Source organism: Plecotus auritus (assembly GCF_963455305.1).
Source record: "Plecotus auritus genome assembly, chromosome: X".
Lineage (NCBI taxonomy): Eukaryota > Metazoa > Chordata > Mammalia > Chiroptera > Vespertilionidae > Plecotus > Plecotus auritus.
The window spans coordinates 39,392,760-39,464,848 of NC_137784.1; the positions used below are offsets into that span (position 1 = coordinate 39,392,760).

Below are 72,089 nucleotides of genomic sequence, written 5' to 3' on the forward strand. Positions count from 1 at the left end.
GGGACCCAGCATCCTAGGATCTGGCTCCAAGACCCCACAGTGAGTGCAAGCCAGGGGGAACTCTGTTCTCCATCCCTTCTCCTGACCCCAGAACCATGCTACCAGCCTGACCCAGAGCCACCCAGCACCCACTCCACCCCCAGCCCCAGGACTTGCTGTCAGGGCAACCGGGAGCAACACGGAACATGCCCCAGTCCAGGACACAGGGTAGCTCTGACTGTGCGACCCAGAGAAACCCATGCTTGCTCCACCATGGCTACCAGGACAGTCCTGCCGGAACCATCCAGAGCAACCCAATGGGCACCTCAATCCAGGTGACAGGAGAGTGTGGACTGAGGGACCCAGGGCAAACCACCCCTCCTCCACACTGAGGAGGGGCAACCTGGAGAAACCCAGCATGTACCCTACTCAGACGACAGGGGAACTCTGTCTGTGCTACCCAGAGAAACTTGCACCTGGTTCTCCCCAGACCCTGGGACAGTGCTTCAGGGGATACCCAGAACAACACAGTACATGCCTCAGTCCCAACCATAGGAAAACGTTGCCAGGGTGACCTGGAGAAAGCTGGTGTTTCAAACAAGGGGCCACAGGACTTCACCACAAGTGCTCTACCAGAGGGACTTAGGGTGCCACCCTGCCAAGGGTGCTGGGGCTGCACAGCAAATTGCATGTCAGAGGGCACTGGGTCCTCACAGGGAGTCACACATTGGATGAACTGTATATGTGCTCCCACCACCCCAAGCATCTGAAGCAGAAAACTGAGGGACCAGATCTGTGGGAGAAGGGGATACAAATCAGAGCAGAGACAATAAAGGCATGAGATTCAAGGCAGACCCAGCCTCTGGGCTAACAATTTCCTGAACATTGTCCTGATAGGGTCTTCAACCTCTAAAAACACAAACAGGGTGCCCAAGGCCAAAAAGAGACAGCAAAAATAAGGAGAAAAAGAAACAATGCCCCATGAAAATAAAATAACTCTCCAGAAAAGGAACTTCATGAAATGGAGTCATACAATATGTCAGAAAAAGAATTCAGAGTAAGAGTTCATAAACCAGATGGATGAGAAAATCAACAACTTTTGTAAGAATCAAGAGGAAATAAAAAATGATATAGCCACAATAAAAAATGCAATGGAAAGTTTCAACACTAAATTAGGAGAAGTGTAGGTCAGGATTAATGAGTTAGAAGAGAGGGCACAAAAACACACCCAATTGGAAGAGCAATTGGAGAAAAAAATTGGAAAGCAGGAGAGTCTAAGTGAGTTTTGGGATAACATGAAATGAAGTAACATATGTATAATAGGGGTACCAGAAAGACAAGAAGAGGATAAAGGATTAGAAAACATATTTGAAGAAATAATTACAAAAATTTCCCTGATTTGGGGAAGAAAAAAGTCACACTGACACAGAGAGGCCCAAACAAGATGAACCCAAAAAGACCCACACCAAGACACGTCATAATTATAATGGCAAATGTTAACAACAAAGAGAGAATCTTAAACGCTGCTAGAGAGAGACAGAGAATTACCTACAAAGGATCTCCTTTTAGATTATTAAATGATTTATCAACAGAAACATACCAGCCCAGAAGATAATGGAAGTATATAAAGTGATGCAAAACAAGGGACTGAATCCAAGAACACTCTATCCAGCAAGGCTATCATACAAAATTGGAGAAGATGATAAAAGGCTTCCTGGGAAGTAAATTGTGAGATTTAAAAACAAACCCCCCAAAAAAAGTACAATACTTTTTCTGTGAGAAACAAAAGGTAGGAGTTGAACAATTCAAGGGAGCTGAGAATCCCAGCACCCTGAGGTTCCAAGCTGCCCTTCCTTACCTATCACCACCCAGACTGAGTTATCTCTGGCCACACATTTACATCATAAGAGGGGAGCTCAACCACAAGTCCAAACTGTGATTGAATGTTGGCTCAAAAACTCCGGTGGGGACTCAGTTAACTTGGATCACAGGAAGGGGACAGATATACCCCTTGGTGCTTTAAAAGAGAGTGAAATCCTGAACCAATAGGCCATAAACCATGGCTATTTTTAGAAGTGAGACATCCCAACATGGTGTTGGAGGAGAGCTCTACAGATACCCTGGGCCATCAGAAAAATGAACAAGTAAATCCTAAAGCAAATTAAGCCTGAAACATTGCTGGAGGCAAAAAATGACAAGATTGAAGGTGTCCTATCTCAGACACATCATGAGAAGGCAGGGTTCCTGGAAAAGACCATAATGCTAGGAAAAATAGAAGGCTGAAGGAAGAAAGGACGACCAGATATGAGGTGGGTTGACACCAAAAAAGAAACTATAGACGTGAGTCTGCAGGAGCTGAGCAGGGCTATTAAAGAATAGGACATGTGGCGATCATTCATAGAGTTACCAAGAATCAGAACTGACTCACTGGCATGCAACACAAGCACATTCCAACATAGCTGAACCATGAAATTTTGTATATCACAAGTGATTTTCATCTGATAACTAAAAATTTAAATGCATTTACTGTCAGGAGATGGTGGGCATGAAACTAAAAGTTATTTGAAACACAATAAAGAGTTTACATGTGATAGTGTACAAAGAAAAATAAATTAATTGAAGGGGAAATCAGGAGATTCACAGACAAAAAAAGGCTAAAAGAGTTTATCACTATCAAGCTAGCAATGCAAAAATATGTTACAGGAACTATTGTAAGAAAAAACAGGAAAGGAAGAAGGAACACAGGCATAAAGAAGAGAAATGGCTACAAACAAGTACCTATCAATAACAACCTTAAACGTAAATGGATTAAATGCTCCAATCAAGAGACATAGAGGGGCTGAATGGATAAGAAAACATGACCCATATATATATATATATATATATATATATATATATATATATATATATATATATATATATGCTGTCTACAAAAGACCCACCTCAGAACAAGGTACTCAAATGAACTGAAAGTGAAGAGATGAAAAATAATTTTCAGGCAAATGTAAATAAAAAAAAGCTGTGTAGAAATACATATATCTGACAAAATAGACCTCAAAGTGAAGGCCATAACAAGAGATAAGAAAGGTCACTTTATAATACTAAAGGTATTGATACAACCAGAGGATATAACTCTGGTAAACATATATGCACCCAGTATAGGAGCACCCAAATACATGAAAAAAAAATTCTGGAAGATATCAAGGAAGAGATCAACAGCAATGCAATAATAGTAGGGGGTTTTAGTACCCCATTGATATCATTAGATAAATCCTCTAGACAAAAAATGAGCAAAGAAACAGCAATACTAAACGACTCACTAGAACAGATGGACGTAATCAAAATCTTCAGGATATATCATACCAAAGCTACAAAATATACATTCTTCTCAAGTACACATGGGACATTTTCAAAGATAGACCATATAGCGGGACACAGGCAAAGTCTATTCAAATTCAAGAAGATTGAAATCAGTGGGCTTAAGGATTGCCTCATAGTGTCTGCCACCTGGGTGTTCTCCCGTTCGCCACCGCTCCGCCTACGTCCAGGTTCTGCCCGGCGGCTCAAGTTGCGCAACCCCTTGGCGTAACAGGGAGCGCGATGTGGAGACCCAACTCGGTGGATTCCGAGCTCGGCAGATGGGGAACTAGAGGGTGGACCCTGAATGGATGCTGAACATTCCTTGTGAGAAATCTGAGGCACATACTATTGAGGAGCCACAATTTTCCTACTGCCTGCTGCCAAGTTTCTTGAGAGCCCAACTGTTGGGAGAGAGTGGAAGAAAGAGGGAAAGACAGAGAGAAATATTGATGTGAGAGAAACACATTGATTGGTTGCCTCCTGCAAAAGCCCTGACCAGGACCAGGCCCGAGCAGGGGAGCAGACTGCAACCAAGAAAAAAAATGGCGGCAGAATAGACAGACATGTTCCGAGCCTTGTCCCGGAGCAGAAAGAAAGAACAACTGAGTGTTTCATGAGGAGTGTTTGTTGGCAAGTTAAATGACAGCTAAACTCCAGGAGAAGGTGGGGAACTGCTAGACGGAGTTCCCCTGACTGGGCAGCCCCCACTGCAGCTGGGTCCCCTCCCGAGGCTATGGGTTCGGATGTGGAGACTGCGCCATCTTGAAAGGGAAAGTGGATGTTATTGGAAGCCTGAAAATCCACAACTGTGGCACCCACTGAACAGCTGCGAGCCCCAGAACACCGGTCCCCAATTGGGGCAAACACGCGAATTCAGAGGAACACTACACTCCACCACGGAAAGGTCAGATTTTGCCTGGGATAAGGAGAGAGAGAAATACATAACCAGACATCCAGAGAAGAGAGACCATGGGGAGACAAAGAAACAGCCCACCTATGAAAAAAAAGCAGGCATCACCAGAAAAGGAAGTAAACGAAATGGAGGCAAGCAACCTTCCAGAGAAAGAATTCAGAGAAATGGTCATAAGGTCGCTGAAAAGAATAGAAGACAAATTCTACAATATGAGTGAGAACCAAGAGGAAATGAAGAAGAACCAAGAAGAAATGAAAAATGACATCACTGCTGTAAAGAACTCAATACAAAGCATCAAGAGTCGACTAGAAGAAGCAGAGGATCACATCAGTGAGCTAGAAGACAAGATGGGAAAAAATACCGAAGTAGAGCAGCTTCTAGAAAAAAAAATTAAAAAGCAGGAGGAGAGCCTAAGGGAACTTTGGGACAACATGAAACAAAACAACATCTGCATAATAGGGGTATCAGAAGAAAAGGAAGCTGAGCAAGGAATAGAAAACCTGTTTGAAGAAATAATGACAGAAAACTTCCCTGATATAGGGAAGAAAAAACCCACACAAATCCAAGAAGCTCACAGAGTCCCAAGCAAAATGAACCCCAAAAGACCGACGCCAACGCACATCATAATTAAATTGGCAAACACCAACGACAAAGTAAGAATCTTAAAAGCAGCAAAAGAGAGATAGAAAGTTACATACAAAGGAACCCCCATCAGACTAGCAACTGATTTCTCAACAGAAACTCATCAGGCCAGAAGGGAATGGAATGAAATATACAAAGTCATGCAAAGAAAGGGTCTGAATCCAAGAATACTGTACCAAGCAAGGCTATCAATCAAAATTGAAGGTGAAATCAGGAGCTTCACAGACAAAAAAGGACTAAGGGAATTTATTACCACCAAACCAGCAATGCAAGAAATGCTAAAGGGTCTGCTGTAAAAAAAAAGAAAAAAAAAAAAAAAAAAAAAAAAGAAAGAAATAGGAAGCGAAGAAGGAACACAGGGGTAAAGAATAAAAATGGAAACAAATAAGTACCTATCAATAATAACTTTAAATGTAAATTGATTAAATGCCCCAATCAAAAGACATAGGGAAACAGATTGGATAAGAAAACAAGACCCATATATCTGCTGTCTACAAGAAATCCACCTCAGAGAAAAGAAGCACCCAGACTGAGGGTGAAGGGATGGAAAAAGGTCTTCCAGGAGAATGGAACTGAAAAAAAAGCTGGGGTAGCAATACTTATATCTGACAAATTAGATCTCAAAGTGAAGGACATAACAAGAGATAAGGAAGGCCACTTCATAATACTAAAGGGAGCAATCCAACAAGAAGAAATAGCTCTGGTAAGCATATATGCACCCAATACAGGAGCACCCAAACACATAAAAAAACTCCTGGAGGATATCAAGGGAGAGATTGACAGCAATACAATCATAGTAGGAGACTTTAATACCCCACTATCACCATTGCACAAATCCTCTAAACAAAAAATCTGCAAAGAAATATCAATCCTAAATGACTCACTAAACCAGATGGAATTAATTGACATCTTCAGAACATTTCACCGCAAAGCCACAGAATATACATTCTTCTCAAGTGCACATGGGTCATTTTCAAAGATAGACCATATGTGGGGACATAGGCAAAGTCTCTTCAAATTCAAGAAGATAGATATCATATCAAGCATCTTCTCAGACCACAGTGGCATAAAACTGGAAATCAACAACAATAAAAACAACCCAAAGAAATCAAACACATGGAGACTAAACAGCATGCTATTAAACAATGACTGGGTTACCAGAGAGATCAAGGAAGAAATAAAAAACATCATGGCAACAAATAACAATGAAAATACAACAATCCAAAATTTATCGGACACAGAGAAAGCAGTGTTGAGAGGGAAGTTCATAGATCTACAAGCATACTACAAAAAACAAGAAACAATGGTAATAAATTACCTAACCCTACAACTCAAAGAGTTAAAAAAAAGAGCATCAAGAAAAGCCCAGTGCATTTGGGTGCTCCTATAACTCAGAGTTAAAAAAAAGAGCAACAAGTAAAGCCCAGTTCATTTGGGTGCTCCTATACTGGGTGCATATATGTTTACCAGAAGGAAGGAAATAATAAGATCGGAGTAGAGATAAACGACATAGAGACCAAAGAAACAATACAAAAGATCAACCAAACCAAGAGCTGATTCTTTGAAAGGATAAACAAAATTGATGAACCTCCAGCCAGGCTCACCAAGAAGCAAAGAGAGAGGACCCAAATAACCAAAATCAGAAATGAAAGAGGTGAAATAACAACAGACCCCGCCAAAATACAAAGGATTGTTAAAAAATACTACAAACAACTCTATTCCAACAAACTGGAGAACTTGAAGGAAATGGACATATCCCTAGAAAAATATAACCTTCCAAAACTCAATCAGGAAGAATCTAAACAGCTCAATATGCCAGTAACTATGGAAGAAATTGAAGCAGTGATCAAAAAGCTTCCAGCAAACAAAAGCCCAGGGCCAGACGGCTTCACAGGAGAGTTTTACCAAACATTCAAGGAAGAACTAAACCGATCCTCCTCAGACTATTCCAAAAAATTCAAGAGGAAGGAACACTTCCAAGCTCCTTCTATGAAGCCAGCATCACCCTAATACCAAACCAGATAAACACAACACAATGAAAGAGAATTACAGGAAAATATCCCTCATGAACGTAGATGCCAAAATCCTCAACAAAATTCTAGGAAATCGGATCCAGCAGTACATCAGAAAGATCATACACCATGACCAAGTAGAATTTATCCCAGGGATGCAAGGATGGTACAATATCAGCAAATAAATAAACGTGATACATCACATAAACAAATTGAGAGATAAAAATCACATAGTCATATCAATTGATGCAAAAAAAAGCATTTGACAAAATCCAACACCCTTTCTTGCTAAAAACTCTCAACAAGGTGGGAGTAGAAGGATCATACCTCAACATAATAAAAGCTATATATGATAAATCCACAGCTAACATCATACTCAATGGGCAAAAACTAAAACCATTTCCCCTAAGAACAGGAACAAGACAAGGATGCCCACTCTCACCACTCCTGTTTGACATAGTACTGGAAGTATTAGCCATTGCAATTAGACAAGAAGAAGAAATAAAAGGCATCCAAATTGGAAAAGAAGAAGTAAAGCTGTCCTTATTTGCAGATGATATGATATTGTACATAAAAAACCCAAAAGACTCCATCAAAAAACTAACATACTTAATAAATGAATTCAGCAATGTAGCAGGATACAAAATTAACGCCAAGAAATCTATGGCATTTCTATACACCAATAGTGAACTTACAGAAAGAGAGACTAAAAAAGCAATCCCATTTACCATCGCACCAAAAAAATTAAGATACCTAGGAATAAACTTAACCAAGGAGGTAAAAGACCTATATGCGGAAAACTACAGGACACTGAAAAAAGAGATAGAGGAAGACGTAAACAGATGGAAGAACATACCATGTTCATGGATTGGGAGAATCAACATCATCAAAATGTCCATACTACCCAAAGCAATCTATAGATTCAATGCACTCCGCATTAAAATACCAAAGGCATATTTCACAGACCTAGAAAGAACTCTCCAAAAATTCATCTGGAATAAAAAAAAAAAAAAAACCCTGAATAGCCACAGCAATCCTGAGAAAGAAGACTAAAGTAGGAGGGATCTCAATACCAGATTTCCAGCTGTATTACAAAGCCACTGTCCTCAAAACAGCCTGGTACTGGCACAAGTACAGACATATAGATCAATGGAATAGAATAGAGAATCGAAATATCCACACAAACCACTATGCGCAATTAATATTTGACAAAGGAGGCATGAACATACAATGGAGTCAAGACAGTCTCTTCAATAAATGGTGTTGGGAAAATTGGACAGATACATGCAAAAAACTGAAACTAGATCACCAACTTACACCATACACAAAAATAAACTCAAAATGGATACAGGACTCAAATATAAGACGGGAAACCATAAAAATACTAGAGCAATCCACAGTCAGCAAAATCCCAGACATATGCTGAAAGAACTTCTTGACTGATACTGCTAGGGCAATGGAAGCCAAAGAGAAAATAAACAAATGGGACTACATCAAAATAAAAAGCTTTTGCACAGCAAAAGAAACCATCAACAAAACAACAAGAAACCCCACTGTATGGGAGAACATATTTGCAAATGGTATCACTGATAAAGGTTTAATTTCCAACATCTACAGGCAGCTTATACAACTTAATAAAAGGAAGATCAATGATCCAATAAAAAAATGGGCAACGAACCTAAATAGAATCTTTTCGAAAGAAGACAGAAGGAAGGCCAAGAGACACATGAAAACATGCTCAAAGTCACTAATTATCTGAGAGATGCAAATCAAAACAACAATGCGATACCATCTCACACATGTCAGAATGGCTATTTTCAACAAATCAACAAAGGACAAGTGTTGGTGAGGATTCGGAGAAAAAGGAACCCTCGTGCACTGCTGGTGGGAATGCAGACTGATGCAGCCACTATGAAGAACAGTATGGAGTTTCCTCAAAAACCTGAATATGGAACTCCCATTTGACCCATTAATCCCACTCCAAGGAATATATCCTAAGAAACTAGAAACACCAATCAGAAAGGATATATGCACCCCTATGTTCAGAGCAGCACAATTTACAATAGCTAAGATTTGGAAACAGCCTAGGTGCCCGTTAGCAGATGACTGGATCAGAAAACTATGGTACATCTACACAATGGAATACTATGTTGCCATAAAAAAGATGGAATTCTTACCATTTGTAGCAACCTGGATGGAATTGGAGAACATTATGCTAAGTCAAATAAGCTAGTCAATGAAAGAAAAATACCACATGATCTCACTCATTTGTGGATAATATAAAACATTATAAACTGATGAACAAAAAGATAGATACAGAGGCAGTAAAGCATCAAACAGACTGTCAAATTACAGCGGGAAGGTTAGGGAGAGGTGGAAAAAAATAAGAGATCAACCGAAGACCTTATATGCATGCATATAAGAGTAACCAACGGATGCAAAACATTGGGGAGTGAGGGCATGTATGGGAGTGAGGTGGGGGGGCAATGGTAAGATATGTACACATACAATACCTTAATAAAAAAATAAAAAAGAAGATTAAAATCATATCAAGCATCTTCTCAGATCACAATGGCATAATATTAGAAATAAACTATAATAAAAACAATAAAAATCAAACATTTAGTGGATACATAGCATGTTATTACACAATAATCTGGTTATGAAACATATTAAAGAAGAAATAAAATTGATCCTGGAAATGAATGACAATGGAAAGACAACAATCCAAAATCTATGGGACACAGTGAAAGCAGTCCTGAGAGTTAAGTTCATAGCATTACAGGCCTACATTGAAAAATAAGAAAAACTGGTAATAAATTATCTAACTCTACAACTTAAAGAATTCGAAAGAGAGCAACAAGAAATCCCAGAGTGAGCAGAAGGAAAGAAATAATAAAGATCAGAGCAGAAATAAATGACATGGAGACCAACAACACACACACACACAAAAAAAAACACACAAAAAAACAATACAAACAATCAATGAACCCAAGAGCTCAGTCTTTGAAAAGATAAGGAAGAGTGATGAACCTCTAGCCAGGCTCACCAAGAAGCAAAGAGAGAGGACCCAAATAAACAAAATCACAAATGAAAGAGGTGAAATAACAAGAGAACCCACAGAAATACAAAGGATTGTAAAAAAAAAATTCTATGAACAACTCTACTCCAACAAACTGACATGGTACTGGAAGTGCTAGCCATAGCAATCAGACAAGAAGAAGAAATAAAAGGTATCGAAATTGGAAAAGAAGAAATAAAGCTGTCATTATTTGCAGATGACATCATATTGTTCATAGAAAACCCTAAAGACTCCATTAAAAAACTATTAGACTTTATAAATTAATTTAGCAATGTAGCAGAATACAGAATTAATACCTAAAAATTTATTGGTTTTTTATACACTAAAAATGAGCTCACAGAAAGGGAAACAAACAAACAAAAAACAATGCCATTTATCATTGCACTGGAAAAAAAATTAAGATACCTAAGAATAAACTTAACTAAGGAGGTAAAAGACTTGTATTCAGAAAACTACAGGACATTGAAAAAAGAGTTAGAGGAAGAAATACACAAATGGGAGAATATACCATGTTCATGGATTGGTAGAATCAACATCATTAAAATGTCCATACTACCCAAAGCAACCTATAGATTCAATGAAATCCCCATTAAAATACCAAAGGAATATTTCACAAACCTAGAACAATCACTCCAAAAATTCATATGGAATGAAAATAGACCCCAAATAGCTGCTGCAATATTCAGAAAGAAGAACAAAGTTAGAGGGATTATAATAACAGATACTTGGAAGGGAAATGTCAGAAATTTTACTGCATAAGTTTCCATCTAGAAGATTTATGATTTTGACTCTTACACTTAAGTGTCTAATCCATTTCAGTTTTTTTGTATATGATGTAAGAATGTAGTCTAGTTCATTTTTTTTGGATGTATGTGTCTAATTTCCCCAGAACCATTTATTGAGGAGAGTGTCTTTGGTCCATTGTATGTTCTTGCCTTCATGGTCAAATATTAATTGACTATGTAGTTGTGGGTTCATTTCTGAGCTCTCTATTCTGTTTCATTGAACTATATGTTTGTTTTAATGCCAGCACTATGCTGTTTTTATTATTATGGCCTTGTAGTATAGTTTGATATCAGGTAGTGTGACACTTCCAACTTAGTTCTTCTTTTTAAAGATTGCTCTGGCTATTTGGTGTCTTTCATGATTACTTATAAATGTATGGATTATTTGTTCTAATTCTATGAATACATCATTGGTATTTTTATAGGAATGGTGATAAATCTATAGATTGCTTTGTGTAATATGGATATTTTAACAATGTTAATTCTTCCTATCCGTGAGCACAGTATATGGGTCTATTTATTTGTACCTTCTTCAAATTCTTTCTTTGGTATCTTATAATTTTCCAAGTACAGGTCTTTTACCACCTTGGTTAAATTTATTCTAGGTATTTTGATGTAATTATAAATGGGATTGTTTTCTTAGTTTCCCTTTCTGTTAGATCATAATTAATGTATAAAAATGCCACTGATTTCTAGGTATTTATTTTGGAATCTGATACTTTATTGAATTTATCAGTTCCAGTTGTTTTTTTGTCTTCTTGTTTTGCAGAATCTTTAGGGTATTATGTCACCTCCAAATAATAACAATTTTAATACTTCCTTTCCAGTTTGCGTGTCTTTTATTTCTTTTTCCTGTCTGAGTGCTGTGGTTTGGACTTTCAGTACTATGTTAAATAAGTGTAGTGAAAGTGGACATCCCTGTCTTGTTCCTGATATTAAACGAAATGCTTTTAGTTTTTTCCCATTGAATATAATGTTAGCTGTGAGGTTATTACATATGACCTTTATTATGTTGATGTATGGTCCCCAAAAGTTTCACAAACACCAAACAAGCAACATCTGGCCTCAGTGTGTCCTGTGCCACTTGCCACGTGGTCTTGGGCCTGGTGCTAGTGGCAGCTGACCATGGTTCACAGCTTGGCCTCTCCCAGACACATCCAAGCCCAGTGCAAGTAGCAGCCATTTTCAGATTGCTTTATAGCTCATGTCTGGTGGCTCTATGAATGGCACAGGTGTCAGTTGATCTTGGCTTGCATCTCCATGGAGACCCCAGAGTCTGTGCACCCAGTAACCAGTTTCATACCATGCCAGAGCATCAGCCAACCACCACCATGAGTGACACACTAAAGGAACTGACTCAGCAGGCACCAAAGTGTACTGAAGTAAGTCCACCTCCATAGGGTAGGCCTCTGCACCACAACTCCTTAACTGTAGTCACAATCAGTCCTTGCAGCCAACCAGCTTGGGGATATTTCTTTCCCATTGATGTGCCAACATTAATCAAAGCTCAATTACAACATGAGGGTGCACAAAGCCTACACAGAGGTTGTACCTAGAGTACCCAACTTTAGTGACTGGGGAGGCAGTGCCACTGGCCCACAAAGGATACCTACTACATAAGGCCATTCTACTAAGACTTGGAGATGTACCATCTCTACCTAATACATAGAACAAACCCAGAGAGGCTGTCAAAATGAGGGTAAAAAGAAACATGTCCCAAATGAAAGAACAGAACTCCAGAAAAAAACCTAAATAAAATGGAGACATGCAATCTACTAGATGCAGAGTTCAAAACACTGGTTATGAGGATGCCCAATGAACTTAGGGGATGAATAGATGTATTTAGGGAGAACATCCTTCAACAAAGAAATGGGAAACATAAAAACAACTAGAAACCATAACAAAGAAACAGTCAGAAATAAAGACTAACTTAACTGAAATTAAGAATGCATTATAAGGAGTCAACAGTGAAGCAGGTGAAGCAGAGAATCAATTCAGATGTTGGGAATATAAGGAAGCAGAAAACACCCAATCAGAATAATAATAATAATAATAATAATAATAATAATTATTATTATTATTATTATTATTTAAAGAATGAGGATAGTTTAAAGGACCTTTGGGACAAATCAAGCATACCAGCATTCACATCATGAGGGTGCCAGAAGGAGAAGAGATAGAGCAAGAAATTGAAAACCTATTTGAAACAATAATGATGGAAAATCTCCCTACCTGGCAAAGAAAATAGGCATACAAGTACACAAAGCACAAAGTCCCAAACAAGATGAACCCAGAGAGGCCCACACCAAGGCACATTGTAATTAAAGTGACACACAGTAAAGACAAAGAGAGAATCTTAAAAGCAGCAAGAGAAAAATTAGTTAATTACCTATGTGGGAATGTCCACATGACTGTCAGCTGATTTCTCAGCAGAAACCTTGCAGGCCAGAAGGGGGTGGCAAGAAATATTCGAAGTGATGAAAAGCAAGGACCTATAACCAACATTATTCTACCCAGCAAAGTTATCATTTAGGATTGAAGGACATATAAAAAGCTCCCCAGACAAGAAAAAACTAAAGGAGTTCATCACCACCAAACAAGTGTTAAAAGAAATGTTAAAGTGTCTTCTTTAAGAAAAAGGAGGAAATAAACATAAAAACATGAATAATAAAATGGCAATAAATACATATATTTCAACAATTATTTTAAATGCAAATTAATTAAAAGCTCCAGTGAAAAGAAATAGGGTAGCTAAATGAATAAAAATACAAGACCCTTACATATGCTGCCTACAAAAGACTCCAGATTAAAAGGCACACAAAAACTGAAAGTAAAGGAATGGAAAAATTGAAAGAAAAAAAATGGGAGTAGCAATACTTATACCAGACAAATTATACTTTAAAAATATCTATTAAAAGAGACAAAAGAAAGGAGCCAGAAATTCCACTTCTGGGTACTTATCTGAAGCAAACTAAAATTCTTAATTGAAAAGACATACACATCCTTATGTTCATTGCAGCATTATTTACAATAGCTAAGATATGGAAACAAACTGTGCTCACCAATAAATGAATATGTCATTTAATTAACCAATGTCATCCCAATAAATTCAATAACAAAGAACAAAAAGCACAAAGGATGCATATATACAATGAAATATTACTCAGCCATAAAAATGAATGAAATCTTGCCATCTGCAACAACATGGATGTACCTGGTAGGTATTGTGTTGAGTGAAATAAGTCAAACAGAAAAAGACAAATTCCATATGAGTTCAATTATATGCGGAGACTAAAAACAACAAAAATCAAAAAGGCACAATAGAAACAGACTTGTAGATACAGAGAACACTTTAATGATTTCCAGATAGGAGAGATGTTAGCGGATGGATGAAAAAGGTGAAAGCATTAAGAAGTGCAAATTGGTAGTTCAGCACAGTCATGGAGATGTAAACTACAGTATAGGAAATATAGACAATAATATTGTGATATTAATGCATGGTATCAGATGGATACTAGATTTATCAGGATGATCACTTAGCAAGTTATATAAATATCTAATCACTGGGTTGTACACCTGAAACTAATATAATATTGGGAATCACAACTATAATTGATATATATGATCCTAGGAATAAGTTTAAGTCAAGGTTGCAAAAGACCTATACTCAGAAAAATATAAGACACTGAAGAAAGAAACTGGAGAAGATACAAAAAAAGAAAGCATATACCATGCTCATGGATAAAAGTAATTAACATAATTAACATGTTCATGCTATCCAAAGCAATCTATAGATTCAACGCCATTCTTACCTAAATACCAATGGCATTTTTCACAGAACTAGAACAAATAATCCAGAAATTTACATGGAACCACAAAAGGCCCTGTAATCTTGAGAAAAAAGAACTATACTGAAGGTATCACACCACTTGATATCTAACTATAACGAAGGTGATATAGTAATCAAAAAGCTGGGTACTGGCATAAATACAGACATACAGATCAATGAAAAAAAATAGAGAACCTGGGAACAAATCCAGATCTAAATGGTCAATTAATATATGACAAAGAAGGCAAGAACATTCAATGGGATAAAAAAAAGTCTGTTCAATAAATGGGAAAATTGGACAGATACATGCAAAAATGCAACTAGACCACCTTCTTACACTATCTTATATAATAAAAGCCTAATATGCAAATTGTCCCCTCGGGCAGTTGTTCGACTGGGAGTTCGACTGAGAGTTCAACTGTTCAACCACTCGCTATGACTTGCACTGACTCCAAGGGGCAGCGCAAACATGGCAGGTGTCAGTGATGTGGCGCTGACAGCGGGCGGCAGTGGAGGTGCTGCCAGCCCTGATGGGCCCCGATGAGAGGGAGACTGTGGTGGGATGGTGAAGCAGGTGAATGAGCAGCACCAGGTTAAGGTGGGTGTGAGCAGGGGCCTGATCACCCCACAAATTGCCCCGCAGGTGGTGACCAGCAGTGGCGGTGGGGGGCAAAGCTGCTGCCTGACTCCCAGGCACTGAGGGAGCTGGGTGGGGGGCCTGGCCCCAATCGATTGCCCTGCAGGCGGGATGGTAAAACAGGTGAGGGGGAGGTGCCAGGCCAAGGTGGGGTGCCAGGCAGGGCTGCGTGGCTGCAAGGCTGGGGCCATGAGCTGGGGCTGCAAGGCTGGGGGTGTGAGCTGGGGCCCAATCTCCACAGGTCACCCCAAGGGAACCTACCCATGCACAAATTTGTGCACCAGGCCTCTAGTATTCAAGAATAAACTAAAAAAGGATTAAAGACTTAAATGTAAGGTATGTACCAAAAAAAACTGCTAGAAGAAAACATAGGCAATAAACTCTCTGACATTGCTTTTAGCAATATATTTTCTGATATATCTTCTAAGGCAAGGGAAGCAAAATAAAAATGAATAAGTGCTTGTGAAACAAAAAGTCTGTTCCCAGCAAAGGAAACCATCAACAAAAAGAACAGAAAACCTACTTAATGAAAGAACATATTCACCAATGATATACTAGTATCTGATAATGGGTAATATCCAATATAAAGTATTAATACCACTCAACACCAAAAATACAAACAATCCAATTAAAATATGGGCAGAAGATCTGAATAGACTATTATCAAAGAGAGCATAGAGATAACCAATAGACATATGAAAAAATGCTGGGAGGAGTCAAGATGGTGACCAGCAGAATGGCAGTGAGGACAGAATGTGAGTGAGTGAGGAAGCGAAAGGGGAATGTGTGGACGTGTCTGGTGTGTGTGTGTGTGTGTGTGTGTGTGTATGTGTGACACTTAGATCCTGCAGGAGTCTTGGGGGATGGCAAAATTGGCTCTCCTAGGCAGGGAGCCCCTGCTACTGCTGCAAGCAATCCTGAAGTGGCTGGCTATGGCATAGAAACCATGCCATCTTGAAGGAGAAAGCTTCTGTGACTAGGATTCCAGCCTTACCACCACCCAGACTGGCCTCAGACACCATTCTGGACCCTACAGCCACTACGGCCAAAGACATCCAGCCTCACCAGCCTCAGGCTTCTGTGAGTCTCAGAGTGCACTCCCCTCCTGCCAACCTGCCACTTCAGCCACAGTACCCACGTGACTCGGAACCTGGGCCCTGTGGTGAGTCTTGGAGTGTGCCCCTCCCACCAAGCCCGCCACTTCAACAAAAGGCCCTGCACGACCCGGAGCCTGGGCACTCTGGCAAGTCTCAGAGTGTATGATCCTCATGCCAAGCCTGCCCCTTCAACCACAGTCCCCACATGACTCAGTGTGTAAACCAGGGGTCCTCAAACTTTTTAAACAGGCGGCCAGTTCACTGTCTCTCAGACCGTTGGAGGGCCGGACTATAGTTTTAAAAAAAAATTATGAACAAATTCTATGTGCACTGCGGGCCCGGGACAAGTCGGCTGCTAAGCAGGACAGGCAGCAGCACCCAGCGGGCCGGATAAATGTCCTCTGCAGGCCGTATGTGGCCCATGGGCCATAGTTTGAGGGCACCTGGTGTAAACCATTTGGGGAGAGTGAAAATGGGGAGACAAAGAAATAACTCCCAAAGAAAAGAAAAGGAGGAATAGACAGAAAATAGAGTAAATGTAACAGAGGCATGATATATGTCAGAAAAAAATTCAGAGTAAGAGTCATACAGTTCCTAAACTGGCTGGATGAGAAAATCAACTTATGTAAGAATCAAGGGGAAATGAAGAATGATATAGGTACAATAAAAAAACACAATGGAAGGCTTCAACAGTAGACTAGAAGGAACAGAGGACTGAGTTAGAACACAGGGCAGTATAACAGACCCAATCTGAACAGAAAATTGAGAAAATTGAGCCTAAGGGAGCTTTAGGACAACAGGAAACGAAGTAACATATGTATAATAGGGGTGCCAGAAGGACAAGAAGAGGAGCAAGGATTGAAGAAATAATGACAGAAAACTTCCCTGATTTGGGGAAGAAAATGTCACACAAGCAAAGAGAGACCCAAACAAGATGAACCCAAAAAGATCCACACCAAGACACCTCGCAATTACAATGGCAAACATTAACAACAAAGGGAGACTTTTAAAGGCTGCAAGAGAGAGACAGACAGTTACCTACATGGGATTTACCATTAGATTATCAAATTATTTCTCAACAGAAACACAGCAGGACAGAAGGGAATGGAATGAAGTATATAAAGTGATGCGAAGCAAGGGACTGAATCCAAGAATACTCTATCCAGCAAGGCTATCATTCAAAATAAAAGGGGAAATCAGGAGCTTCACAGATTAAAAAAAAAAAAAAAAGGTTAATGGAGTTTATCACTACCAAGTCAGCAATGAGAGAAATGCTTAAGGGACTTTTCTAAAAAGAAGAAATAGAAAGGGAAGAAGGAACACAAGTATAAAGAATAAAAATGGCTACAAACAAGTACCTATCAATAATAGCCTTAAATATAAATGAATTAAATGCTCCAAACAAAAGACATAGGGTGGCTGAATGGATAAGAAAACATGACCCATATATATGTTATCTTCATGAGACCCACCTCAGAACAAGGGACTCACACAGACTGAAAGTGAAGAGATGGAAAAATATTTCTCAGGCAAATGAAAATGAAAAAAAAAAAGCTGTGGTAGCAATACTTATATCTGACAAGCGACCTCAAAGTGAAGGCCATAACAAAGGATAAGGAAGGCCACTTCATAATACTAAAGGAATCAATAGAACAAACATACATGCACCCAATGCAGTAACACCCAAATACATTAAAAAAAAAATCTGGAAGATATCAAGGGTGAGATCGACAGCAACACAATCATAGTAGGGGTCTTTAATACCACATTGACATCACTGGATAAGTCCTATAGACAAAAATCAACAAAGAAACAGCAATACTAAATGACTCACTAGATCAGATGGATGTAATCAACTTTGTAAGGTATATGATTATCTAACCTGAAACTAATACCAAATAATATTCTATGTAAATTTTAATTAATGATTAAATAAAAAAAATGGGAGAGAGTGTTGTGCAACCACTTACATCTTACAGCACTTCCAAAGGCTGCTGCTGTTTTATCTGTTTATAATGCAAAGTGACAGTTTCTTTGCTGAGCTACCAAAACCACAAGGTCGTCTTATCTGGATAGGGTAGAGGAGATGTGACTACCTCAACTGTAAACACTTAACTCTGAGATAATAATTCTGTATAACATTAAAAACCATACTTAAAAAAATAAAATAAGTATTTGAATAACATGGCAACAAGTCAAAGAATGCCAGCAGCCATCAGAAGCTGGAAAAGGCAAGGAACAGATTTTTCTCCTAGAGCCTCCAGCATGGCCCTGTAGTAACCATTGTTTCAACCCAATGATAATGATTTCAGACTTCTTTTCTTTATAAATATGAGAAAATAAATTTATCTTGTTTAGAGCCGCCAAGTTTGTGGTAACTTCTTATGACAAGCACAAATTTATAAAGATAATTTTTAATCTTTATAAAACAATTTTATGGTAAGCATAGAGAGAAGTATTATTCTTTTCCATGTTCCTCTGCCTTGCGTGATACATCATTTTTCTTTTATCTCTTTGGTAACCCAATCATTGTTTAATAGCATACTATTTAGCTTCCAAGTGTTGGAATTTTTTTTATTGTTTTTTTTTTAAATATGTTTTTATTGATTTCAGAGAAGAAGGAAGATGGAAAGAGAGATAGAAACATCCATGATGAGAGAGAATCATGGATCGGCTGCCTCCTGCAAGTCCCCCACTGGGCATGTGCCCTTGACCAGAATCGAACCTGGGACCTTTCAGTTCACAGGCTGATGCTCTATCCACTGAGCCAAACTGGCCAGGGCTGATTGTTTTTATTTTAGTTTATTTTTAATATTATGCCATTGTGCTCTGAGAAGATGCTTGATATGATTTCAGTCTTCTTGAATTTGAAGAGATTTTGCCTGTGTCCCAATATGTGGTCTATCTTTGAAAATGTCCCATGTGCATTTGAGAAGAATGTATATTCCATAGCTTTGGTGTGAAATATTCTGAAGATGTTGATTATGTCAGTCTGATCTAGTGATTCAGTAAGGGGAATTGAAGAACCAAGAAGTCAAAAAAAATCTTAATGGATGTCAAAATATAAGTGCCAGTGAACTTGTCTTTGAGGCCTCATTTTTATTTTTTAAAGAGAAAAATAAATAATTTTTATTACTTAACAAATAATCAGCATTGTTAGGATTTGATCCTAGGTTTCCTCATCCCTAATCCAAGATCTGTTCTCCACTGCACTGGCTGCCTAAACCCAAGTACATGTGCTTGTATGTGATAATAATGGTTACATTGACGAAATGTCCCTTACTTATGTTATCCCCAATATCTATAGCAACATGTTGCCTTATTTCATAACACCACACTTTGTATATACTTTTGTTTTCTGACTTGTTCTGTCTGTATTCTTTTTTTTAATTTTTTTTTATTAAGGTATTATATGTGTACATATCTTACCATTGCTCCACCACCCCACTCCCATACATGCCCTCAGCCCCCAATGTTTTGCATCCGTTGGTTACTCTTATATGCATGCATATAAGTCCTTCAGTTGATCTCTTATTTCCCCCACCTCTCCCTAACCTTCCCGCTATAATTTGACAGTCTGTTTGATGCTTTACTGCCTCTGTATCTATCTTTTTGTTCATCAGTTTATAATGTTTTTCATTATCCCCAAATGAGTGAGATCATGTGGTATTTTTCTTTCATTGACTGGCTTATTTCACTCAGCATAATGTTCTCTAATTCCATCCAGGTGCCTACAAATGGTAATAATTCCTTATTTTTTATGGCAACATAGTATTCCATTGTGTAGATGTACCATAGTTTTCTGATCCAGTCATCTGCTAACGGGCACCTAGGCTGTTTCCAAATCTTAGCTATTGTAAATTGTGCTGCTATGAACATAGGGGTGCATATATTTTTTCTAATTGCTGTTTCTAGTTTCTTAGGATATATTCCTAGGAGTGGGATTAATGGGTCAAATGGGAGTTCCATTTTTAGTTTTTTGAGGAACTCCATACTGTTCTGCACAGTGGCTGCACCAGTCTGCATTCCCACCAGCAGTGCACGAGGGTTCATTTTTCTCCGCATCCTCGCCAACACTTGTCATTTGTTGATTTGTTGATGATAGCCATACTGACAGGTGTGAGATGGTATCGCATTGTCATTTTGATTTGCATCTCTCAGATAATTAGTGACTATGAGCATGTTTTCATGTGTCTCTTGGCCTTCCTTCTGTCTTTTTTCGAAAAGATTCTATTTAGGTCCATTGCCCATTTTTTTATTGGATCATTTATCTTCCTTTTATTAAGTTGTATAAGCTGCCTGTAGATGTTGGAGATTAAACCTTTATCAGTGATAACATTTGCAAATACGTTCTCCCATACAGTGGGATTTCTTGTTGTTTTGTTGATGGACCCTTTGCTGTGAAAAAGCTTTTTATCTTGATGTAGTCCCTTTTGTTTATTTTCTCTTTGGCTTCCATTGCCCTAGGGGCATTATCAGTGAAGGAGTTCTTTCCGCATATGTCTAAGATTTTGCTGCCTGTGGATTCCTCTAGTATTTTTATGGTTTCCCGTCTTATATTTAAGTCCTGTATCCATTTTGAGTTTATTTTTGTGTATGGTGTAAGTTGGTGATCTAGTTTCAGTTTTTTGCATGTATCTGTCCAATTTTCCCAACACCATTTATTGAAGAGACTGTCTTGACTCCATTGTATGTTCATGCCTCCTTTGTCAAATATTAATTGCGCATAGTGGTTTGTGTGGATATTTCGATTCTCTATTCTATTCCATTGATCTATATGTCTGTTCTTGTGCCAGTACCAGGCTGTTTTGAGGACAGTGGCTTTGTAATAGAGCTTGAAATCTGGTATTGAGATCCCTCCTACTTTAGTCTTCTTTCTCAGGATTGCTGTGGCTATTCGGGATCTCTTTTTATTCCAGATGAATTTTTGGAGAGTTCTGTCTAGGTCTGTGAAATATGCCGTTGGTATTTTAATGCGGAGTGCATTGAATCTATAGATTGCTTTGGGTAGTATGGACATTTTAATGACGTTGATTCTACCAATCCAGGAACATGGTATGTTCTTCCATCTGTTTACATCTTCCTCTATCTCTTTTTTCAGTGTCCTGTAGTTTTCCGCGTATAGATCTTTTACCTCCTTGGTTAGGTTTATTCCTAAGTATCTTAATTTTTATAGTGCTATGGTAAATGGGATTGCTTTTTTAGTCTCTCTTTCTGTAAGTTCACTATTGGTGTATAGAAAGGCCATAGATTTCTTGGCGTTAATTTTGTATCCTGCTACATTGCCAAATTCATTTATTAAGTCTGTTAGTTTTTTGATGGAGTCTTTCGGGTTTTTTATGTACAATATCATGTCATCTGCAAATAAGGACAGCTTTACTTCTTCTTTTCCAATTTGGATGCCTTTTATTTCTTCTTTTTGTCTAATTGCAATGGCTAATACTTCCAGTACTATGTTGAACAGGAGTGGTGAGAGTGGGCATCCCTGTCTTGTTCCTGTTCTTAGGGGAAATGGTTTTAGTTTTTGCCCATTGAGTATGATGTTAGCTGTGGGTTTATCATATATAGCTTTTATGATGTTGAGGTATGATCCTTCTATTCCCACCTTGTTGAGAGTTTTTATCAAGAAATAGTGTTGGATTTTGTCAAATGCTTTTATTGCATCAATTGATATGACTCTGTGATTTTTATCTCTCAATTTGTTTATATCATGTATCACATTTATTGATTTGTGGATATTGTACCATCCTTGCATTCCTGGGATAAACCCTACTTGGTCATGGTGTATGATCTTTCTGATGTACTGCTGGATCCGATTTCCTAGAATTTTGTTGAGGATTTTGGCATCTACATTCATGAGGGATATTGGCCTGTAATTCTCCTTCATTGTGTTGTCTTTATGTGGTTTTGGTATTAGGGTGATGCTGGCTTCATAGAAGGAGCTTGGAAGTGTTCCTTGCTCTTGAATGTTTTGGAATACTCTGAGGAGGATAGGTTTTAGTTCTTCCTTGAATGTTTGGTAAAACTCTCCTGTGAAGCCGTCTGGCCCTGGGCTTTTGTTTGCTGGAAGCTTTTTGATGACTGCTTCAATTTCTTCCATAGTTACTGGCATATAGAGCTGTTTAGATTCTTCTTGATTGAGTTTTGGAAGGTTATATTTTTCCAGGAATATATCCATTTCCTCCAGGTTGTCCAGTTTGTTGGAATAGAGATGTTCATAGTATTTTTTAACAATCCTTTGTATTTTGGCAGGATCTGTTGTTATTTCACCTCTTTCATTTCTGATTTTGTTTATTTGGGTCCTCTCTCTTTGCTTCTTGGTGAGCCTGGCTAGCGGTTCATCAATCTTGTTTATTCTTTCAAAGAACCAGCTCTTGGCTGTGTTGATCTTTTGTATTGTTTCTTTAGTCTCTAGGTCATTTATCTCCTCTCTGATCTTTATTATTTCCTTCCTTCTGCTTACACTGGGCTTTTCTTGTTGCTCTTTTTCTAACTCTTTGAGTTGTATGGTTAGGTAATTTATTATCATTGTTTCTTGTTTTTTTGCAGTAGGCTTGTAGAGCTATGAACTTCCCTCTCAAGACTGCTTTCGCTGTGTCCCATAGATTTTGGATTATAGTGTTTTCATTGTCATTTGTTGCCATGATGTTTTTTATTTCTTCCTTGATTTCTCTGGTAACCCAGTCATTGGTTAATAGCATGCTGTTTTGTCTCCATGTGTTTGATTTTTCTGGATTGTTTTTACTGTCGTTGATTTCCAGTTTTTACCACTGTGGTCTGAGAAGATGCTTGATATGATTTCTATCTCCTTGAATTTGAAGAGACTTTGCCTATGTCCCAATATATGGTCTATCTTTGAAAATGACCCATGTGAAGTTGAGAAGAATATATATTTTGTGGCTTTGGGGTGAAATGTTCTGAAGATGTCAATTAATTCCATCTGTTCTAATGAGTCATTTAGGATTGATGTTTCTTTGCTGATTTTTTGTTTAGAGGATTTGTCCAATGTTGATAGTCTGGCATTAAAGTCTCCTACTATGATGGTATTGCTGTCAATCTCTCCCTTGATATCCTCCAGGAGTTTTTTTATGTATTTGGGTGCTCCTGTATTGGGTGCATATATGCTTACCAGAGTTATTTCTTCTTGTTGGATTGCTCCCTTTAGTATTATGAAGTGGCCTTCCTTATCTCTTGTTATGTCCTTCACTTTGAGATCTAATTTGTCAGATATAAGTATTGCTACCCCAGCTTTTTTTCCGTTCCATTTGCCTGGAAAACCTTTTTCCATCCCTTCACCCTCAGTCTGTGTGTGTCTTTTTTTTTTTTTTGAGGTGGGTTTCTTGTAAACAGCAGATATATGGGTCTTGTTTTCTTATCCAATGTGTTACCCTATGTCTTTTGATTGGGGCATTTAATCCATTTAAATTTAAAGTTATTATTGATAGGTACTTATTTGTCGCCTTTTTTATTCTTTACCCCTGTGTTCCTTCTTCGCTTCCTATTTCTTTCTTTCTTTCTTTCTTTTTTTTTTTTTTTTTTTTTTTTTTTTACAGCAGACCCTTTAGCATTTCTTGCATTGCTGGTTTGGTGGTAATAAATTCCCTTAGTCCTTTTTTGTCTGTGAAGCTCCTGATTTCACCTTCAATTTTGATTGATAGCCTTGCTGGGTACAGTATTCTTGGATTCAGACCCTTTCTTTGCATGACTTTGTATATTTCATTCCATTCCCTTCTGGCCTGATGAGTTTCTGTTGAGAAATAAGTTGCTAGTCTGATGGGGGTTCCTTTGTAAGTAACTATCTGTCTCTCTCTTGCCGCTTTTAAGATTCTTACTTTGTCGTTGGTGTTTGCCAATTTAATTATGATGTGCGTTGGCGTCGGTCTTTTGGGGTTCATTTTGCTTGGGACTCTGTGAGCTTCTTGGATTTGTGTGGGTTTTTTCTTCCCTATATCAGGGAAGTTTTCTGTCATTATTTCTTCAAACAGGTTTTCTATTCCTTGCTCAGCTTCCTTTTCTTCTGATACCCCTATTATGCAGATGTTGTTTTGTTTCATGTTGTCCCAAAGTTCCCTTAGGCTCTCCTCCTGCCTTTTAATTTTTTTTTCTAGGAGTTGCTCTACTTGGGTATTTTTTCCCATCTTGTCTTCTAGCTCACTGATGCGGTCCTCTGCTTCTTCTAGTCTACTCTTGATGCTTTCTATTGAGTTCTTTACAGCAGCGATGTCATTTTTCATTTCTTCTTGGTTCTTCTTCATTTCCTCTTTGTTCTTGCTCATATTGTCGAATTTGTCTTCCATTCTTTTCAGCCACCTTATGACCATTTCTCTGAATTCTTTCTCTGGAAGGTTGCTTGCCTCCATTTCGTTTACTTCCTTTTCTGGTGATGCCTGCTTTTTTTTCATAGGTGGGCTGTTTCTTTGTCTCCCCATGGTCTCTCTTCTCTGGATGTCTGGTTATGTATTTCTCTCTCTCCTTATCCCAGGCAAAATCTGACCTTTCCATGGTGGAGTGTAGAGCTCCTCTGAATCTGCGTGTTTGCGCCAATTGGGGACTGGTGTTCTGGGGCTTGCAGCTGTTCTGTGGGTGCCGCAGTTGTGGATTCTCAGGCTTCCAATAAGCTCCACTTTCCCATTCAAGATGGCGCAGATTCTGCGTCCAAGCCCGCAGCTCTGGGAGGGGACCCAGCCCCAGTGGCGGCTGTCCAGTCAGGGGAACCCTGTCTAGCAGTCCCCCACCTTCTTCTGGAGTTTAGCTGTCCCTTAACTTGCCAACAAACACTCTTTGTGTGACCCTCAGCTGTTCTTTCTTTCTACTCCGGGACAAGGCTCAGAACATGTCTGTCTATTCCGCCACCATTTTTCCTCCTCTGTATTCTTGACTGTAAAGTGTGGAAAGGCATTATAACCTGAGTGTCTTGCACAGTACCTGGCACATAGTAGACATCACTTAATATTTGCTGAATAAGTTCAGTTTGCATCAAATTCAAAAGACACATATTTCAGACCAGAAGCTCATTGAGGTTATGACAGCTCAAGTATCTATTAAGTAACTGAGCCATAATTTTAATAACCCTTGATTTTCTGATCCCAGAGCCTGTTCTCTTTCTTGAATACTATGAAAAAAATATGGCCACAGACATCATTTGTAAAGAAATGTTTTCAACTATGTTTTTTAAGAAGTAGCATCTCAGGGGATTGGAATTCATAATCCCCTGAAATTGGTATAGCATGTGTGCATTAGATATGGATTTCTGAAGAAATATATGGCTAAAAGCTATCGTTTTTACTGTAAACAAACCAAAGAAGAGTACTGAAATTTTCTCATAAATTCAATATCTTTCTATTTCTTTCATTACTGACACATTTATTTAATTCATTTCATCTGAAGTTGAACCTCAACCAACCCCCCTCATGACTGCTTGTTACAGTAAACTCTTGTTGCTCCAGAAATAGGAATTACAAATGTAAGATAACTAGACTGTTATTTACTACCCTGCACAAGCACCAAATCTTCATAATGATGCTTTATTTCACTAAATTTTTAATTAAAATACAATAAACTTTAAAGAAAGTTTTGTACTCTATTGTAGATATCAGAAAATTGATTGTTATACTTAATATAACACTTAAATACTATAGAATATGTAAATAATTTATTGGAGAAAATTTGAATATATAGTTGAAAAGAAGAAAGGTGGAAGAATATTCTCATTTGCCAAATTCTATACTGGTTATCCTTGAAGAGATTATGTCATGCAAATTTCTTTAAAATATGTTATTATCCCTATTGGAACTCATGAGAGTTAATGTGACTTTTCCTCAAATCCCACTTTTAGTAAATGCTAGAGTGATATTTTACCCTGAGTCTTAAACACTCTCGTCCAGGTAGAGAAATTTATAGAATAGATATTAGAAGCCTTTGAAATAGTTCAAACATGTAAATGACATAACAGAAGCAGTGTTTTAAGTTGATTATTATGATAAGCTGACACAAGAAAAATAGGAGGAATAATCTGAGGAAAGTGTTAAGAAGAGTCAGATGGCAGAAATCAGATATACATGCCTGTTTGAACAAAATAAAGTGTCGTCTAATAAACATCTGAATTAAGAGAATAATAGTAGGGCTGGAAAAGAGGGAATGGTAGTGAGAGATGTATGCACTGATTGAATGTAGAAGGCAAGATATATAAAGAAGAAGGAGCCTGACCAGGGTGATTGTTCCTAAGAGCCTCCATCCCTTCACCCCACATTCCAAGGGGATCCATCCTGTGCAAGTACCACATCTATTCACATCAGTTTAAAGCTGTAGAACAAAGTTAAGTGACATGTTTTGGGAGGAAACAAAGATATGTCTGTCGAGAGGGCAGGAATAGAGCATGTGTCTGTAAAGGAAGAAAAAGCAGTGATACTTTGTCCCCATTTGTTACAAGCTCAATACCATTTACACCTCAAGCATTTTCTGGCTGGAAGATAAGTCATCATCAAAAGCACAAGAGTTGAAATGGGTAGAACAAAGTTGGAGCAGCTGGAAATAGAATATTGTTTAAAGACAAAGGTTGTGACTTGCAAACTGAGTGCCAGAAAATGAAAGCATCACTTTATATGGTTGTCTTGACTTTCCCTCCCTCTGGATCTCCTTTTCTTCCTCTAAATTATTCATTTACTTTCTTCTTCCTCAGTTACTGAATTTTCCTCATATCATAGTAGACTAAAAATCAACATTTATTCTAGCAGATATTTTACTATAAATTGTGAAAAATATGATGGGAGAACTTTGGCTCTCTGGTCCAACAAGTAAGCAACTTAGAAGTTATCACTCCCATCCTCACAAAAAGAAAAAAGCTGCAAGTACTGAAAATGAACAACTCTTCTTAGATTAATGAGAATTGAGGTCATAGGGAAAATGGATACCTTTAATATTGAATAAACAGAAGATGGATACACAGAATCACAGCTTAACAGAACAGACACCCGGGAGCAGGAACAACCACTAGAGCCAGTACCAGGGTAAGAAATTTTACACTATAATTTACAAGTGTCTGAATAGTAAGTATGGACAAACTTGAGAGGTTAAAGAACCCTGGGGTTGGGCAATAATGTTAGAGAAGCTCTTCATACCTTCATATGTTTTACAATCAGGAGCTCTATCAGGTTCTCACTCTAAGGTTCCAATTAAAATTCTCTCATACTTTTGGCAAATGGAAGGGAGAAGTAGCTATTTGGAAATATTCACAGATCATTTTGTTCTTTTCAACAAGGCCTGCACTCAAGGGAGACTATTGTACCAGAGTCTGAACAACTGGGGCTATTCCAGAGCCTAAGCAGTCTAGGGGAATGGAATTACACAATTCTAGAACTCCTAGCATTCTATCAAACCTAAGAAGCACTTGCAAAATCCACAGTACAGACACAGAGGCTCACTGCAATAGTAAAACCTAATCATAGTACTAAAAAATTATTCTCCTTCCCCACACATTATAAGCACATCAATAGGGCTCCTCTGTGACAATAAGGAAATACAACTGAAAGAAATGCATATCTTATACCTTATTTAATAAAAATCTGTAGAACAACAACAAAAACTAAAACAATAGGGGGATTAGAAAAAAGGACACCAGACAATATTATAGCATTTGTCACAAATAGCTCCAGCAAACAGTAAATAAAGTCTAACTTCTGGCAAGATAAACATAGAACCACATACTAAAGGTCAGTTTACCTCAATTCCTTTTACCCAGTCTGTGGTATCCAACTTTCACAACAACAAAAACTTATAAGGCATACAAAAACACATGTACACACAAAGAGTTTAAATAGACAGAGAAATAATCTAAAACAGACTAAGATATAGCAGAGATTTTGTAATTAACAGACTTGGAATTTAAAACAACTACCTTTAATATGCTAAGCACTGTAAAGGAAAAAGTAGACAATGTGCAAGAAAGAGTGGGTAATGTAAACTGAGAGATGGACATGCTATGAAAGGATCTAAATGAAATACTATAAATTGAAAGGGCTTACAGAAATCAAGAACTGCATTGATCAATAGACTGGATAGCACTGAATAAATTATCGTGCTTGAAAACATCTCAACAAAAACTTCTAACGCAGAAATGCAAAGATAAAATATGAAAAAGACAAACTATACTAGAACTGTGGGACAATTACAAATGGTGTAAAACATAGGTAACGGGAATACCAAAAAAGAGAAGAAAGAGGAGGGAAACAAAAAGAAGAAATAGTTGAAATACCAAATACTGAGAATTTTACAAAATAAATGATGAATATCTAGGAAGCCCAGAGAACAACAATAACAAAAATCCTATCTATAGAAGAGCAAGAATAAGAATTGCATTGAAATTCTCACCAGAATCCATGCAAGCAGAAAGGGAGTAAAATGAAATATGTAAACTATTTTTAAATAAAAATACTTATCTAGAATTCTGTTTCCAATAAAATTATTCTTCAAAAGTGAAAGAGAAGTAGACTTTATCAGACAAACAAAAATTGAGGGAACTTGTTACCAGTAGACCTGCCATGCAAGAAACATTAAATAATCTTAAAAAGAAAAAGATAGAAATCAGAAACTCAAATCTACATAGAGAAAAAAAGATGGTATAAGTAAGAAATAAAGATAAATATACCTTTTATTTTTCTATTCTTAAATGATCTAGTTGATACAAGTTTGTTAAAAAAATAACAGCAACAAAGTATGCAGTGATTATAATATGTAAAAGGACTGACACAAATGTTATGAGAGAGGAGGAAGAAATTGGGACAACTCTGCTATAAGATATTTGCATTACCGATAAAGGGATACAATGTTATTTGAAAATGAACTTGGTTTAGTTGTAAATTCACATTGCAAACTCTGAGAACATCAATTAAAAATAGTTTTTTTTTAAAATATAATGATATGCTAAGAGAGCAGAAAAAGTAAAATCATTTAAAATGGTCAATTAAAATTAGAGAAACTGTGTTTTGACATTCCTTTCAACAAAATAAAGGCTTACCCAAAACAATTAAAAAAAATACAATAGGCATGTAAACTACAAGAAGAAATAAAATTAACTCTATTCACAGACAACATGATATATGTAGAACTCATAACATTTATATTAAAACTAGGGGCCCAGTGCACGAATTCGTGCACCTTGAAAAGAACTGTGGGATGCAAGGCTGTGGTGGGCACAAGGGCAGGTATCGGCCCATCCTCTGTGTCCCTGCCTGGCCCCTCCCACTGCAGCCCCTGGTCCCCTGTCTTCCAGCAGCCCCACTCCCACCACCGTTCCCACACCCTGAAGGTGCCAGCCCCTCTCACACCCGCTGACAGCACAAAGTAATTGGGGCCGGTGCCGTCAGTGGGTGTGAGCAGTGGCTGCTGCCCCAATCGCCCCTCAAGAGCAGGGGGAGGTGGAGAAACCCTCAGGGGCAATCGGAGCTGGCAGTTGCTGCTCGCACCTGCTGATGGCACCAAGTGATTGACGCCAGCACCAGGTGCCAGCAGCGGGTGTGAGTGGAGGCTCCGGTGCTGGCAGTGGGTCCAAGTGGGGCTGGTGGTGGCAGCAGGTGTGAGCACCGGGCAGGACTGCGGTGCACAGGAGCAAAGAATCTCCAGTAACCACCAGAGGCTCGCTCCTATGACAGCGACCTGTGCCCCACCTTGGTCTGGCGTCCCTGCTCACCTGCTCCACCATCCAGCTGCAGCCAATGCCCTCCATGTTCTGTGCTCTGCTGCCTGCTGCTGACGCCCGCCATGGTCCACATGCACCCCCTGATGGTCAGTGCACATGATAGCAACCAGTTGTTTGGTTGTTCAGTTGTTCCCCCATTCCCCCTATTTGCATATTAGGGTTTTATATATGTAGATTTATCAAAGTTTTAAGAAAAGAATTTAACACATAAAAATCAGTTATGTTTTTAAAAATAAATAATGAACAATCTCAAAAGGAAATTGAGAAAACAATTTCATGACAAATGTACTTAAAAGAATAAACTACCTAGAAATAAACTTTATGGAGGCAAAAGACTTGTGCAGTGAAAACTACAAAATATTGCTGAAACAGATTTAAAGACACAACCATGAGTGAAAGGACATCCATGTTCATTGACTAGAAGATTTAATATTGGTAGAGTCTAAATACTACCTAAAATGACCTACAAATTGTAGTGAAATATTTTTTCCAAATCACAAAACTAATTTTTGAAAATATTAAATCCATCATAAAATGTATATGGGAATCTCAGTGAATTCTGAGTAGTGAAGACAATAATGAAAAAGAAGAACAAAGTTGGAAGACTGATGCTTCTTTATTTCAAAATTTACTTCAAAACTGCAGTAATCAAAACAGTATGAACCAAAATGGCAGTATAGAAGTTTTGTATCTATTCCTCACACATAAAATTAATTTTGAGAACCACGCACAAATGAGAGTGTGTTTGTGGAAGTCCAGGAGGAACCCAGTGGAGAAGTACCAGCACACCACTGGAGCAAAATAAAAATCAGAAATTGTACTCATTAAAGATATTAAGAGGAACAGATTCACATTACCTATGTTACCTCTCCTACAAAGCAGTACAGTGCAGTGCCAAGAAAGACTTTTTGGGTTCATGCTTTCTCCCATAGGAAAAAGCAAGAGAATGGGATAAGTGCTTGTCTTCCTCAGCTGTGAAAAAAGTTGTCAAGGAGGCTTATTTCTTTCTTACTCCTTCCAGAATATTGATTCATAAACTGGATGAATGCCGTGCAGTGAGCAGCAGGAAGAATAGCTGCCAGGGCTCAGAATGAAAGGAGTAAAAGTGATGTGATCCTAATAATCACTTTTCAGACTATATCAGGAAGCATGCCCATAAGATGCTGGGGACACCTCACCTACAGATTCCCCCAACTGGCCAAAGGGCACACACTATGTGCTGTGCTCTTTACCCACACAATTCTACACCACATAGTCAGCTCCTTGTATATACCCCAAATAGCAGTGAGAGTCAGTTTTTGCTGATGGCTACAAAGCATGTTTGAAAAGCCTATCCAACTCTGCAGCATTGGGAGAAAGCACAGAAAATTAAGCATTCAACACTGCTCTAGGGGAATAAAATGGAAGGTGTCCACACACAACCTGGCTTTGAAGGATACAGAAAGACAATTTTAAGAATCACACTCAAGAGGAAACAAAAAGTGTGGAGCAAGTGTATCCATTGAAAAGGTCTGAGAAAGCTGCAGAATCACTAAACAGACTGAATTAAGGAATTACCCTCCTGAACCCAGTCTATAAAGACTAGAGGAGGTGACTGCTCTTTTAAATGCAAATACAGTGACACAAGACTTCAATAAACATGAAAAGTCAAGGAACATAACCCCACCAAAGGAATATGGTAATTTTCCAGTAACAGACAACAAAAAATATAGATCTGCGATTTGCTCAATAAATAATTCAAAATAGCTATTGTAAGAAAGCTCAGTGAACAAACAATTGAAGGTAATATGGAAAACAAGAAAGGAGAAAAAGGATTTAACAAAGAAATAAAATCATAAAAGAAACACATAAGGCCTGTCCAGTGTGACTCAGCTGGTTGGGCATCACCTTGTGCACCAAAAGGTTGCTGGTTTGATCCTGGTCAGGGCATATGCCAGGGTTGTAGGCTTGATCCCCAGTGGGGGGCATGCAGGAAGCAGCCAACTGATGTTTCTCTCTCACATTAGCATTTCTCTCTCTCCCTCTCCCTTCCTCTTCCTAAAAGTCAATAAAATATTTTAAAAAAACACATAGAAATTCTCTGAAGCTGAAGAATACAATTAATGAAATGAAAAAAATACAATAGAGAGCAACAATAGTAACTAGTACAAGCAGAAGGATATTATCTGTGAAGTTGAAGATAGAATCTTTGAAATTATCCAGTCAAAAGGGAACAAAAAGGAAAGAATAAAAAAGTGTAAAGAAATACTACATAAATTATGAGATACCATTAAGAGGAAAAACTGTGCATTGTTGTGGTCCCAAAAGAAAAAGAGAGGGATAAAATGACAGACAACTTATGTAAAACATACTGCTTGTTACTTCAAAATTCTAGCAAGAGATTTGGATATTCAACTTTATTATTCTCACCCAAAAAGATATTCACCAGACCACACCAAGACACATTATAATTACATTTTTTCAAGCTAAAGAGATAATCTTAAAAGCAGCAATAGAAAAACAACTATTTACATACAAAGGAATGCCAATAAGACTATCAGCTGACTTTTCAACAGAAACTTTGCAGGCCCAGAAAGGAGTGGCATGATATATTCAACATAATGAAAGGGGAAAACTTACAACCAAGAACATTCTATTCAGAAAGGTTATCATTCAGAATTGAAGGAGAGATGATTTTCCTTTAGAAAGCTAAAGGAATTCATTACCATTGAGCCAGCATTACAATAAACGTTAAAGGGGATACTTTAAGTTGAAAAGAAAGGCCAAACTGAAAATAAGAAAATATATGAAAGAGAAAAAAAACTCACAAGTAAAGGCAAACATGTAAGAAAGATAATAGGCCAACCATTTACAAGTCTAATATGAAAACAATTAAAATGGCAATAAGTACATACCTATCAATAATTACTTTAAATGTAAGTTGACTAAGTGTACCATTAGAAAACATAGGTGATGATGGATAAAAAAAACAAGTCCCTTGTGTATGCTGCTTATGAGACTCCAGAAAGAGACATACACATAGACTAAAAGTTAAGGAATGGAAAAGATATTTCATGAAAATGGAAACAAACCAAAAAAGAATCTGGGATAGAAATACTTAGATAAGACAAAATAGATTTTAAAACAAAGGCTAGAACAAGAGACATAGAAGGACCCAACAATTCCAGTTCTGGGCATTTAGATAAAGAAAATGAAACACTAATTCAAAAAGGTATATGCATCCCTATATTTACTGCAGCATTATCTACATTAGCCAAGATATGGAAGCAACTTGGGAGTTCATCAATAGATGAATGAATAAAGAAGTGGAGATTAGATATAGATATAGATATAGATATAGATATAGATATATGCTCAGTCATGTAAAAGAATAAAATATTGCCATTTGTGACAACATGGATAGACCTAGAGGATATTATGCTAAGTGAAATAAGTTAGAGAAAGACAAATACTTTTATCATTTCACTTATGTGTGAAAACTAAAACACTAAACAAATTACCAAAAAGGTACAGAAAAACTGATAGTTGCCAGAGGATTGAGTGGTGGGGGCATGGGAAAAAAGGTGAAGGGGATTAAGAGGTACAAACTTATTACATAAATAAGTCAGGGGGATATAAAATACAGCTCAGGGAATACAGTCAGTAATATCACAATAATTTTGTATGGTGACAGATAGATAGTGAACTTTTTGTGGTGATCACTTTGTAAGGTATATAAATGTGAAATCTCACTACATTATACACCTGAAACTAATACTTTATGTCACTATACTTTAATTTAAAAAAAAATCTTTATGCCCAGCTGGTTTGGCTTAGTGTTTGAGTGTTGACCTATGAAACAGGAGGTTATGATTAGATTCTGGTCAGGGCACATGCCCAGGCTGTGGTTTGGTCCCCAGTGGGGGGCATGTAGGAGGCAGCCGATTAATGATTCTATTTCACCATTGATTTTTCTATCTCTCTCTCCGTCTCCCTTCCTCTCTCTGAAATATATAAAAAAGAGCTCTACATTCTGGAATAAATATTAGACTTAAAAATATATTCTCCAAGACTCATTATAATGACACTGCCTAAAAGTAAAGACAAAGATTTTTTTTTTAATCTCAAATATAAGAGAACCCCCATAAAGCTCTGAGTGGAATTCTCAGTGAAATATTTACAGCCCAGGAGAGAGTAGAACAATGTATTCAAAAGCCTGAAAACACAAACAAACAATTAAAAAATAAAACACAAAGTGCCAAACAGGAATATTTTACCCAGCAATTTGACTATCAGAAATGGAGAGGAGCAAGCAAGGTGGCCTCCATTCAGGGGGCTGTGCAGCAGCAATGGGCCTGATCTAGAGCTTGGAGTGGCCAGGGTTCTTCTCCCTGTGCTGGCCTCTGTCACCTGAAGACCTGCACATGGCCAGGCAAACAGCAGAGCACTGGACCTTTCCAGCCCAGCACATTTCAGCTGCCTCCAAAAGCAGTCATCATAGACAAGTGCCACCCCACCCCCCAACCCCCGCACCAGGAAACCAGGTTCTTGAGTCTTGAATTTATTCCTCCAAGAAGAAGAACAAACTCTGATATTTTCAACATAAAAAAAGATGTGCTAGAAAGAAGAAAAGTACTCCGCATTCTAGAGTTCTATGTTGGAAGCATTCTTTGTGTTACTACTGTCCACTGATAAGCCAATGAAAAAACAGGCCAGTTTCTGGGGATTAACATCCAGAGATCAGGAACAGGACTTGGAGCTACTTTTATTCTTAGAAATATTACTAAAGGACAAAGTGTTGAGATTTGCTTTGAACTTTAAATACTAAAATCCAGGAAATTCAAGTGGTCAAATTACAGAAATGGCTGGAAGATGGCTTACTATACTTACAAGATGCCATTCATGAACACGGCACTTTTGATATTTATATGAAGCCAATAGTACAAAAATATAGCCAGTAAGTTCCTGTTAATCAGCTGGAAAGTAAAAATGAAGCCCAAGCTAAAACCATGTCCAAACTCTGGGAATGTCCAAAATTTAAAATTAAAGGAATCAAATTTTATCATTACTTAACTGAAGAACAAATGAAAGAAGCTCAGAAGTGGAGTCAACCTTGGCTTGAGTTTGAATATGATACTTTAAAAATTAAAGCTGCAATATGGGATGAAATTGAAACATTGAAAAAGTCCTGATCTGCAAGTAAATTAAGCTACTTACAGAGGACATACTGACTCTCAGATTATTTTTTAGAGACCCATTTAATTTCATATATAAGAACATAGTCATTAAATCAGCTAAGCATTCATTATTTTATGAGTGCTGTTTTAAAAAATAAAATTGGCATATTAGTTTATTACTTTAAAAGGGGAAAAAAGAAATGAAGGAGAAAAACTTTCTTAGACCCCCCTTCCCCACAAAAACTGTTGAGAGAGTTCATCACCAAAAGACACAACTTAAAAGAAATGGTTAAAGGAGCTCTTTAGACTTAAATGAAAGGGTTCTTATTAGAAACATGAAAATATAAAAAACATTGGTGATGGTAAGTATATAGTTAAATTGAAGTTAAACTAATCCTATATAATAAAAGGCTAACATGTAAATAGACCGAACTGTGGAACAACTGGAACAACCGGAACAACCAAACAACCAAACAACTGAACAACTGAACAACCAGTCACTATGACATGTGCTGACCACCAGAGAGCGTGTACGGAACATGATGGGCATTGGTCATGGCAGGATGGTGGAGCAGGTGAGCAAGGACGCCAGACCAAGGCAGGGCACTGGTTGCTGTCATAGGGGCTAACCTCTGGTGGTTACTAAAAATTATTTGTTCCCACACGCTGCAGTCCTGTATGGTGCTCGCACCTGCTGCTGGTGCTGGCCCCGCTTTCACTGCAGCTATTGCTGGAGCCACTACTCACACCCACTGCCGGTGCCTGGCGCCAATCCCGATCACGGCATCATCAGTGGGTGCAAGTGGTGGCTGCAAGCCCTGATTGTCCCTGAGGGTTTCTCCACCTCCCCCTGTTCCTGAGGGGTGACCAGGGCAGCAACCGCCACTCACACCCCCTAACAGCGCTGGCCCCACTCACAACCACAGCTAGTGCCAGCCCCAATTGCTACATGGTGCCAGCAGCAGGTGTGAGTAGGGCCAGCACCTTCAGGGCATGGGAGTGGTGGTGAGAGTGGGGCTGCTGGCAGACAGGGGACTGGGGGCCACAGTGGGAGGGGCCAGGTGGGGGGCACAGAGGATGGGCTGAGAACTGCCCCTGTGCCTACTGCAGCCTTGCAGCCCACAGTTTCTTTCAAGGTGCACAAATTTATGCACTGAGCCCCTAGTATCCTATATAATAAAGTGGTAATATGCAAATCAACCGTCACTCCAACACACAAGATGGACGCCCTCATGTGGTCAAAGATGGCCACCCCCATGTGGACACAAGATGGCCAACACAAGATGGCCGGCAGGGGAGGGCAGTTGTGGGTGATCAGGCCAGCAGGGGAGGGCAGTTGGGGAGACCAAGCCTCAGGGGAGTGTAGTTGGGGGGGACCAGGCCTGCAGGGGAGGGCAGTTGGGGGCAACCAAGCCAGCAGGGGAGGGCAGTTAGGGGTGACCAGGCCTGCAGGGGTGGGCAGTTAGGGGTGACCAGGCCAGCAGGGGAGGGCAGTTAGGGGTGACCGGGCCAGCAGGGGAGGGCAGTTAGGGGTGACCAGGCTGGCAAGGGAGGGCAGTTAGGGGTGACCAGGCCAGCAGGGGAGGGAAGCTGGAGGCCACCAGGCCAGCAGGGGAGCAGTTAGGTGTTGATCAGGCTAGCAGAGGAGTGGTTAGGGGATGATTAGGCTGGCAGGCAGAAGCAGTTAGGGGCAATCAGGCAGGCAGGCAGGTGAGCAGTTGGGAGCCAGCAGTCCTGGATTGTGAGAGGGGTCCCAGATTGGAGAGGGTGCAGGCTGGGCTGAGGGACACAGACACACACCATGCACTAATTTCGTGCACTGGGCCTCTAGTAATTATATGATGGTGTGTAAATAATTTAACTTTGGTATTATATTAAATGACAAAGGTATTACAAAAAGCTAGTTAAATAATTTGTTAATAGATACTCAATGTGAGTGGAGGGGATAAATTGGAGGGGAGGGACATATGTAATTGTGTCAACAATAAAAAGAAAATAGGTACACAATCTAAAATTACAATGTTTAAAAAAGAAAAATATGAGTGGCAAAAATAAGGTACAGTTTTTCTATGAGACTAAAGTTCAGTTGTTATCAATTTAAAATATATATTTATGTATGTATATATATATATATATATATATATATATATATATATATATATATATATACAAACACACATATATATGATGTTTTATGTAAATTTCTTGATAAACACTAAGTAAATACATACAGTAGATGCACACAAAAAAATAAAGAGAACAGAATCAAAGCATACCACTATGGAAAATCATCAATTTACAAAGGAAGACAGCAGACAGCAAAAGAAAAAAGAAGGAACAAAGGAATTTCAAAACAGCCAGAACACTATTAATAAGATAGCATTAGTAAGTTAATACCTATCAATAATTACTTTAAGAATAAATGGATTAAATTCTCCAATTAAAAGACATAAACTGGTAGAATGAAAACAAAACAAGAACTAATTTTATGGTGACAACAAAAGACTCACTTTAGCTCCAAGGACATGAGTGAAGGGATAAATCACAGAATGTGATTATAATGATCAGAGCTTGAACAGAACTGTATCATATACTTAAAAGTCACTAAAAGTAGATCTTAAATGTTCTCACCACACACACAAAAAAATGGTAATTACATGAGATGATGGATGTGTTAACTATCTTTATTGTGTTAATCATTTAAAAATATACTGTATATGTGTATCAAAATGATTATGTTTTACACCTCAAACTTATACAATGTTTTATGTCAATTATATCTCAATAAAGTTAAATAATGAAAACACTACTGTGTGGCACTGGTATAATATCAAGCAAACGTAACAACAGAATATAATGTATACAGGAAATAAACCTTCACATAAGTAATCAAATGATTTTTATAAGGATATTAAGACCACACATTGGGAAACAGATGTTTTCAAAAATTTGTGTTGAGAAAACTACATATCCACATGAAAATAAAGTGGGACTCTTTTCTTATACCATACCCAAAAATTAATTCAAAACTGATCAAAGATGTAAATATCTGAACTAAAATTAAAGCTTTTAGAAGAAGATAGTGGAAAATCTTCATGAAATTGGATTTGACAGATTTCTGATATATGATACCAACAGCAGAATCAACAATAAAGAATAGATAAATTGGTTTACATCAAAATTAAAAGTGTATATCCATCAATGAACATGTTCTATAGACTGAAAAGGCAACATACAAGATAGGAGAAATTGTTTATAAACCATATATCTGAAAAGGGGTTAATATCTAAAATATATAATATAGTCTTAAAACTCAACCACAAAAAACAAACAAAACAAATAAAAATAAATTAAAAACTTTAATAAACATATCTTGAAGGAGGATCTACAAATAGTCAATAAGTACATGAATAAATACTCAATTTTAACCACCAGGAAAATGCAGATCAAAGCCTCAATGGTATATTAGTTCATATCCATTAGAATGGCTACTATTGGGGGAAAAAACAGAAAATAACAAATATTGTCAAGGATATAAAGAAATAACCCTTGAGTGCCATTAGTAAGAATGTAAAATGATGCAATCTCAATGAAAAACAGTACAGCAGTTACCCCAAAAATGAAAAATACAATTACCATGTGATCCAACAATTCCACTTCTGGGTATATACTAAAATAAATTGAAAGCAGGAACTCAAATAGATATTTCTATGTCCGTGTTCAGAGAAGCATTATTCACAATAATCAAAACGTAGAAGCAACCCAAGCATTCATCAACAAATAAATAGGTAAACAAAATGTGGTATGTAAATGCACTAAAATGTTATTGAACCTTAAAAATAAAGGACTTTCTGACACATGTTATAACATTGGTGAACCTTGTAGTTGTTACACTAACTGAAATAAGCCCATCACAAACTGACAAATACTATATGATTCTACTAATATGAAGTATCTAGAGTAGTCAAATTCATAGAGAAAGAAATTAGAATGGTGATGGTCAAAGTCTTAGGGGCAGATGGAAATTGGGAGCTATTTAATGTGTACAGTGTTTCAGTTTTGTAAGATGCAAAGTTCTATGGAGGGTTATGGTTGAATAAAAATGTGAATGGACTTAATGCTAGTGAATGTGCACTTAACATTTTTTAAGATGGTTTATTTTATGCTATGTGCATTTTACCACAATTTTAATAATATTTTTTGTTAATCCTCACCCAAGGATATTTTTCCATTGATTATTTTTTAGAGAGAATGGAAGGGAGGGGGAGAAACAGAGAGAGAAAAATCAATGTGAGAGATACACATTAACTGGTTGCCTCTGGCATGCACCATGACCAGAGCCAGGGATCAAGCCTGCAACTGAGGTACCTGCCCTTGACCAGAATTGAACCCATGACCCTTCAGTACACAGGCCAACACTCTAAACACTGAGCAAAACTGACTAGGCCAAGAAATTTTAAAAATGTAAAACAAAGCTAGAGAAGGTAGAAAATTAGTAGAAGACAAAAAAAAAAAAAGAATAAAGGCAAGTAATAGGTAACAGTAACAAATATGGTAGATAATAATTCTACTATATCAATAATCACTTTAAACATCAAAGGTCTAAATACAAGTAAAATAAAGGGGGAAGGGGAGATATCTGTAATACTATCAACAATAAAAAAGTAGTATATTTTAAATAAATAAGTAAATAATACAAGTAAAAAACTGAGACTGTTAGAGTGGATAAAAGAAGACCCAACTGTATCTTGTCTAAAACAACAACAACGTTTGAATATAAAGGCACAGATAAATTAAAATGAAAGAAATGGAGGACCATATACTATGTTAACAATAATTGAGAGAAAGCTGTATTCACTACATTAATTTTATGCAAAGCTGATTTTAAAGCAAGGAAAAATACCAGAGATAAAAAGAGGCCTTTATGTACATTATAATAGAGGAGTAAATTCTCCAAGAAGACTTAACAATTCTTTTTTTCTTTATCTTTATTGTTGAAAGTATTATAGATGTCCCCCTTTTTCCTCCATTGCCCCCTCCACCCTGCCCCTGATGCGCACCCCCCCCCCAGGCCTTCACCACACTGTAGTCTGTGTCCATGGGTTATGCATATCCTATCTAATAAAAGAGTAATATGCAAATTGACCATCACTCCAACACACAAGATGGCCACCCCCATGTGGACACAAGCTGGCTGCCACAAGATAGCCAGGAGGGGAGGGCAGTTGGGGGCAATCAGGCCTGCAGGGGAGGGCAGTTGGGGGCAACCAGGCCGGCAGGGGAGGACAGTTAGGGGTGACCAGGCCTGCAGGGAAGGGCAGTTAGGTGTGATCGGGCCAGCAGGGGAGCAGTTAGACATTGATCAGGCTGGCAGGGGAGTGGTTAAGGGGTGATAAGGCTGGCAGGCAGAAGCGATTAGGGGCAATCAGGCAGGCAGGCAGGTGAGCAGTTGGGAGCCAGCAGTCCTGGATTGTGAGAGGGATGTCCAACTGCCCATTTAGGCCCACCAGGATCGGGCCTAAACAGGCAATTGACATCCCTTGAGGGGTCCCAGATTGGAGAGGGTGCAGGCTTGACTGAGGAGCCCCCCACCTCCGCACGAATTTCATGCACTGGGCCTCTAATATGCATACAAGTTCTTTGGTTAACATCTCCCCACTCTCTCACCCACCTGCTGCTGCCTTCCCTCTGAGATTCATCAGTCAGTTCCATGCTTCTATGTCTGGATCTTTTCTGTTCTTCAGTTTATTTTGTTCTTTAGATTCCACATATTTGTGAGATTATGTGATACCTGTCTTTCTTTAAATGGCTAATTTCCCTTAGCATAATACTATCCAGGTCCCTTCATGCTGTCTCAAAGGGTAAGAGATCCTACAGTTGCATAGCATTCCATTGTGTAAATTTACCACAGCTTTTTTATCCACTCATCTAATGACGGGCATTTGGGCTGTTTCCAGATTTTAGCTATTGTAAATTGTGTTGCTATGAACATAGGGGTGCATATATTCTTTCTGGTTGGTGTTTTGGGATTCTAAGGATATACTCCTGGAAGTGGAATCACTAGGTCAAACAGCAGTTCAATTTTTAATTTTTTTAGGAAACTCCATACTATTTTCCATAATCGTTGCACAAGTCTGAATTGTCACTAGGGTTCCCTTTTCTCCACGTCCTCTCCAGCACTTGTCTTTTGTTGATTTGTTGATGGTAGCCATCTGACAAATGTGAGGTGGTACCTCATTGTCATTTTAATTTGCATCATAATTCTTAATGTGTGTTTCCCTAACCACAGAATATGAAAACAAGCAAAACTGATAGTATTGCAAGGAAAAGGGATGAATCCATTGTTAAAGTTGGAGATTTCAACACCCCTCCATCAGTAATCGACAGATCCAGCACATAGAATGTTAGAACACAGTAGAACTGAATAGCACCATCAATTAACTTAATCTAATTGGTTTATAGACTACTTCATTTAACAACAGCAAAGTACTCATTCTTCTGAAGCCCAAATGGAACATCCTTATTCCAGGCCATAAAGCACATCCTGACATTTTTTTTAAATAGAAATAATACAAAGTATATTCTCAGTCCACAATAGCATTAAATGACAATTCTGTAACAGAAATATAGCTAAACCACACCAAAATAGTTGGTGATTACACATACTTATAAATAACACCTAGATCAAAATAGTATAAACAGATATTTTAAAAATGTTTTTACTAAATGAAAGTAAAAAATACAACTTATAACAATTTGTGGGATGCAGCAAGAGGAATAGAGAGAAATTTATAGCATTAAATATACATATTAGAAAAGAAAAAAGATATAAAATCAAAACATATGATCCTTTCTCTATTTGTGCCACTTCCTCTTATCCAGCATGTTATGGAGGCAAGTTGAAAAGGGCTGTCTTTGTGTCAGTTTCTGTGGTTCTTTATTTAGATTAGTGAACTGCAAATTGTTATACTGCTGTATTTTTCAGTGGCTTTTGACAAAGAACCAATGGCTTTTGACAAAGAACCAGAGGGAGCTCTAGTTTCATAATTTTATATATTGGCATGTAAGTAAGAATTTCATTTGAATAAAAATTTCCATGACTTTAAATATTTTGTATACCACTGTTTTAGATTAGGATGACAATATTTTTTCTGTAAATGGTCAAATAGTAAATATTTTAGCATCTGCATGTCTAATTCTATCACAGACTACTGTGAAAACTACTCCAGTCTGCTGTTGTGGTGTAATAGCCATAGATCACACTTAAATGAATTGGCATTGTGTTACAACAAAACTTTATTTATGGACACTGAAATTTGGATTTCATGTAATATATAACAAAGTTTTATTCTTCTTTTGACATATTTTCAATGGTTTATAAATGTGAAAATGTAAAATGTAAAAACCATGCTTACCTTGAAGATCATATAAAAAAGACAGGTGGTAGGCTGAATTTGAAACAGAAATAAAGGAGGGGATATTTTAGCCCTGGCCAAGTAGCTCAGTTGGTTAGAATACCATCCTGATATGCAAAGGTTGCTGGTTTTGTCCCTGGTCAGGGCACATGCACAAATCAACCAATGAATGCATAAATAAATGGAACAACAAATATCTATCTTTCTATCTATCTATCATCTTTCTCTCTCTTTCTCTCTCTCTTTCATCTACCTATCTCTCAAAATCAATGAAATAAGATAAAAATTTAAATGATTGGTCTTTGAAACAAACAAGACAATCTCATGATAATTTCTACATTTTTGTCCTAAGTTACCTCTCAAATGAACAATTCTGTTCTTGTTAAAATTTCCCCAAAATGGTTCATAGAATTCCACATCATTCCTGATAAAATTGGTCCAAGTAGAGAGGTGAGCTTACACATTAGCATTATTGTTAGAAAACATGAAGAGATCACGTGTACCATCCGTAAGGGGCAAAGTTTTAGATTGAGAAGAACCAATGAGAACTGAACAGCCTGCAAAGATAGTGTTTGGGGGAATTCCATGTCTTCAAAGTTTGGCTAAAGGCCAGTCACCACCAATCCAGGGCCAGATAATTCACCCTGATTCTGGACTAATATAACTCAGCAAAGCAATTCTCAGGGACTCCAAGACAAGACTAAGGAAGAAGTCTATATAGCATATTGAAATGGTAACAGTGGTGGACAGAACCTAAGATGACACCCAATGATCTCTCCTTAAGTGTGGGTGAAACTTGATATCTATGTCTAGTCAATAGCATACAGTAAAACTAAAGGTATTTGGATGATATAATTAAAGTCCCAACTCAGTTGATTTTGAGTTAATCAAAACAGACTGTCAAACTTTAGAGGGGAGGCAGGAGAAGGTGGGAGGGTGAGCAGGTGGGGAGAGATCAACCAAAGTACTTGTATGCATATATGCATAACCCATGGACAAAGACAAGAGTGGTGAAGGCCTGGGTGGGGTACAGGGGTGGGTTGGGAGAGGTCAATGTGGGGAAAAGGGGACACATGTAATGCTTTCAACAATAAAGATTTTAAAAATAAAGAAATTTACTCTGGCTAGGATTGACTTAATCAGGTGAAAGTCTGTAGAAGACCATCTGGTTCCTCCCTCAAGTGAGAAGCTCTCCTTTCAGGCTAGATGAAGTAAGAGGTCCACATCAAGGTAGTCTCTGCAGGTGGTCTCTAAGAACTTCAGGCCAAGTCAGAAAACAAACAAACAAACAAAGACTTCAGTCCTTCAACTGCAAGGAGATAAATTCTACTAACAACCTGAGATATATTGGAAGCAATATTTCCACAGTTGAGCCTCTGATAAGACCACAGCCCTGTCTGAGACCTGGATTGCAGCATGATGAAATGTTAAATCAGAGAATGCAGTTTCAGGGTTTTCAGACTTCTGACCTATAGAAGCTGAGAGATAATAAATTAGAATTGTTTTAAGCTAATAAGTTTGTCATAATTTGTTACATAGCATAAAAAAGCTAATACAGAATCTTGAGGCAAAATTTGTCCAAAGATTACCATCTTGAGGAGATAATTAAACTCTTTAGTCCCCCAGGCCAACTTAAAGTTGAACTTATTGAACCTAGGCATCAACTCTTCATATAGACTTTTCCACTTAGAGACAACATTCAAGATACTAGACAAGTAAACAGATCATGGAAGCAGATGTCAGAAAGCTAGAAAATAATTTCACCAAGGAATAATACAAATTGTGTTGGATAACCATAAATATTTCAAGGAACCTTATTTCTAGGAAAATAATATAAGCAATGCTGAAAGTACCCAAGGTAATATTAGAGCCCAATGCAGCATGAACTTACCTCTCGCTAAGAGCTGGTGGCATATTGAATTGGTAGAGACACAATTGGTTTCAGAGGTATGCACTATTAGTGATTTGAGGGTTCTAGTCTAAGTCAGCGATGGCTTTAACTGAAACTCAGTAGATCTTTTTCTGTCAGTTTCCTTCAGTCAAAGACAGCTAGGAACACCTGTAGTTAAATAATTTGGGTTTATTACTAGGTACAGCAAAAGAGAACATGCATCATGGGGCACTATGTGGTATCATAGTAAGAGGCTATTTAGAAAGGATTTATGGGATTAAGAATGATGTTAGAAAGTTTTGGTGATATTTTCAGGAAACAGGGCTTTTCTTTGGATTGGATGATGTCAGGAAGTGGGGCACTCATTTTTCTTATCCAGAATGAAAGACATGAGTGTGACTAAATCTGTAATTAGTAAAGGAGTGTTTGGCATTTTGTGGCTTGGACAATGTGCATGTTTTGTCTATGTACAGATATCATTATGAAGTGGTTGTGTTTTTTACTAGATCCATTATTGTCAGAGTGACCTTATGTGTATTAGGGTTTTGTGAAATTATTTACGATCAAAAGTAACATATGGCCTAGCTGAAAGTTCCAGACCAGCCCGAGGATATCAGGGGATGTTTTTTCTGTTTCCAAAACAATACCAATGCTAACCTCCTTATCAGTTTGATGTACCATCACTTTAAAAAAAAGGTATTTATTTATTTTATTATTCTTCTTATTATTTAAAATCTCCACCTGAGGATAGTTTTCCATTCATTTTTAGAGAGAGGGAAAGACAGAGAGAAATATCAATGTGAGAGAAACACATTGATTGGTTGCCTCCTGCACACACCCCAACCAGGTCCTGGGCCGGGGCGGAGCCTGCAACCGAGGTATGTGCCCTTGAACTGAGGTATGTGCACTTGAACAGAATCGAACCCTGGACTCTTTGGTCTGCAAGCCGGCGCTCTATCCACTGAGCCAAACCAGCTAGGGCCAAGGTACCATCACTTAACGTTCAAGTCTTTGCAGGCTCTGGCCAGGTAGCTCAGTTGTTTAGAGCATCATCTCCACCGGGGATCAGGGCACATATAAGAATCAACCAGTGAGTACACAAATAATTGGAAAAAAAAAACTCTCTCTCTCTCTCTCTCTCTTTCTCTCTCTCTCTCTCTCTTTCTCTCTCTCTCTCTCTTCCTGCCTACCTCTCACTTTCTATCCATTCCTCTCTGTAACATAAGTAATTTTTTAAGTTAGAAACGCTTTTTTTAAAAAAGTGTTTGCTGTTTCCAGAGTAAACCTGCTTAAATTTGATGCTTTTTTGCTCTGACAGTTAAAAAATATGAAGAGAATGTCTGTCCATTAGTCTAATAAAGGCAACAGATTGAGGTTGAGGAAGAGAGAACAAAAAGTTGATTATCAATTACCCATTACCAATTTTTGGCAGTAAATCACTTTACTACTTTTCTTATTACTTTGCTTTCTGCTTAATTAATATATTCACATTTTTATGTAATAATGAAACATTACTTGAGCAGCAATTAGAATTCAACATTTTTCAATGTATTTCATTGAGTGGATGTTGAAAATATAATTTAATGTAGTTCTGTCTTGGAATTGCTTACATATTTGAATACACCACATTTTTTACATGTTCAACTCATATATTTATTATATATATTTATATGTCATTTATTGTTATATATAATAAAATAGAATCATTTTGAGACCTGAAAAAGAGGGTAAGGAATATGTACTTTATAACAATCTATGTATAAGAATTTTATTTTGGCTCCATCAAATTAAGGATAAAGTCAAAATGGATGTATAAGGGTCTCATCCACACCATGAGGATATATGATTACTAGAGGCCCAATGCACAAATTCATGCACGGGTGGGGTCTGGCCAGCCCGACCCCAATCAGGGCTGATTGGGGCTGGGCCTGTCAGGAGGAGGAGATGGCAGGACGTTGGCTGGCTGGCCTGTCCCCATAGGCCCGATCAGGGCTGGGTCAGCTGGGGTAAGGGGCCGTGGGCCATTGGCCTGTGGACCCCACCCTGGATTGGGGTTGGGGGGCCAATTGGGGGCAGAGTCAGCCATGGGGAGGGGCTGTGGGAGGTGGGCCAGCAGGCCACGGCCCAGAATGGGGTGGGGGTGCTGATCAGGGGCCTGTGGCCTGGGGGAGGGGTCATGGGTGGTTGGCCTGCCAGCCCTGCCCCAATCTGGGTTGGGGGGCTGATCTGGGGTGGGGCTGCTGGAGATTGCTGGCCGGCCCCATCCCCTATTGGGGTGGGAGTGCAATCAGGGGTGGGGCAGCCAGGGGGAGAGGGCGTTTGGCCCTACTCTTTTTTGGGGGGGCAACTACACGACTTTTATTTGTGGTGCCTGTGCTATGTCTCGAAAATACCTTCTCCCCCTGCTCCAGACAGCATTGGGGAGGGGGCAGCAAAAAAAGGAAGACATCCTTCCCTATTGCACATGGACCCTATATATAGGCCCATCTAGCCCAGGCTGGCAGGATGCTTGGCACATTCTCAGATCCCTGCTCAGGGGTGGGAGGAATGACTGGTGGCAGCACACCTGAGAGGGGACCTCCGGGTGGCCACTCTGTCCTGGCTACTGGTCCTGGCACTTCCTGGTCCTCAGTTCCTTCCTGGTCCTGCCTGCAGCCCTGGTCCCCCTACCTGGCTCAGCCTCCCCTCTCCATCCTGGCCTCAGATGGCCCCTTTGGCTCCTGGGCGCTCTGTCCTCCCCTCCCAGCCTGGAGGTCCCAAGGGGAGGTTATGGCTTCTCAGAGACTCCCCAGCAGCCCTGTCACTCATGTTCACACAAGGGAAGGGATGCGTGTGGCAGAAGGAGCTGTATAAATGCAGGTGCAGGAGCAAGTTCTCTGGGGTCACTTGGATAGTTTGCTGACGACGTGGATCAGAGCCGTGTTCTCGTCCTCCAGGAACTGTTTGTCAGCCTGGAGGTTGGACAGGCCCTTCAGCTCCTCTTCCAGCTCAGCAGCCTTGCGCTCCAGGGCCATGCACTCAAATCTCTCCAGCTCCAGGAGGGCCGGCCTCTCTGCAAAGCGCTCCTGCCTATGCATGGCACGCTCCAGCTCCACTTTGAGCTGTGCCAGCCACAGCGTGATCTTGTTCAGGGCTTCACGAAGTCTCTCATTCTCAACACACATCTCTGTGTAGAACTTCCTGATTCGGGCTGGGGTTCTGTGTTGAGGGCCTGCTGCCTCCGGGGGGGAAGGGCTGGATTCTAGGCTGATGTCTGCTGGCTTTGCCTCCTCCCCCCTCCACAGGCCCTCTCTTCTCCTTTCCAACTCTGCGGTGCTCCCTGGAGACCTGTAGTCCCTGTCCCTGCCTGTTAGATGTCTCTACTCTCTGGGCAGGGCCATCAGAATTCTCAACCCCAGGGACTCGGGGCTGCCAGGAAGGGTTCAGGCTCTGTGCGGCCCCACTCTTGTTCAGGATGGGAGAGTCCAATCAGGGGCAGGCTGGTAGTGGGGAGGGACCCTGAGGTGCTCAATGCACCACATAGTGACCAGTCGTTTGATCATCCTGGTCGTCACGGACATAGGCTTTATATATATATAGATTATTATGACTATGGGCCCAATGCATGAAATTCATGCAAGAGTAGGCCTTCCTTCCCCGGCTGCTGGCTCCGGCTTCCCTCCAGCACCCGGGACCCAGGCTTCCCTCTCAGCCCTGGCTTCATCCAGAAGGCCTTCTGGTCTAATTAGCATATTACACATTTATTATAGATAATTTGAGAGTTCCCCAAATGTATCCCATGTGGAGAAATTTTAATGTCATATATCAGAAACCCATAATACCGCAGAAAGACAAACTATTGTGGCAGAATTTAAGTAACAGAAGAAGAGCTCTATTTAATTGTTTGCATGTGTGATTCACTTCATCAGGGAGTTTTGAGCCAACTTAATCTTTGAGCCTATTTCCTAGCAGATCTGGAGGGAAACATGATCTAAAATTTGAGATATTTTGACACAATGTGAACATAGTTTTCTTCCTTTCTTTTGTTTAATTTATTTATTTTGATAATTTTGGCTCCCAGTGATGTCTGATGTTAGAAATTAGACTGTGATTATAATTCATGATCTCTGGTGATGATGATGAAGATTAAAAACAATGAAAGACAATAAGAAGTGCAAATGAAAGTGAATATTTGATTCAAAATAAGAAGATAAAGAAAAATAATGCATCACACTTCTCAAACAAGGAAATGTTATAACTTAGCAGTAGGTAAGCATCCTACCAGATAGAGCCAAAAGACTGCAGTTATCTCCATCTTACTGCTGGAAATTCTATAGTCCATAACCTTGATTCTCCTTCTGGTATAATATAAACACATTCACTGATCAAACTTTTAAAACATCTTAATAAAACAAATTATATTTTAACATTCTTTTCTCAACCCTATCACCCTCAACTGATATTGGTGGATGCCTTAAAATATGTAAAAATATTGAATGCCTTGATTATCCTCTGGGAATTTTAACTGTTGTTTTTATGTACATTAATAATTTTGAAATGATATCAATGAAACGAGGGAGACAGAATTAACAATGGAGAAATTGGTTTTGCATCATTAACTGGAATAATGTTATTATAGAAAGCATGAATAAAGAAATTGAAGTACAATCATGGGCCAGGAAGGGAGAAAGGAGACTACTCTGATTGAAAGGTGTGAAGTGGCCCTGACAATGCCCACTGACAATGGACAGAAGTGTCGGTGGTGTTTGCCATCCCTGGATTTGCACAGCTCAGATAGGCACTCAGGCTTACATTAAGGATATATGTATGGTATTGTCAGAGAGAATGTTCAGGACACAGCAATCTCCAGCCCACAAAACAGAATTGAGTTTATGGAAAAGTAAATATAAAAAGTAAAGACAGTTTCCAAACCAACATTCAGAGAAAATTTTATTGGTTACCAGCTAGATTCTTCAGTACCAGGTCTGCAAATGTTTCATAAAGGGCCATATAGTAAATATTTTTGGCTTTGTATGTCACACCGTCTGTGTCATAGCTCCCCAGCTCTGCTTTTACATCACAAAAGCAGCCTTTGACAGTACCTAAAAGTAGCTACATAGCTGTGTTCCAGCATAACTTTATTTATGAGCACTGAAATTTGCATTTCAAATAATTTGCATGTACCATGAAATGTTCTTTTAATTTATGTCAACCATTTAAAAATGTAAAAACATTCTTAGCTTGCAGGACATAGCCTGAAGGCCATAATTTACTAACCCCTGTTTTAAAGTAGAAGTTCCTAAATAGCAATACTATGTATTAAACACTATGCAATGCTTAAACTGACCCGAATGGAGTGGGTACTCAGTTCTCAGAATGCATTTCTATTCTCCTGTTTGAAAATGTTTTTCCTGCACCCACTTTGTCTTTTCCAAATTCTTCTAGCCTCTGATGTTTTAATTTGCTATTTTTACCTTGTCTCTATAGCCTTAGGTTTGTGTTCTGAAACAGAAGCCTTATCTTCATAGCAGTCATAAGTTACTAAACCAAGAACTTTGATCTTATGTTTAGCACCACTATTTTCACCACTATTGCAGTGCCTATTTCTCTGTTGGAATGATATTTGTCTGTTTTTGGAGTACTTTTCTCTCAAGTCTAGCCAAAGTATAAGGCTTCCAAAGTTCCCTCCAAATCCATCACCTTCCTCTCAATACCAGATCTTTTACCAACCTCCCTCTTTTTGTTACTGGTTTTACACTCTTTGAGATTGGAAATATTACCATCATTTTTGAATATTTACCCTTCTCAAAATCCCAAACTCTGCCACTGCCATCTAATCAGATGTAAAGTTCTTTAACTTCTTTCTCTTAAGTGTTCTATGTCTGTTCTGTGCCACTACCTCAGCTCAGGTCCTTTTCGTCTCTCAGATCAATTATTGTAACAGTCTCCCATTTATTCACACTGTGTTCTTCCACTAGACAGAGCAATCAGCTTCATTTACTTCAGGTTCATCTTTAATCATGCCCCTTTTCTTCAGAATCCGTCAATGATTTATCACTATCTACCAGCTCCATGTTAAATCCTCTACTTGGATCCCAAAACCTCCTCAATATGTCTTTACTCTACTTTTCTATCCTCCTCTCTCCCCATGCTCCTAAAGCTGCACTGTGTCTCAAACAAACTGAATTCTCACTGTTCCTCAAACACGTTAGACATTATCTTCAGACCTTTGTATGAGCTAATGCATCTTTATGGAGTCTCCTTGTCCTTTCTATTTTCAGTTAACATCTGTCAAAGCTCTACCCAAACTCCATTGCTCTACCTTACATTCTCTGAACCACAACCATATTAAGCATTTTAAAAAAAGCATTTATATTCTGTTTGACATTTTAGTTCTATGTGTACTTTACTTATCTATTGTGCCCCACTAGATTTCAAGTTATTGTCAAAGATATGAAATGTGCTCATTAATTTTATTGGATTGAATTGAATCTGGTAGCCATTAAGTCAAGATCCATATGTGTATGGCACTGGGAACCTTCTATTTTTAGGAAAGAATAGGTAAATATAAAATATCTGGATTCTTTGTCTAACGGTACTTTTACTTGTAAAAGTAAATGTTCACTATTTTATTGTATTATTAATCCAAACTTAGAGGACACTTTTTGTATCCACTGAATTCAAAAGGTAAATGTTCTAAGTTCCTAAGTGTTTTGTAATTATACTATGTTACTTTCTTATTTTGTAGTAAAATTATATTAAGCCTATTTTTTACATTTATAAAGCAACTGCCATGCCTTTATTTACAAAAGGTTTCCTCTATCTGTCTAGGGGGAAAGGACAAGAGATAAATGAGCTTGGCTCCAGTTCTGCTTTTTCTATAAAATGCAGATAATAACCCTTTCCTCAGAAGATTGTTGCAAGAATAAAGGGCATGAATACATGTGAAGTAATGGCTTTGAAAGAGAGCAAAACAAGACACTGAAGTCAGCTATTGCTAATCTTCCATAAAAACATTAGGTCATTATAACCTATTAAACACCATACTTAGATTAAGTCACATAAGGTTGTTATTTATCTTCTTTGGTTGAAGAATATATATCCCAGAACGATTGATCTGTTCAAGTCATCTTAGCAACCAAATAATAAATAAGAATAAACAATTAAGTTACAAAGTGGTTAACCTGCCAAAAGTCAGTCTGGCTTGTAAATCTGAATCCAACTTTATTCCAAGTGTTTTCTCTAGCTCTTTGCATTTCAGCCTAATGACATTTTAGAGTATACAGAAACAGGAAGCCAGTAATACTTATGCTGAGATCATCTTTGGTTCTTTTCCTTGATCAGATCTCTTACAGCTGTGGGGTAACTTATACCCGATTCTCATGGGGAGAAAAATGCTTACTGATTCAAGAACTTACCATAGAATCTGGCAGCTTAAAAATAGTTTTCCAGTAGTTTAATCATTTATCTCATCACCCTTATGTGAATTAGGTTTGGTGAATAAAATATGGAGATTTTCACATTTATTCAGAATCCTTGAAAGTCACAGAAAGGACAAGGAGGTTACTTCACATTAGTTGTATGTAGATGGTATTTCAAGGTACTGAAATGTTATTCAAAAGAGAATTTTCCTAACTCTAAAATACTCAGTATATCCCAAAACAGTCATTTCAAATGTTTAGTCTATTCAGGTTTCAGGATTTAAGCTTCATACAGTCACATTCTTTTTCTTTTTTTAAAAAATATATTTTATTGATATTTTACAGAGAGGAAGGGAGAGGGATAGAGAGTTAGAAACATCGATGAGAGAGAAACATCAATCAGCTGCCTCCTGCACACCTCCCACTGGGGATGTGCCCGCAACCAAGGTACGTGCCCTTGACCAGAATCGAACCTGGGACCTTTCAGTCCGCAGGCTGACGCTCTATCCACTGAGCCAAACTGGTTTCGGCTACAGTCACATTCTTAATAAACAATCATTACTTCAACAAAATTTTACTCTCGTTCCCAGAAAATTTAGCAAATTTCATGGAAATTTTAACATGTGGGCAAAATATAAGATCACTAATGACCATATTGATAATACCCAGTGTGGGTGAAGATGTGGGGAACAAGCTATACTCAGACAATCTTTTGAAGGGCAATATTGCAACATCTAAAAAATATGTTCAATGCATATACCCATTGACCAAATAATTCCACTTTTAACAAATGCTCACTTAAGTGTTTATGAATATAGGAATGCAAAGATACTCAACAAGATAGTTCTCTGTTGTAAAACAATTCTGGCACAACTGCTGCTATCTTAAATTAGGGTAGCAGGCATATTCATGGAACTCTAATTCAACAAAACTATTGACATAGTACCAACTATTTGAAGACCTTTACATCTATTAATATATTAAACCTAGCAAGTTACTCAATAATATGGAAAACGCAATTATAAATATCTTCCCTTTTTCTTTTAGTTTGTCCTGTTTGACTGATGAAGAAAAAGGTATCTAGAGAGTTGTAATTTGTCTATGTGAATTCATGTAAGACCTGGGTCTCTTTTCTTCCAACCTTCCACACTGCACTCTGACTATATAGACTAGTCTATAGAGTCTCTCAAATATAATCAACTTTACACAGAAAGTGAGAGATGCTTAAAACACTAATATATATGTTTTACTATATGAAAGGTTTATTATAGACTAAGGATTCTCAAACCTGTATATTCAAGAGCTCTTTTTTAAATTTCAAATTCATATTTCACAAGTAACTGCTAAAAAATTCTGCTTGAGTATCTCACATAAACTCAAATTTAATATGTTGAAACTTGAACTTACCATCTTCTCCCAAAACTCTCCTTTCTTCCTGTGATCAATAGCACTATCATACATTGTGGTTGCTCCTGTCAGAAATCTGAACATTATCCTCCATTCATTTATTATCCCCAGTTAATCATCAATTTTTGTAATTAGGCCTCCAAAATGTCTCTTAAATTCACCCACTTTTCTTCATTCCCACCAACACCACTCTACTTCAGGTAAATGTCATTCACCAATGGTAACTGTCTCCCAAGAGATTCCAACAGAAAAGACTGATTCTTTCACTGTCTTCCCTGCTTCTGACCTTTCAATGGTTCCCAGTTGCTTTTAAGATAAACACACGCTTCCTAAAATGGTTTGTAAGTTTCTGCATGACATAGACCAATACTCCATGTTCAGTTTCATCTCTTATGAATTCCATCTCATATTCTCATATCCAGCTATAATAGAGACCTTTTTCCAGTTCTTAAGCTTGGTTGCATGTACTAGTATCTCTATGCCCCTCTGGCAGCTTGAATCTTCCATAGCATAACACTTTTACTACTGTTTTGCAAATATCTGTTTATTGTTATGTGTTTCCAACTGTAATGTGTAGTTTCATAACAAGAGGAACCATATCATCCTTGATATCCCCAGCACCTAGCCTGATATACAATAGACACTTGATAAATAGTTATTGAATTAATGAATAAATTAACTTCAATTTATGGGGTCTGAACTTAATATAAAGTTAATGGATTTTCAGTTCAAGGCCCAATTAATGCTTTCATTCACTTCCTGAGAAAAATAATTATCTCAGGAAAAAAAATGTATATCCTCCCCCTACCTTTATACTTGATCTAGTAGCCTTGGGTTGTGGGTATAACTGTTTAAGTGTGGAAAACTGATAAAAATGCATTTCATAGAAACTGTGAGCTCAAAAGAAACTGTTAATTTTGGGTGATCAACTGGCAAATTTACTGCAGATAAATTCAAACTGCCTCTTCCTTCCCCTTGATTCCAGCCAGAGAACTTTTGTGCATTTCTTTCTGAATTGTTTGTGTCTGCATTCCTTTCTGCCTTAGAATAGGGTAGTGTATCTCTTCTCAGGGTGTCCCATGTTTTTCCAATTTCTTATACCCCAAGTTCTTTGAGAGAAGATGCTCTAATTTTTGTCAAATTAGGCTATAAATATCTAAAGATATCTTTGGATCAGAGGCGGGGTTTTCAGCAAAGAACACATTTAAGTAGTCATCCAGGTAGAAAAAAATATTGAATTTTCATCAGTCTTGAAAGATATGGAACCAATTCCCCCTAAAAATCAGTTGTGTGTAGATTTTTATTTTCCTTTTCTCTTTAAACATGTAAATTTACCAGGAGATTTATAAATATTTATTTTGCAAAATAAATGTATTACTAAAAATAAGAATATAGAGCACAAGTAAGCAAATTTTACTGACTACATGACTTGGGCAAATCACTTAACTCTTTTAAAGTAATTTTATTCATATGTAACATAAATAAAAAATAAATATCTACTTTAAAGCTTATAAAAATTAAATTTAAAATGCATATATCTGGTATATAATAGCTTCTCAATACATAATTATCATTATGATCATCCAGACACATACATTAGAAATCATAGTGTTGTCTTTAATGTTTTTACCTTCCTTATTCACTATAACAAAGCAACCTCTAAGTCTTGTTGACTTAATCTTCAAAATATCTCTCAGGTTCATCTCTTCTCTATTTCCACTGACATAATCTATGTTCATATTCTCATCCTTTATTTCTATTGCAAAAGCCCTAGAAATGTTTTCTCATCCCCCTCCCTGATACTACCAGATTCATCTTCCTCTAATGTAAGCCTAATCAAGTTATTCCCATGCTTAAAAACTCTTCAGTGGCTTGTCATTTGCTGCTAACTCAGACCCAAATTCTTTAAGTTAATCTTCAATTTTCTTGATATTCTGGCCCTGTCCTAATTTTCCTGTTTAATCTTAGCCTACCTTTCCCTCTGACACAAATGAACTCAGTTGGCAAACATGCCTCTGGACCTTGGTTCAAAGGCCACATAGTAAGAGCTCCATGTTTAATTCAGACAAAAAACAGGTAGTCTGCACAACAGAGATGTATTTTACAAGTCATAAATACAAATTTCCTGAAAATAATTACTGTGGTATAGAAAAGATGTTTAGAAGAATGACATTTTAAATTTGGGGCTTATGCATGTCCCCTCAATTTGAATCCTCCTGCTCCTATCTATTTTTCACTTTAACTCTGTGAGTTTATCTAAATCTCATATTTAAAGATCTAGAACAAAGGCTACTTATTCTGAGAAGCTTTCCTAAATATTTCAGAAGAATTAACAAACCCAGAGGAACCTGGTTAATAAATTCATTGTGGGCTTCTCTAACCATGCTTTGTGTTATAGTTCACATGTATGTTGTTTCCTAAACTGTGAACTCCTTAAGGTCATGGATAATGTGAAGTTCAAACAGAAATCTAGAGTTTGTCTGTTTCTAGAAGTAATAGGAACAGCCTCTCGCCTCAACAAACACATCCAGTGTGTATGTGAATAAATTAATAAACAAAAAACTATTTTTGTTTGACTGAGAAAAAAATTGGAAAAGTAAGGGATTAGTAGTCTTGCAAGAAAAGAAGTCAGAGACTATTCGGGGTCTTTTTTTAAATTCCATATGAATTTTTAGAGAGTTAGATCTAGGTCTGAGAAATATACCATTGTTATTTTAATGGGGATTGTATTAAATCTATAGATTTCTTTGGGTAGTATGGACATTTTAATGATGTTGATTCTACCAATCCAGGAACACGGTCTATTCTTCTATTTGTTTATGTCTTCCTCTGTCTCTTTTTCCAATGTATCCTAGTTTTCTGAATACAGGTCTTTTACCTCCATAGTTAAGTTTATTCCTATGTAGCTTATTTATTCATTTTTTTGGTGCAATGGTAAATGGGATTGTTTTTGTTGTTTCTCTTTGAGTTCATTATTGGTGTACAAAATAAACCTATAGATTTCTAGGTGTTAATTTTGCATACTGCTACATTGTTGAATTTATTCATTAAATCTAGTAGTTTTTTGATGGAGTCTTTAGGGTTTTCTATGTACAATATCATGTCATCTGCAAATAAGGACAGCTTTACTTCTTCTTTTCCAATTTGGATGCCTTTTATTTCTTCTTCTTGTCTGATAGCAATGGCTAGTACTTCCTGTACTATGTTGAACAGGAGTGTGAGAGTGGGCATCCCTGTCTTGTTCCTGTTCTTAGGGGAAATGGATTTAGTTTTTGCCCATTGAGTATGATGTTGGCTGTAGGTTTGTCATATAAGGCTTTTATTATGTTGAGGTATGATCCCTCTATTCTCACTTTGCTGAGAGTTTATCAAGAAAGGGTGTTGGAGTTTGTCAAATGCTTTTTCTGCATCAATTGATATGATTATGTGATTTTTGATTCTCTATTTATTTATGTAATGTATCACATTTACGATTTGCGGATATTGTACCATCCTTGCATCCCTGGAATAAATCCCACTTAATCATGGTGTATGATCTTTCTAATGTAATTCTGGATCCTATTTGCTAGAATTTTGTTGAGGATTTTAGCACAAATTTGGAGGGAATCACAATATCAGATATCAAGCTATATTACAAAATCACTGCTCTCAAAACTGCCTGATACTGGCACAAAACAGACATATAGACCAATGGAAATCGACGTGAGCCATAATACTCAATTAATATTTGACAAAGGAGGCAAGAGCATACAATGGAGTCAAGCCAGTCTCTTCAATAAATGTTGGGAAAATTAGACAGATACATGCAAACAAATGAAACTAGACCACCAATTTACACCATAAACTCAAAATGGATAAAGGACTTAAAAGTAAGATGGAAAACTATGAAAATCTTAGAAGAATCCGTAGGCAGCAAAATATCAGAGATATGCCGTATCATTATCTTTACCGATACAGCTCCAAGAGCAATAGAAACTAAGGAGAAAATAAACAGATGGGACTACATCAAAATAAAAAGTTTCTGTGCAGCGAAAGAAACCATCAACAAAACAACAAGAAAGCCCACAGCATGAGAGAACATATTTGCCAGTGTTATATCTGATAAGGGCCCAATCTCCAAAATTTATAGGGAACTCATAGTTCTTAACAAAAAGAAAATAAACAATCCAATCAAAAAATGGGCAAAGGACTTAAATAGACACTTTTCGAAAGTGGACGTACAGAAGGCCACAAGAAGTGAAAATATGCTCAAAGTCACTATTCATCCGAGAGATGCAAATCAAAACAACAATGAGATACCATCTCACACGTATCAGAATGGCTATCATCAACAAATCAACAAACAAGTGCTGGTGAGGATGTGGAGAAAAAGGAACCCTCGTGCACTGGTGGGAATGCAGACTGGTGCAATCACTGTGGAAAACAGTATGGCGTTTCCTCAAAAAAAGGAAAAATTGAACTCCCATTGGACCCAGTAATCCCACTTCTAGGAATATATCCCAAGAAACACCAATCAGAAAGGACATATGCACCCCTATGTTCATAGCAGCACAATTTACAATTGCTATGATTTGGAAACAGCCTAAGTGCCCATCAGCAGATGAGTGGATTAGAAAACTGGTACATCTACACAATGTAAAAAAGAAAGAACTCTTACCATTTGCAACAGCATGGATGGACCTGGAGAACATTATGCTAAGCGAAATAAGCCAGTCAGAGAAAGATAAATATCACATGATCTCACTCATTTGTGGAATGTAATGAACAACACAAACTGGTGAACAAAAATAGGACCAGAGACATAGAAGCATCAAGCCAATCATCAAACCTCAGAGGAAAGGCAGGGGAGGGCAGGGGTGAGGGATAAGAGATCAACCAAAGGACTTGTATGCATGCATATAAGTATAACCAATGGACACAGACACTAAGGTGGTGAGGGCATGTGCTGGGAGGTGGGGGTGACGAGGGAGAGGTCAATACGGGAAAAAGGAAGCATATGTAATAATATATGTAATACTTTAAACAATAGAGAATTTAAAAAAAAATAAGTCAGGAGGCTGGGAAGATGAAGACTGGCAAGAAGTTAGGGAAAGTGTGTGAGAGAGTGAGGGAGTGAAAGAGGAGAGTGCGGACCTGTGTGGTGTGTGTGAGTGAGAGCTATGGACAGTTAGATCCTGCAGGTCTTCCATGGGGCTGCCAAACCAGGAAGTCTTAGAGGGCAAAACCCCACTGCCACAACAAACACTCCAGGGGGCAGCCAGCATGGGCATAGAGACCACACCATCTTGAAGAACAGTACTGCTTGAGACTAGGATCCTAACCTCACCACTACCCAATCTGGTCTCAGACACAAACCAGGACCCTATAGCCACTTGGGTAAAAGACCTGTGACCACAGCTGCAGACCCACAGACACCAAGACCCCAGGCACCCCGGCCACAGATTTCTGTGAGTCACAGAGCCAATCCCTCTCCCCGCTGGCCCCGTGGCAGTGACATAGGAGCTGCCAGACCCTCTCCACTCAAACAGGCCTCCCACCCACACACAGCAGCAGCGGCTCTACCTGAATTTGAGCCTGGGTGTGCGGACACAGGAAGTTTATTTCCCGCAGCCAGACCCCAGGCCCACGCAGGGAGGCTGTGCTGAATTCGAGCCTGGGTACACAGACACAGGGAGTTTGTTTCCCGCAGTGCACACCCGCGGGATCAGACCCCAGGCCCACACAGGATGGCAGAGCCATCTGACCTTGATTCAGGGCAAGCACACTAGTAAAGCTGTTTTCCGCAGGGCAGGAGTGGACCTCCTGCCGACACAGTTCTACTCTGCAACCCAGTCCCCCAAGCAGACCAGGGACCCTGATTCCCCATGCAAGAGGCAGCACTGAGCACCAGTGACTTGACTCTGTTTCTCATCGCGCATGCCTGGGATTCCTGATTCCCAGTGCATTCATACTAAGAGCCAGTGACTCCAATTCTTGGTGCATGCACACACAGGGACCCTAATTCTCAGGGCGAGGAGGCCCAAGCAACAGAGACTGATACTCAATTCTCCACGCGAGCACAGGGGTTCTCTGACTCCTGACATGCGCTAGGGGACTCTGATTTTTGGCACACACCAGCGGGGTCTCTGTTTCTAGGTGCACACATGAGGCCACACTAATCGCCTGTGACTCTGATTCTGTGTGAGCATAGCTCCCACCAACCCATGGCAGCCACACATCTTGGGTTCAGAGCTCTTCAGTGACACTCGGGGGGTGCAAAGCTCCCACTGCACATGGCCCAGGCCCCCACAACTCGACATTTGAACCTTCTGGTGATAGTTAGAATGGGGCGACAATGAAACAATCCCCAGAGGAAAGAAAATGAGGAATCGCCAAGAAAGGAAATCACTGAAAAGGAAGCATGAAACTTGACAGAAAAAGACAGAGTAATGGTCATACAGTTCATACACCGGATGGATGAGAAAATCAACAACTTATGCAAAAAACAGAAATAAATCAAAAGTGATATAGCTACAATCAAAAACACCATGGAAGGTTTCAACAGTAGACTAGAAGAAGCAGAGGACCGAATTAGTGAGTTAGAAGATAAGGTACAGAAACAAGCCCAATCTGAACAGAAACTGGAGAAAAAAATTACAAAGCAGGAGGAGAGCCTAAGGGAGCTTTAGGACAATGCAAAACAAAGTAACATACATATAATAGGGCTTCCAGAAGGACAAGAAAAGCAGCAAGGATTAGAAAATTTATTTGAAGAAATAATGAGAGAAAACTTCCCAGATATGGGGAAGAAAAAATTACACAAGTACAGAGAGTCCCAAGCAAGAGGAATCCCAAAAGACCCACACCAAGACACGTCATAATGACAATGGCAAATGTTAATGACAAAGAGAGAATCTTGAAGGCTGCAAGAGAGAGACAGAGAGTTACCTACAAAGGACCCCCCATCAGATTATCAAATGATTTCTCAACAGAAACACATCAAGCTAGATGGGAATGGAAGGAGGTATAAAAAGTGATGTGAAGCAAAGGACTGAATCCAAGAATACTCTATCCAGCAAGACTATCAATCAAAATTGAAGGGGAAAATCAGGAGCTTTGCAGACAAAAAATGGCTAAGGGAGTTTATCACTACCAAGCCAGCAATGCAAGAAATGCTAAAGGGAATGCTATAAAAAGAAGAAATAAAAAGAAAGGAAGGAACACAGGCATAAAATGCAGAAATGTCTACAAACCAGTACTTATCAATAATAACATTAAACATAAATTGATTAAATGCTCCAATCAAAAGACATCGAGTGAATGAATGGATTAGAAAACATGACCCATATACACTGAGTGGCCAGATTATTATGATCACTGAACACATAATAATCTGGCCACTCAGTGTATATCCTATATACTAAAAGGCTAATATGCAAATTGTCCCCTCGACCAAGAGTTCGACCAGCAGGCAGGCCAGGCAGCCCATGTCCCCTCCCCCTGGCCAGGCTGGCCGGACCCCACCTATGTGCGAATTCCAGCACCAGGCCTCTAATATATATGCCACTCAGTGTGTATGCTGCATGCTGTCTATAGGAGACCCACCTTAGAACAAGGCACTCACACAGACTGAAAGTGAAGGGATGGAAAAATATCTTATCAGACAAATGGGAATGAAAAAAAAAGCTGGGGTAGCAATATTTATATGTGACAAAATAGTCCTCAAAGTGAAGACCATAACAAGAGACAAGAAAGGCCACTTCATAATTCTAAAGGGATTGATACAAGAGGATATAAGTACGGTAAACATTTATGCACCAATGCATGAGCACACAAATACATAAAAAAACACCTCTGGAAGTTATCAGAGGTGAGATTGACAGCAACACAATCATAGTAGGAGACTTTAATACCTCATTAACATCACTGGATAAATGCTCTAGACAAAATTAGCAAAGAAACTTCAATCCTAAACGACTCACTAGATCAGATGGACTTAATTGACATCTTTAGAACATTCCACCCCAAAACTACAGAATATACATTCTTCTCAAGCACACATGGGACATTTTCAAAGATAGACCACATATTGGGACACAGGCAATGTCTCTCCAAATTCAAGAGGGTTGAAATTATAACAAGCATCTTCTCAGATCACAATGGCATAAAATTAGAAATCAACTACAGTAAAAACAATCACAAAAATTCAAACACTTGGAGGCTGAATAGCATACTATTAAACAATGAGTGGGTTACCAAAGAGATCAAAGAAGAAATAAAACACATCCTGGAAGCAAACAACAATAAAAACACAACAATCCAAAATCTTTGGGACACAATGAAAGCAGTACTGAGAGGGAAGTTCATAGCATTACAAGCCTATCTCAAAAAAAACAAGAAAAACTGATAATAAACCATCTAACTCCGCAACATAAAGAATTAGAAAGAGAGCAAAAAGAAAAGCGCAGAGTGAGCAAAAGGAATGAGATAATAAAGATCAGTGCAGAAATAAATGACATAGAGACCAAAATAACAATACAAAAGATCAATGAAACCAAGAGCTGGTTCTTTGAAAGTGTGGTGCGGTGTTTCTTCCTTTTCCGCGTCCCGCACAGAAAGGGAGAAAGACAGGTTCCTGAGGGGAGGAGCTGGGGGTTAAGAAATTAGAGAAAGAAAGAGACAAGAGACAGAAATAGATTCAAGCTGGGTGCCGGGTGGCTTCCTGTCCTCTGATAGAGAGACAGTCACACTCACCTCAGACAACACAGCATATTTATTGGTTTCCAAAAGGGATTTTATGATAAAAAGGAGTTTAGGGTGTGCCCAAATCCTATACATCAGGATCTGAGTAAGCTCCTTATTTTGGGTGGGTCAAGGTCCTTTATGTTCCTCATTCCAAGTACGTGGAATCAGTACTGATAACAGGATTCTGCCAGTGCCCTTGGGCTCAGCTGAATAAGAATTAAAAAAGTATCCATGTGCCTTCCCAGACAGCCCTCTACATCGCCCCCATTTTAATTTTTTAAAAGAAATCTTGCATTTATAAACATATAAGAACAAAAAATGTTTAGGTCCCAATTTCAATGTTCAAAAGTTCCGAGTCCAAATTTTAATGTCCAACAGTTCTGAGTCCAAGTATCAATGTCCAAAAGTTCCAAGTGTACACGTCAGCAATGACATCTGGATGGTGCTCAAATGGTGGCAATGCAGGTTTGACCTCTGGTTTGGTCCTGGGCAACCTGCAGTGACAGCTGCTGACTGCTAGCATGGAAAGGCGTCCTCAGCGTCCTCCATATCTGGACCGCCTCTCCTCTTGTCTTCATGGCTGAATTATTTCCTGCTAATTCCTCTCTGTTGCAGGAATCCACATGGTCCTGGAGTTTTTTTCTGAAAATATACAAACATATTCTCAACCAAAAGTTAATAAAGGTGTCTTTTCTATAAATTTGACTTGGGATCCTTTTTATTTTTTGCCCAACTAATTTTCCTTTGGCTTATTTTGACACCATGTGTGTTTTTCATGGGTGTCTTGCTGTTAGCGTAACAAATGAAAATTAATTTTCAAAGTGAAATTTTTTCTAGATGTAATTTACTTACAAGGTATTTTTCCTTACATAATATTACTCCACTATCCCCCCTTTTTTTGATTTAATTATTAGGAGGCTTTTGGAAAATATATAATGCAGTCTTGATAACTTTAAATGTTAATTTTTTGCACAAAAATATGACTGCTTTAGGTTCATTGCATGTTAAGCAATTTTACCATGAAATGAACTACAAATAGAAATTTTGGTTAATACTTTAGGAACAGCCTTTTGTACAATTAGATTTTCTTGAATATTCCCTTATTTCATTTAGCCAATTTAAATTAATCTGAAAACTTGACTATTTTACTGTCAAATTTAATACTTTAACAACAATTTTAGTTAATGGAAAGGATTATATGCATCCTTGAGAAAGCCCTGAGCACCCCTGGATTTAGGCTAGATTTAGGTATAGGGCAGCTGCCATCAACCACTTCTCTGTTGCCTGGGTCTCAGTGTTAGCTGGGCCAAATCTGTTTGTTGCCTGGGTCCCAATCTGAGCTGGGCATGGGAAGCACGAAGCAGCCATGGGGCAGGAGACCTCCCTCAGAAGGGGCGAGTGTTCAAGCCCCTGTAATGTTGGGGGGGTGAGGATCTATGCCACACCTCTGTTGACCCCCAAGTTCTCTCCTGATGGCCCCCTGCGACTGTGCCTGTCTTAGGTTGCCCCTCCCTTGAGGAGTCTTACCCGTCATTGACTAACCAGCCATCCTCCGGGGCCAAGCAGGGTGATGTAAGGTTCAGTTCTGTCTCCTTGGTAGCCTATGCCCCTATGACCTCCATGCCCAGCACCTGCCTTGGGATCCCCCCACTGGTGGGGGGCCCCGGCATTGATCATATATCTTGGGAAACCCAGGTTTCTTCTCCAGGGAGGGCCCAGCTCACGCCATTGTGCGAGAGACAGATCCATGGTGCCAGCCAACAGGAGGTTTCAACCTCAGAATGAACTGAAAACTCAAGCAACAGCTGTGGGCAATTGAATTGTGAGAAGAGGGTTCCTTTTGACAAAAAGGGCCAATATAAAATGCTCAAGTACCTTCCCAAGGGGCCTTTCACACAGTGGAAGGAATTGAATCCTTTCATGTCCCTTTTAAACTGCTGCCAAACATTAAAAAAAATTTAGATTTTTAAGTTTGTGTGGATTAATTGTACAATATGCTGTTTGTAAAATATCAAAAATTATGACATTGTAGAATAATACCATGCAATTTCAAGTATATTAGATGTTTTAAAAGGATTTCTTTTAAGAAGAGAGAATAATTTTCTTGTATTACTCTGGGCCCTTGGAGCTTTACAAGAATCATCTCTGTTAAGGCCTTGAAATTTTAACATGGAAAAAAAAAACCATCAAACAAATATTTATATTCATATATGATTTACTAGTTTTTGCATCCTCCATTTATATGCAAACTTGTTATCTACTTCCTGCTGGTTACTTGCCTCAGGGTGGGAATTTCAAAAGGGGCTGCTTAAAATGCCTTGGGAAACTAGCTTTAATTTGTCTCCCAGTTCATCTTCACCATCTTTAAAGCTAAAATCTCTAGGGTTTTTATTCTGTACACAGAAAAGTGTCAAGCCCAGTTCAAAAACTATGCGCACTCGTTTTTAAACTGGCTTTTTCGCTTTACATGAGCACTGAAATCCCAGATGCATTTATGAATTTGTAAAAACTTTAATTCATTAGCTGGAAAAAGGAAAGATGGTGAATATGAGGCCTCTTATGGTGGCTTTCTTGGGGAGTGGTGTCTATATTGGATCGACACATGTCTCTCCCTTCCCCTACATCCTGCTTACTTTAGGGGAAGTTTTTGCAACAGATCTGGCCACATTTTTTCATGCTTAAAAGACATATCTCAAATTTTTTCTTTATAACTAACACCCAATTTGGCCAAGATCAGAATCTTCCTGCGGATTATTTTATGAATTTTAAAGAAAACTTTTAAGTAATCTCATTGCAGGAGAGCAGATAGCTTTGCCCTCTCCTGCCACCATTGAATTTCTCCACACCAGAGGCTGTTTCAGGAGTGGAGTTTCATTTCTTATTATAGATTTTAAATTCCAAATACAAACTAAGATTTTAATTTGAACAAGAAACCACATTCTTTAAGCATACAAACCAGGAAAAATACCATGTAAGGATATTCTTTGCTCTAAGCCAATGGCAATTCAAATTCAAACTGTACATTCTCTGCACCTCTCCCAGGAGCAAATAGTGATATTCTTCTTCTTTTTTTTTAATATATTTTATTGATTTTTTTACAGAGAGGAAGGAAGAGGGACAGAGAGTTAGAAACATCGATGAGAGAGAAACATCGATCAGCTGCCTCCTGCACACCTCCTACTGGGGATGTGCCCACAACCAAGTTACGTGCCCTTGACTGGAATCGAACCTGGGACCTTTCAGTCCGCAGGCTGATGCTCTATCCACTGAGCCAAACCGGTTTTGGCAGTGATATTCGTCTAATCCTTTCATAGATAAGCTACTTCTTCCTAAAATAAGTCCCATGGTGCCCTTAGGTAATGGTCCATAAATCCCTGTAGGGATTGCTTGTGGACCCATATCGGGAGTTAGTACATATTTGGCGGTGGGACAGAGGTCCAATCCTGCACTTCCTGGGGTGGCGCGGTAGAGTTCCCTGATAGTGGACCGGTTGTAGGCAGGCCGGTATGGTATGACAGTGCCCCTACTGTTTGGCGGGGCCGGGGCTGGCCTCATTTGCCGTTTCCCTGATGTGGGTCAAGAGGCTGGCCATCAATGCCTCTCTGGGAGCGGCAGTTATTGGCCCAGTGTCTTCCCCTGCCGCAGGGAGGACAAAACCCCAACTGCGGAGCAGGGAGACTAGGAGCTGAACTTCCTTGTCCCCTTGAGGCAACCTGTTGCCAGCAATTCTTTGCAATATGGCCTGGCCTTCCACAAGTGAAACAAGTCCATTTTTCTTTGCTCCCTGAATGGTCCCTTTGCAGAGACTCCTTCAATGCAGCAGCCAAAGTCACTCCCTGAATATAGGATGGCCCAATATCAGCACAAATACGGATGAACTCAGAAATTGACCCCCTTTTTCTGTAGGGGCGTAGAGCCTCCTGACATGTTCTATTGGCATTCTCAAAAGCCAGTTGCTTCACTAATAGGGATCCCGTATTGGAATCTCCAACCACTCTGTCTACTGCCTGAAGCAACCATGCCACAAAGTCCTGATAGGGCTTCTCTGGCCCCTGTATAATTTTTGTAATGTCCATGCTTTTTTCTCCCTTAGTGGGCAACTCCCTCCAAGCCTTAGTGCCACAAATATTTATCTGCTGATAAGCTTGCAAAGGAAACATCATCTGAGCCTGTAAGCTGCTACATGTTCCAGTTCCTATTAACATTTCAAGAGTGATAGGCACACCTTGTTGTTGATTTTTAGCTTTTCACTAATTTCAGTGCAATTGGATTTCCACAGTAAATAATCTCCAGGGGAAAGACATGCCTTAGCCAATGTTTGCCAGTCTTGAGGAGGTAGAGCTTCACTAATTACAGTGTCAATCAAGCTCAAGACAAATGGAGAAGTGGGGCCATACGTGGAGACAGAGGTTTTAAACTCCTTGAGGGTTTTAAAAGGAATGGCCTCGTGCACTCTCAGTATATGCCCTGGGTTGGTAGGGTCTGGCCTTTCTAGGATCGGATACATTGAAAATCCTGTAATATCCTCTCCAGCTCGTCTTGCCTCCTGTAAGGTCAGCTATAAAGGGGATAGTACCGGCGGCACAGCAGTTGCAGTTACTTTCATATTTGGCTGTGTGCCAGTTTCTGGCTGTAAAGGCCGGGGGGCTAGGGTCGTTTTTTTCAAAACTGTGAGCAAGATCTTCCTCATCATCTAAATCATCTCGCTCATGGTAATGTTTGTATCTCCTTTTCTCAATCTCTGGCTTCCACTCATATTTAGGAGGTAAATACTTGTTAGGCCGACTCTTAAGAGCAGCGGCAGGAGCGGCAGCGGGTGAAGGGGGGGAAGGTGGGGGTAAGGAGAAGGATGAGGAGGAGGAGGAGGAGGAAGAATCTCCTTTCCGAGACTCTGAATTACCCATGTTTATACCCGGTTATTCAAGTGAATTCACAATTCACAACACACAATACACTTCCCAAAAACTTACCTTAATCTGCGCGCACGTCGTGGAAGTGACCCCCTCGCCTATTTTCCCTCCATACTCAGGTTCCTGTTTCGGGCGCCAAATGTGGTGCAGTGTTTCTTCCTTTTCCGCGTCCCACACGGAAAGGGAGAAAGACAGGTTCCTGAGGGGAGGAGCTGGGGGTTAAGAAATTAGAGAAAGAAAGAGACAAGAGACAGAAATAGATTCAAGCTGGGTGCCGGGTGGCTTCCTGTCCTCTGATAGAGAGACAGTCACACTCACCTCAGACAACACAGCATATTTATTGGTTTCCAAAAGGGATTTTATGATAAAAAGGAGTTTAGGGTGTGCCCAAATCCTATACATCAGGATCTGAGTAAGCTCCTTATTTTGGGTGGGTCAAGGTCCTTTTTGTTCCTCATTCCAAGTACATGGAATCAGTACTGATAACAGGATTCTGCCAGTGCCCTTGGGCTCAGCTGAATAAGAATTAAAAAAGTATCCATGTGCCTTTCCAGACGGCCCTCTACAGAAAGGATAAAGAAGATTGATGAGCCGAAACCGGTTTGGCTCAGTGGATAGAGCGTCAGCCTGCGGACTGAAGGGTCCCGGGTTCAATTCCGGTCAAGGGCATGTACCTTGGTTGCAGGCACATCCCCAGTGGGAGGTGTGCAGGAGGCAGCTGATCGATGTTTCTCTCTCATCGATGTTTCTAGCTCTCTATCCCTCTCCCTTCCTCTCTGTAAAATATCAATAAAATATATTAAAAAAAAAAAGAAGATTGATGAACCTCTAGCCAGGCTCACCAAGAAGCAAAGAGAGAGGACCCAAATAAACAAAATCAGAAATGAAAGAGGTGAAATAACAGACCCCACAGAAATACGAAGAATTGTAAAAAAAAACACTATGAGCAACTCTACTCCAACAAACTGGTCAACCTAGAAGAAATGGAGATATTCCTAAAAAAACAGACCTTCCAAAACTCAGCCAGGAGGAATAAAAAAATATGAATAGACTGATAACTATGGAGGAAATTGAAGCAGTAATCAAAAATCTTCCAATAAACAAAAGCCCTGGACCAGACAGCTTCACAGGGGAGTTTTAGAAAATATTCAAAGAAAGAAAACCTATCTTCCTCAGACCATTCCAAAATATTCTAGAGGAAAGAGCACTTCCAAAGTGTTTCTATGAAGACAGCATTACCCTAATCCCAAAACCAGATAAAGAGAATACAAAGAAAGAGAATTATAGACCAATATCCCTCATACACATAGAAACCAAAATCCTCAACAAAATTATAGCATATCGAATCCAGCAACACATTAGAAAGATCATACACAATGACCAAGTGGGATTTATTCCAGGGATGCAAGGATGGTACAATATCTGAAAATCAATAAATGGGATACACCATATAAACAAACTGAGAGATAAAAACCATATAATCATATCAATTGATGCAGAAAAAGAATTTGAAAAAATCCAACACCCTTTTTTGATAAAAACCCTCAGTAAGGTGGGAATAGAAGGATCATACCTAAACATAATAAAAGCCATATATGATAAACCCACAGCCAACATCATACACAATGGGTAAAAACTAAAACCATTTCCACAAAGAACAGGAACAAGAGCGGGATGCCCAATCTCACAACTCCTGTTCGACATAGTACTGGAAGTACTAGCCATTGAAATTAGACAAGAAGAAGAAATAAAAGGCATCTAAATTGGAAAAGAAGAAGTAAAACTGTCCTTATTCTCAGATGACATGATATTGTACATAGAAAACCCCAAAGACTCCATCAAAAAACTACTAGACTTAATAAATGAATTCGGCAATGTAGCAGGATACAAAATTAACACCCAGAAGTTGATGGCTTTTCTATATACCAATAATAAACTCAAAGAAAGAGAAATTAAAAAAGCAATCCCATTTACCATTGCAACAACAAAAAATTAAGATACCTAGGAATAAACTTAACCAAGGAGATAAAGGAACTGTACTCAGAAAATTTCAGAATGCTGAAAAAAAGAGATAGAGAAAGACATGAACAAATGGAAGAATATACCATGTTCATGGATTGGTAGAATCAACATCATTAAAATGTCCATACTACCCAAAGCAATCTATAAATTCAATGCAATGTCCATTAAAATACCAATGGCATACTTCAAAGACCTAGAACAAATTCTCCAAAAATTCATCTGGAATAAAAAAAAAAAAGACCCCGAATAGCTGTAGCAATCTAGAGAAAGAAGAACAATGTTGGAGGGATCACAATACCAGATATCAAGCTGGACTACAAAGCCACTGTTCTCAAAACTGCCTGGTACTGTCACAAGAACAGACATATAGACCAGTGGATCAGAACAGAGAACCCAGAAATCAACGTGAGCCATTACGTGCAATTAATATTTGACAAAGGAGGCAAGACCGTACAATGGAGTCAAGACAGTCTCTTCAATAAATGGTGTTGGGAAAACCGGACAGATACTTGTAAAAAAATGAAACTCGACCACCAACTTACACCATACACAAAAATAAACTCAAAATGGGTAAAGGACTTAAACATGAGATGGAAAACCATAAAAATCTTAGAAGAAGCCATAAGCAGCAAAATAGCAGACATTTGTCATAGCAATATATTTAACAGCTCCTAGAGCAATGGAAACTAAGGAGAAAATAAACAAATGCGACTACATCAAAATAAAAAGCTTCTGCACAACAAAAGAAACTATCAACAAAACAACAAGAAAGCCCACTGCATGGGAGAACATATTTGCCAATGTTATCTCTGACAAGGGTTTAATCTCCAACATTTACAGGGAACTCATAGAACTTAACAAAAGGAAGATAAACAACCCAATCAAAAAATGAGCAAATGATAAATAGACACTTTTCAAAAGAGGACATTCAGAAAGCCAGGAGACATATGAAAACGTGCTCAAAGTCACTAATCATCCAAGAGATGCAAATCAAAACAACAATGAGATACCACCTCACATTTATCAGACTGGCTATCATCAACAAATCAACAAACGACAAGTGCTGGAGAGGGTATGGAGAAAAAGGAACCCTCGTGCACTGCTAGTGGGAATGCAGACCAGTACAGCCACTGTGGAAAAGTATGGAGTTTCCTCAAAAAATTAAAAATGGAACTGCCATTTGACCCAGTAATACCACTTCTAGGAATACATCCCAAGAAAACAAAAACACCAGTCAAAAAGGATATATATACACACCTATGTTCATAGCAGCACAATTTACAATAGCTAAGATCTGGAAACAGCCTAAATGCCCATCAGCAGATGAGTGGATTAGAAAACTGTGGTGCATCTACACAATGGAATACTACTCTGCTATAAAAAAGAAGGAATTCTTACCATTTGCAACAGCATGGATGGAACTGGAGAGCATTATGCTAAGGGAGCTAAGCCATTCAGTGAATGAGAAATGCTACATGATCTCACTCACTTATGGATAATAAAGAACATTATAAAAGGATGAACAAAAATAGATACAGAGGCAGAGAAGCATCGAACAGACTGTCAAATGACAGTGAGAAGGCTGGGGAGGACTGGGGGGGCCGGGAGGAAGGTTAGAGATCAACCGAAGAACTTATATGCATGCATATAAGCATAACCAATGGACGCAAGACACTGGGAGGGGGGTGAGGGCCTGTGCCAGGGGTTAGGGGAGGCTGGGGGAAGGCCAATTGGGAAAAAAAGGAGACATATGTACTACTATTTGTAATAATTTAAACGATAAAAAAGAAAAAGAAAAAAGAAAATAATAAAAAAATAAGTCAGAGTACTTAATATTACATCAGCATTGGAAAAGGGCACTGAACAAATACTGCCTAACAGGAGTTTGTCTAAGGATTTCCTAGTTCCCACACCAGAAGCTAAAAACCCTTACATGACTTCTGTTAAGCCTTGGTGATAGTGCCTAAATTGATAGGCATATGATAGCTCCAACTAGGTAGCTTATAAAGTTTGAAGGCTGGACTAAATGTGACAATCATTTCTGTATCTTTCCATCATACACACAAAAATCCCTACTAACTCTGAGCAGACTATGGAGACCCAGCTTGAGAAAATAATAGGATTTTTGAGTCATTGTGTCTTTCCAGTTTGGTTTAGTAACATTCCATTTCTTTCTCTTTTGACACTGGTTATAAGCTAGTCTCAGAGGCCACTCCTAGAACAATAGAGGCTGAAAATTTAGTAATTTTATGTCACTAAGAATCAGTAGCTGGGAAATGTAGAATCAGTTCACGGGAAAATAGAGAAGCAGTTCACAGGTTTTTTAAGTATTAAACTATAAGATAATCTCTCAGAGCTAAGTCTTTGGGTGCTTTCCAATGTGTAAATAAAGCTCACACCAGTGTGGAAGAGTCTCTCAGCAGAGACTCCAGACCAAAAAAAACAACAACAACAACAAAAAAAAACTGCTTAATTAAGGTCAGCTGCTGGGCTAGGCAGTGAGGGGAATCATTTTTCCAGGAGGGTCAAAGCTAAGTGGCCAGTCCAAAGTTAACATGTAGAAGGAGAAGTCAGAAGGAGGTCACTAAACTGTAATCAAGGGCTTAGGTAGGCCAGAGAAAGGGATTTCAAGGAAGGGTGATATAGGGTCAGCACTGACCAAAATAAGTTTATGAGCTATATGCCCTCTTTAACTAATTAACATTGCTCTCTTATTCCAGACATGAGAATGGGCTGGGATTTTTAAAGCCATAAATAGTGAGAGGTATCAGTTGCTTTAAAACAGCCTTGGTGTTTCAGCTCATCAGCTCATCTATTAGAAACAGACTTTTATGTTTTATTGTTCTCTGCTGAAAGAAAGATGTTTCTGTGCTTTGAATATGTTCTTTACATGTATTTTTTCTATAAAACATTCAAAATTATTTCTAATCCTCACATTAACCATGTTGTTGAATATGACACTTCCTTTTTATTTATCTCCTTTGCTAGGCTAAAGGAAGTGGTCCTAGTGACATCAAGATCCTATAGAAATGACATTAACATTATAGAAGAGTGAGAAGATTCCTTTATTTCTCTCCTTAAATTTATAAGTCAGACAACTACAACTCAACAAAGAATTTTCTACTCAAAACACAA

At 38.7% G+C, this 72,089-nt stretch overlaps 1 pseudogene across 1 annotated transcript; it reads left to right on the forward strand.

Annotated features, from left to right (window-relative positions):
• Positions 1-2,069: 2,069 nt before the first annotated feature.
• Positions 2,070-35,200, forward strand: LOC308240100 (large ribosomal subunit protein bL19m-like; annotated as a pseudogene). The gene is made up of 2 exons: positions 2,070-2,123; positions 34,425-35,200. The product of its transcript is annotated as a large ribosomal subunit protein bL19m-like (transcript).
• Positions 35,201-72,089: the final 36,889 nt, after the last annotated feature.